The sequence below is a fragment of the Chionomys nivalis genome, chromosome 2 (genome assembly GCF_950005125.1).
Source record: "Chionomys nivalis chromosome 2, mChiNiv1.1, whole genome shotgun sequence".
Lineage (NCBI taxonomy): Eukaryota > Metazoa > Chordata > Mammalia > Rodentia > Cricetidae > Chionomys > Chionomys nivalis.
Window position 1 is genome coordinate 66,739,652 of NC_080087.1, and position 72,089 is coordinate 66,811,740.

The 72,089-nt window shown below is 39.4% G+C and overlaps 1 protein-coding gene and 3 pseudogenes across 1 annotated transcript; 3 read left to right on the top strand and 1 right to left on the bottom strand.

Moving 5' to 3' along the window:
• Positions 1-865: 865 nt before the first annotated feature.
• Positions 866-6,748, top strand: LOC130867903 (zinc finger protein 54-like; annotated as a pseudogene).
• Positions 6,749-20,546: 13,798 nt separating this feature from the next.
• Positions 20,547-34,648, top strand: LOC130870404 (zinc finger protein 54-like). Its single transcript, XM_057763126.1, has 4 exons — positions 20,547-24,276; positions 26,299-26,390; positions 28,282-28,408; positions 32,427-34,648. Exons 1-4 carry the CDS (start codon positions 24,243-24,245, stop codon positions 33,587-33,589), a joined length of 1,416 nt encoding a protein of 471 aa, XP_057619109.1. The 5' UTR covers positions 20,547-24,242; the 3' UTR covers positions 33,590-34,648.
• Positions 34,649-37,900: 3,252 nt separating this feature from the next.
• On the top strand, positions 37,901-56,412 carry LOC130867913 (zinc finger protein 54-like; annotated as a pseudogene).
• A 5,057-nt stretch (positions 56,413-61,469) lies between these two features.
• On the bottom strand, positions 61,470-63,028 carry LOC130867923 (B-cell lymphoma/leukemia 10-like; annotated as a pseudogene).
• Between the last annotated feature and the right edge of the window lie 9,061 nt (positions 63,029-72,089).

The window sequence follows — 72,089 nt, forward strand, 5'->3', positions numbered from 1 at the left end:
CCTATTGTTAGGAAAATTTCAGATTATATCAAATACAGATTTTCCTCTCTGCTTTGTAGTGGCTCAGATAGTCTTTTTTTGGGGGGGGAGGGTTCGAGACAGAGTTTCTTTGTGGTTTTGGAGCCTGTCCTGGACCTCGAACTCACAGAGATCCACCTGCCTCTGCCTCCCAAGTGCTGGGATTAAAGGCGTGCACCACCACCCGGCGTTTTTTTTTTTTTTTTTATTATAATTATTATGTATACAATATTCTGTCTGTGTGTATATCTGCAGGCCAGAAGAGGGCACCAGACCTTATTACAGATGGTTGTGAGCCACCATGTGGTTGCCGGGAATTGAACTCAGGACCTTTGGAAGATCAGGCAATGCTCTTAACCACTGAGCCATCTCTCCAGCCCTCAGATAGTCTTATAAAAGTAATGCCACACACAGAGAAACCCTGCCTCAAAACAACAACAACAAAAAAGAATTCCACATCGGGAGGCAATGGCAGGCGGATCTCTGTGAGTTCAAGACCAGCCTGGTCTATAAGAGCTAGTTCCAGGACAGGCTCCAAAACCACAGAGAAACCCTGTCTCGAAAACCAAAAAAAAAAAAAAAAAAAAAGAAAGAAAGAAAAAGAAAAAAAGAAAAAAAGAAAAAAAGAAAAAAAAGAATTCCACAAACTACACAATTTTATATGTTAGTGTTAAAATAGCCAGTATGTGGTGTTGTTACACTCCTTGCTAGGGAAAAGACAAAACTCTTTGTCTATAAATAATTGTCTTTGCTCATCTACATCTCTAATTTTCTTAAGTCTCCTTATGTCCAGGAAAGGACTCTCTCTGGTATCATGTGGTCGAACTGTAATTTTTCATTTCAGGGTTTTTTGACATTCAGGGATGTGACTGTGGAGTTCTCAAAAGAGGAGTGGGAATGCCTGGACTTTACTCAGAGGACTTTGTACATTGATGTGATGTTGGAGAATTACAGAAATCTAGTCTTTGTGGGTGAGAACATTTTGTTTGTAGCATTTTTAACTCATCCTTTATATGTACCAACTTTATAGGTCATAATGTCTCTGGTAAGCTGTCTTGGAAATAACAGGAGACTAGGGAAAGTTTGGTAGTGGGAAAGAACTTTGTGACATTTGTTGTTTTCTTTCCATTTTCCATGTTAGATGTGTCATGCACCCATCAGTTTCATTCCAAGATGCCTTCAGAAACTCTATAATATGTATTTTTCCACCCATATCTTCTTTTTCATTTATTTCCTTTTATTGAAATAGTTTCCTCTCATATTGTATCTGCTGATTATACTTTCCACTCCCTCTACTCCTCCCAGTTCTTCCCCATATCCCCTGCTCTCAACATTACTCCCTGTCTCTCATTAGAAAAGGACAGTCTTCTAAGAGATAATAACCAAGCATGAAAAAATAAAATATAATAAGATGAAGCAAAAATCATCATATTGAAGTTTGACGAGGTGACCCAACAGAAGGAAAAGAGTCCTAAGAGTAAGCATGCACATCAGAGAACCACTCATTCTCACACTCAGGAGTCCTATGATAAGACTAAGTTTAAATCTATAATACATATTCAGAAGGTCTGGTGCAGACCCATGTAGGCCCTGTGCCTTCTGCTTCAGTCTGCGAGTTCACTTTCACTTGGCTAGTTGATTCAGAGGGACTTGTTCTTTGTCCTCCATCCCCTCTGACTCTTTTTTTTTTTTTTTTGGTGTTTTTTTTTTTTATTCTTTTTTAATTAAAATTTCCAACTGCTCCCCGTTTCCCATTTCCCTCCCCCTCCTCCCACACATTGCCCACTCCCCCCGCTCCCCTCCCCCTATCCCCCCTCCTCTTCTCCTCCCCCCACTCCATTCCCCCTCCCTCTCGATACTGAAGAGCAGTCCAAATTCCCTGCCCTACAGGAAGACCAAGGTCCTCCCACTTCCATCCAGGCCCAGGAAGGTGAGCATCCAAACAGGCTAAGCTCCCACAAAGCCAGTTCATGTATTAGGATCGAAACCTAGTGCCATTGTCCTTGGCTTCTCATCAGCCTTCATTGTCCGCCATGTTCAGAGAGTCCAGGTTCGACCCATGCTTATTCAGTCCCATCCCCTCTGACTCTTAAGCTCCTTTTGCCTCCTCTTCTGTATAGTTCTCTGAGCTCTCTCTACATACTGTCTGATTGTTGGTCTCTGTATCTGCTTCATCTGCTGCTGGGGGAAGCTTCTCTGATGAGGACTGAATAAAACAGTGATCTATGAGTATGACAGAATATAACTAGGAGTCAATTTATTGATACTTTTTTTTCCGTTTTTCTTTTTACACCAGGAGTTTTTGGTTTCCTCTAGGTCTCTAGGCTATCTAGTCTCACGTCCTTGATTAACCAACTAGTGTGAGCTATGAATTGCATCTTGTGGACTGAGCCTTAAGCAAATCAGTCATTTGTTAGCTATACCCATAATTTTTGTTCAACCATTGCTCTAGCATATCTTGCAGCCAGCCTAGATGATAGGTCACATATTTCGTGGTTAGTTCCATCCATTATTTTATTTATTTATTTATTTATTTTTATTTATTTATTTACTTATTATGTATACAATATTCTGTCTGTGTGTATGCCTGAAGGCCAGAAGAGGGCACCAGACCTCATTACAGATGGTTGTGAGCCACCATGTGGTTGCTGGGAATTGAACTCAGGACCTTTGGAAGAACAGGCAATGCTCTTAACCACTGAGCCATCTCTCCAGCCCCCCATCCATTATTTTAAAGCTCCGTGTCCATCATTTCATTTAACAACATTTTAATTGTGAGAAAAGCTCAAAATGGGCAAACTGAAAATTCTCCCTAAATACGCTGAAGATTCTGAAAGGAAATAGCAATTGGAAATCACTCCTAGATGTAGTGATCCTTCATTTGTATTTTAATAAATAAAGCCGCCTGAAGACCAGAACACAAAACAGCCACACTAGTCAGCCATACAGATCAAGCAGTGGTAGGACACACCTCTAATCCCAGCAGCCACACTAGTTAACCATAGAGGCCAGGTAGAGGTGGTACACGCCTTAATTTCAGCACTAGAGAGGACTATAAGGTGGAATAAAACAGGAACTTGCCCTTTTCGGTCTGAACATTTCATAGAGGTAAGAGCTCTTTAGTGGCTTGACTTTTTTGCTTTTCTGATTTTCGGGTAGAACCCCAGTATCTGTCCTGGTTTTTATTGTTCCTGCCGCACCTAAATTCTTCCACTTTTTGTTCTCTTCGTGTACTCAGTACTGTGTTAGACATCTGTATTCTTTCTATACATTCTAACATAGGTCATGAATTACGTCACAGAACACATGGATTATTGTGTGCAAGGTAGGCCTGGTTACCTGTCTGGAGCAAATGAGATTGTCCTGAAATGTGGAGAGGAGAGAGTAGCCACAACCAGGGTGGGCTAGTGAATGAGCAGGACAACAGTGATAGCTTCAAGTGAGAATGTTTTTGTGATGTTCAATTCCACTTGAAAGGATTCCTGATCATTTACCTTAGTGTAGTGTCCTGGCCCCACGATGCATCCCGTCCATTGTAATAACTTGTAGAAGGCGTTGTTTCCTCAAAATGCAATTTTATTTGACTATGCTGCTATCACATTGGAATAATCTAATGTGAGTCCATAAAGCAAGATTTTGCTGTGTGTCTTCATTACAACCTTTATTTTCTTGCCAGTGGAGAATACATAGACACTCTTCTGGGAAATAATCTCAGGAGTCAATGTATAGAATGGACCTGACAATAACCCTAGGAGGAAAGTTAAGAAACACAGTAGTGCATGGAACTCAGACAGTGGAGGATAGAAATAAGCAACAACTGAGCATAACAGCCCTGCCTCAAAAAAATCTAGACTCTGTATTCTAGAGCCTTTGATATCTGGCAAAATATTTGCTTTGCTTCCCTTACTTTTGAAGAATCTAAACTTAGTTTGTTTTTTAATTTTTGTTTTGTTTTGTTTGAAGACAGTGTTTCTCTCTGTAGTTTTGGTTGTCCTGGAACTTCCTCTATAGACCAGGTTGGCCTCCAAGTCACAGAGATCCACTTATGCATCACCACTGCTTGGCTCTTCTTTGATGCTTTTCAGTAAGCCTTTAATCTTTAAAGGCATTGTGTCTTCTGAACTATAATTGTCTTTGTTGTATATTAGTAAGTAAAACCTATAGCATGGGTTCTAATTGGCCTTAATAAAAAACAAACAAACAAACCCCGAATCAGATATTAGGGGGTGAAAGTTAAAGATCAGAGAAGCAGAGCAGCCAGCCACTAGAGCTTTTACCCTTCAAAATCCTCAGACTAAAAGGAAGTCATGCTCCTGCTTCCTCCTGCCTTATATTCCTCTCTCCACCCAGCCATATCACTGCCTGTCTGTCTGTACAGACTTCCAGATCTCTATGGTTGACTAGTCACTAGCTCTGCCCTCTAATTTTCAGGCAGACTGTACCTGTTAGAGTCTAAACAAGATATCATCACAACAATCACTGTGAACCTGTGGTTGGATTAAGCTCTTCTCCATCAATATCTGAGAAAAAATATTTACAAAACAAGACATGTATTATAAATGTACTCAGTCAATAAGTCCATCCAAAATCCAGTTGCTGATTCCTCAGTTATCTGTTTTTTTCTTCCTTGGATGCTGTCATTCTGTTTTTGGGAAAATCCATACAATTGCAGTGACAGGAAAATGTCAAATATCAGGAGCTCTGTGTGAAGTAATGTAAAAGGAGCAGCAGGCTACGTCCCACCACCCGGCTAGCTTTACACCTGAAATAATTACACGGAAACTGTATTCTTTTAAACACTGCTTGGTCCATTAGTTTCAGCCTCTTACTGGCTAATTTTCACATCTTGATTAACCCATTTCTAATAATCTGTATAGCACCACAAGGTGGTGCCTTACCGGGAAGGATCTTAACCTGTGTCCATCTTGGAGAGGAGAGGCATGGCATCTGCTTGACTCAGCTCTCTTTCTCCCAGAATTCTGTTCTGTCTTCCCCACCTACCTATGTTCTGATCTATCAGGCCAAGCAGTTTTCTTTGTTAATTAACCAATGAAACAACAGATAGATAGAAGACCAACCTACATCAAAGTAATTGCTATTTGACTTATCGTAAAGAGAGCATAGGGAATCTGTCACTTTTTAAATCATGGAACAGGCCGTAGTAATCTGAATTGTACTCATTTTCAGAGAACTATTGCATATCTGATCCTGCCCATCAGCATGTGAATAATGAAAAGGAGTCTTCTCAGTGTAATGACCTTGACAAAATGCTTCATGACCCCTCCACATGCGCACTTTATAGAACAAGTGAAACTACAGAAAACTCTAATAACTACAGATGCAGTAATCACGGGGATGCCTCTATTGACTCATCAAACCCAGATAGACATGACAACATGCACACTGGAGAAGAACCTTGCAAATCTAAAGACTGTGAGAAATCATTAAATTTGTCTTCCAACATTACTCAAGATCAAAGACTCTACACTGCAAAGAAAGAACACAGGCAGGGAGAATATGATGACTATTTGGGCTCTACATATGGTCTTATACAACAATCTCTAATGTAGAGAAACCACACCAGTGTAGGAAGTATATCAATACCACCTCAAGCCTCGGTGTACAGCAGCAGATAAGTCCTACTGCAAAGAAACCCTACAAGTGTAATGTTTGTAAGAAATCCTTTGCCTTGTGCTCAAATCTTCAAACACATCAAAGACGTCATACTGCAGAGAAACCTTACCAACGCAAGGACTGTACAAAGTCATTTCCTTACTTGTTTGCACTTAAAAAACATGAGGAAATTCATACTCGAGAGAAACGTTACAAATGTAAGGAATGTGACAAATCCTTTGCCCACCGTCCCAGTTTGAGGAAGCACCAGAAAGTCCATACTGCTGAGGAACACTATAGTTGTCAAGAATGTGGCATGGTCTTTCACCAGCTTTCACACTTTAGAAGCCATTACAGACTTAATGGAGAAGCCTTACAAATGCAATGAGTGTGACAGATCCTTTCCTCATGATTTATTCCTTAGAAGGCATCAGAAAAATCATTTTTTAAAAAAATTACACAAATGCAAAGAATGTGGTAAGTTCTTCCTTGAATTATCATATCTGAAAACACATCACAGAATCCATACTGGTGAGAAACCTTACAAATGTGAGGTCTGTGACAAATGCTTTACTGTGAATTCAACTCTTAGAACACATCAGAAAATTCATACTGGAGAGAAACCGTACAAATGTATGCAATGTGACAAATCTTTTATCCAGGACTCACATCTTAGAAGACATCAAAGAGTTCACACTAGAGAGAGACCTTACAGTTGTAACGAATGTGACAAATCTTTTTCTAAGTGCTCAACTCTTAGAGAACATCAGAAAATTCATACTGGAGAGAAAACTTACAAATGTAACATCTGTGACCTATCCTTTACCCAGTATTCAAATCTGAGAAAACATCAGAAAGTCCATACTGAAGTGAGACATAATTTCTGTAAGGAATGTGGCAAATCTTTTACTAGAAGCTCATATCTTAAGAGTACATCAGAAAATTCATACTGGAGAGAAACCATACAAATGCAAAGACTGTGACAAATCCTTCATCCAGCATTCATATCTTAGAAAACATTGCAGAGTTCATACTGAAGAGGGACCACATGTGTAAGGAATGTGATGAATCTTTTACTAAGTTCTCAACTTTGAGCACATCAGAAAAATCATACTAGAGAGTAAAATGCCTTTGTAAACAATGTGACATTTATCTGGTATTTTGTGCTTACAAATCATAACAGTGTACAAAATAAAAACATGTGAAAGCCCTTATGGAAGTTTCAAATCTTAGAAAAGTACCATAGAATTTATATTAAAATAAAATTCTCCAGATGTAACTATATGAAAAGCTTTTGAAAAAATGTCTCAATGCATTTTGACTGCATATATGTTTATATATTATATGTGTGTTTCCTGCCTTTGTAATTCAAAAAAGGTATCAGACCCCCTGCTGCTGTAGTTGGAAGCAGTTGTGAGCTGCTGCATGTGTGCTGATAATTGAACCTTGTTTCTAGAAGACAAGCTGGTGCTCTCAACAACTAAGCCATTTCTCTAGCCCCAAAGAAAAGCTATAATAAAAACATTTATCTTATTCACCACCTAAAAATTCCTAATAATTCCAAATACGGTGGTACTCACCTTTAATCCCAGCACTTCAGACATAGAGGCAGGGGGATTTGTGTGAGTTTGTGGCAAGTCTGATCTCCATATTAGATCAAGACAGGCAGCACTATATAAACCTTGTCTCAAAAAGAATTCATAATAAGGACAAAATGTAGTATCAAAAATTGTGACAAAGCCTTTAAACTTATCCTCTAATTTTGCTTTACATCCAAAATACATGCTTCTGACAAACCATATAAAAGAATACTATATATAATCCTCCATGTCCTGCTGGTCATTTGAAGTTCCTACCACCAAATACATTCAAATTTGATAAATCCTTTTCTGAGTACTAAGATAGTAAACATAAAAGAAAATTCATGAAAGAAAACACACACAGTAAATTTTAATCATTTATTCACTCTCAAAAATCTCCATACTATATTCAAACCATGAGAAGGTAAGAAACTGTAAAGGGTAAGGCTATGAGTGTAAGAAAATGTATATGTTCACATTCACGTTAGAAATCACTAAGGTCAGTGTTGACAGGGGTTTCTGTCCTGCCCGGTCCCGCAGCTGTTCAGTCCCAAAGAAACACACAGATCTACATTAATCATGAACTGGTTAGCCTATTAGCTCAGGCTTCTTATTAATGCTTACATCCTACATTATTCTTGTCTGTGTTAGCCACATGGCTTGGTACATTTTATCAGTGAGGCATTCTCATCTTGCTTCCTCTGCATCTGGATTATGATTGCAGGTAGAGTCTTTCCTCATCACAGAATTTTCCTGTTCTTGCTGCCCTGCCTCTACTTCCTGCCTGGTCACCCTGCCTATACTTCCTGCATGGCTACTGGTCAATAAGCATTTTATTAAAACAATACAAGCGACAGGGTACAAGACCATTGTCCCATAGCAGGTCAGGACTGGAGAAATGGCTCAGTGGTTAAGAACACTGGTTGCTCTTCCATAGGACCCTGGTTTGATTCTCAGAAACTACATGGTAGCTTTCAACTATCTGTAACTCTAGTACTAGGGAATGTGATACCTTCTGGATCCTACAGATATTGCATAGATATAATGCACAGACAAACAGATGGACAAAACACTCATACATATAAAATAAAATTTTGTAATTAAAAAATCTCCAGGGTTGCAAGGCATGGTATCACATGCCTTTAATCCCTGCACTCTGGAGGTACAGGCATGTTGATCTTGGGGAGATCAAGGACAGGGTGGTCTACAGAACAAATACCAAGACACCCAGTGTTACATAAAGACATCCTGTCTCAAAAATAGTAATCACCAAAGGCATACAGAAATTACTTTTGACTACTGAAGGAAAATGGGGATGTATTTACTCTGTCTTAGTTAGAGTTTCTGTTGCTGTAAAGAGACACCATGACCACCACAACTCTTACAATGAAAAACATTTAACTGGGTAGCTTACAGTTTTGGAGATTTAGTCAATTATCTACATGGCAAGACATGGCATCATGCAGGCACACATGGTATTGGGAAATGAACTGAGAGTAGGGGAGTTACATCTTGACTTGTAGGCAATAGGAAGTGGTGTGAGCGTCACACAGAGCTAAGCCTGAGCAAAACAGACCTCAAATCCTACCCCCACACTGATACACTTCCTCCAACAAAGCCAAAATTTCTAATAGTGCCACTTCCTTTGGGGGCCATTTTCTTTCAAACCACCGCATATTCCAAACATTAAAATAATATGCCTGCCCTTCACTGCCAGTAGACGTTCATTGGGGGACACCTGAGACCAACCCTCCCTAATCCATGATGAGATGGCACAGTTGCTTGTTCCAAGGACTTTTTGAGCATCACTTTCAACTAGGAATTATCTACTACAAACTACAAAAAGATAACTCTTTCACTAAGATTGAGAGTATTACAAATTGATATGTATACTCATGAATATTTGGTTTGCCAACATAACATATACGAACATGAAAACATCAATAGGTTCTGATCTTGGGCCTGTATTACCACACCATAGTTTTTGGCCATGTTTACAGTATCAGACAAGAATTTCATTCTATGGAGCTTGTGTCAAACATCAAAAGACAGCATCATTATGCCCATTAGCATTTGTACCAGTATTGCACCATTACACACATCTTGTCTAGTAGGTTAGTATTGTTGATGAATGGTCCAGGAGTAAGACCATTGACACCTTTTGTTTGCCAGTAGCCCAAACAGGACCTTTCAGTACTACAATAGCTAGCCAGCAGGGGAAGTTCCCTGGTAAGTTCAAGACTCTTCTTTATCATGCAACCAAGAGTTTAGTGTCTTCAGCAACACCATGTACTTATAATGGCCAAGCAAGAGCACTGTTAATGACTTGTTTTGTTTGGAATTCCTCTGAGGCCTTACCTGCCCAGTAATCATTCAGCAGATAACCAATCCATTTAATGGTCCCAGTATCTGGGAGCAGCCTTATAGATCCCTGTGGAATACCTCTGTTCAAGGATTTTTTTAAACCATATTTCATCTTAACTTGTTTTTTTGTTTGTTTGTTTGTTTGTTTTTTGGTTTTTCGAGACAGGGTTTCTCTGTGGTTTTGGAGCCTGTCCTGGAACTAGCTCTTGTAGACCAGGCTGGTCTCGAACTCACAGAGATCCGCCTGCCTCTGCCTCCCGAGTGCCGGGATTAAAGGCGTGCACCACCACCGCCTGGCTCATCTTAACTTGTAAGATATGGGATTTCATAAGGCTTCTTCATATATCCTTTTGGATGACCCTCCTACTCTTCCTCCTTTTTTCTTGCCCCATCCTCAGTTAAATATTTAATACATCCTCTAATATATTTTGCTTGAGTTTCAAGTTGATAGGCTCCCATGTAGCTTCTTCATGGTCATCTCATTTGGTTGACCTTTGAGCAGCCCCCTCTCTTCACCACTCCACTACATAGTTGAGCCATTCTTCCCCCCAGGATTGCCTCTCTCTAATTCTGATCACCTATATTTTACTAGCCACCCTCTTCTTTTATCTCAACTGCTGGCCCACCTCTAGCTTCTTGGCTTTTACCTATAGTCTAACGAGAATGCACAAAACAAAAAGTTCAAAGCTGGGAAACAAATTGTTTACTCATATGTCAGCTGATGAACGAACATCTAGGGTGATTTTTGTTTCCAAGTACTGGTCAATAAAGAAGCAATGAACATGATGGGCAAGTGCTCATTGGTAAGATGGCAAGTTCTAGGAGTTTATGCTCAGGAGTGGTTACTGTGTATCAGCTTCCTCTGAAGTTAAACTCTTCAATCTTGGAAGAAGCTCCTTAAAACAGAAAACTAAGAGAAGTAATGGAGCAAGATGCTCTAAATGAGTATTTCTCAACCTTCCTGATGCTGAAACCCTTTAATACACTTCATCATGTTGTGGAGAACCCAATCATAAAATTGTTTTGTTTCTTTATATCTGTAATTTTGCTGCTTTAAGGTATCTGATATATAGGGTATCTGATATGCAATCCCGAAGGATCATGACACTAGATTGAGTGCCAATACAAAAATGGAGGTGAAATACTTCATTCTGCAGAAAATATCCCGAAACATAGAAATAGAAAACTTAATAGCTTCAGGAAGTCACAGAAACTGTGCCCCCCCCAAGCATATATAATCTCTAAGAACTGCTGACGCTGACAGCTGAACTGCACAGACAGTGCTCACACCATCCAACAGGCAGACAATAGTCAAGTTGCCTGGACCAGACAAGACAAGGATGTAGGGATAAGCCCCACCCATTGGGGGCGTGTTCGCCTTGGGCTAATGTTTACTGATAAATCTGCCTGGCGTGATCCCAGCAGCCCTTTTTCTCTGCATTTCCTGTTCTCCGTGGGAACCTGTGGTCCTGTAAGTCTATTTCCCCATTAAAGCTATATATATTTTTATAATCTGTCTGCATTAATTTACGTCGTTACATTTGGCACCCAACATGGGGATATTTTGCCCCCGCCCTGGCACGGGGGGGGGCGCAGCTCCATCTTTCCCAGCCTTTGCGAGCAAGTTAGTTACCGGAGCTCAGGAAGTGTGATTGGGCGAGCATATCCTGCTAGCTTTCACAGCGCGCTCCCTGCTTGCTTTCCCTTCCCCCACTCCAGGCCACGATACAGTCGCAGAGCGGCAACCCCCCCTCGGCCCCTTACGCCTACAGTGGGCCTGCCCCTTCTTTCAGACTTACTTGGGCCAGAGCAGTTAACTGCTCCCTGCCTGCCTTCCAAAGCCCCACTGCCTGAATTAACGGAAGCACCTGCGGTTTTGAAGCAAAAGCTGCCACAGCAGCGAAGTGACCCCTTCCGCGACCAATCTAACTTCTCAGGCAGTACAATAATTTTCGTTTTGAGTTAATTGTTTCAGACCGGCTCTGGCTTAGACCACGTAGACTCAGGTGCATTTCTTTCGCCACCACTGGCAGGAAAACGTCATTACAGGTAAATAATTTTCTTTTATAAATAAGAAAAATGTCTGAAAACATTACCATTCAAGACTTTAACAGCCTTTTCAATTGTACCATGTGGGAGATTTTACAAGAAGTGTCTATTAGCCCACAGATATGGATCTTTCTGGGATTCGTAGTTTTCCTTGGTACTATATGGTTTGATAATAGAAATATGATAAAGTCTTTACAAGACGAGGTTGAACGCTTAAAAACAATTGAGAATGACAACAATCTTCTCAAAAATCAGTTTGAAGTTCTCCAGGAAGAGAACAGATCTTTGTTTAACACAACTCGACAAACTGAACAAAATTTAGAAGAGGTACAGGCTGATGTTAAGGAGATATTCATTACTATGGAAGAGGGAACAGCTGATTTGGATCGTAAGCTTCACTCCCTTTCTGTAAGAACTGAAACATTAACAGCTGATATTAAGGAGAAATTCATTACTATGGAAGAGGGAACAGCTGATTTGGATCGTAAGCTTCACTCCCTTTCTGTAAGAACTGAAACATTAACAGCTGATATTAAGGAGAAATTCATTACTATGGAAGAGGGAACAGCTGATTTGGATCATAAGCTTCAGTCCCTTTCAGTAAGAACTGAAACATTAACTGAGAGAATCAAAACTGCTGAATGTGACAATCGGATTTTGTCTAAAGCTTATGACAGATTGGCGGAAAGATTGTCAATACAAGAAGGCACGGTTTATGCTATAAAAATTATGTCCAAAGATGAGATGTTATCTCTAATAGACAAACTTCATACTTTATAATCCTTAATGAAGGCTTTAGAACATAATTCTGGACAGGAGATTCAGACATCGCAGAAGGCAATGGTGAATAGAATTGAAAAGACTGAGGAATTTCTAAATTCTGATGAAGAAGAGCAAGGGGTAGAAAGGCAAATTTTAACTACATCTGTGGGTAAATCTCTCTGGGACAATTGCCACAAAGCTCTACCTACAGTTCTACCTGCCTTTCCAGTAATAACAACAGAGAAAGTGGTTGGTTCCAGAAACCCTAGGGTCATCAAGGAAGATACATGGGAACCTGTCCGTATGAATGATCTCAAAGAAATTAAACAGGCTGTAATGACTTTTGGGATGCATGCCTCTTTTGTTAAAGAGATGCTAAGATCTTGGGCCATGACAAGCAAAGTAACTCCCTCTGACTGGTTACAGCTGAGTTCTGCTGTACTTGAGAGTGGAGAGCAATTGAAATGGAAATGCTTATTTAGGCAAGAGGCTAGACTTTTAGAACAGCGGGAAAGAGCAAAGGGAATTGAGATTTCCCTAGATGAAATTCTAGGAGAGGGGCTCTTTTCCGACCCTCAGGAACAAGCTAATTTGGATGAAAACACACTCTCCATGTGTACTACAGCAGCCTTAAGGGCTTGGGACAGGGTGCAAGACCCAGGACAGAGAATGGAATCATTTGTCAGAGTTAAACAGGGTCAGAGAGAACCCTTTAGTGACTTTTTACAAAGAATAACTAAAGCTGTACAAATAGGGATATCTGACCCAGAAGCAAGACATATAATGATCGAGTCTTTGGCTTATGAAAATGCAAATGTGGAATGCAAAAGGATTTTGGGACCTTTAAAGATCAGATCAGCGCCATTGGAAGAATGGGTCTTGCATACACTGAATGTTGATACATTTGACTATGGCACTGAAGCATGGGTAGAAGAAGCAATTTCCAATGGTAAAAGGAGACATCAGAATACCAAATGTTTTAATTGTGGCAAAATGGGTCATATGAAAAGGAATTGTAGACAACAGATTTTCAGAAATAATAATAATGCATCTTCTAGAAATAACAGAAATAGGAGGACTCAGCCTTCAGGTTTATGTAGAAGATGTGGAAAAGGCAGACACTGGACGAATGAATGCAGGTCTACAAGAGATAGACAAGGCAACCTGATACAGATGGGAAACGTGAAAAGGGGGACCTCACAGGCCCCCATGGCAAACATGGTTCAGTCATTTCCAGTTACTGCAGAGAACGTGCCTCGTCAGGACAATTAGGAAGCCCCATGCCTATTGTTACAAGCAATAATGATCAGAAAGATAAGTTCCGTGTGCTTTGGCAAACTTCTATAAATGATCAAAGACCAAAGCTAAGAGTGTGCGTAAATGGCATTTTTATTACTGGCCTGCTGGACACAGGTGCGGATGTAAGTATCATTACCCCAGAATCTTGGCATCCATATTGGCCTCTTCAGAATGTAAATGTTCAGCTCCTGGGAATTGGAACCCTATCTCAAGTAAGGCAGAGCACGAGATGGGTTGAATGTATAGGACCAGAGGGACAAATAGGAAAATTAAGGCAATATGTAGCCAATATTGCAATGAATTTATGGGGTCGTGACCTATTACAACAATGGAATACCCAAATTAACATTCCTGCTACTTTTAGAGATAATTTTTTTGGAGACATTAATAACAACTATTCAAAAAGCAAGAGGCTTAACTTCATAAAGAGAACTTCTTGAATCCTTCCTTGAATTGTCCGTGATACTCCAACAACTGGAGCCTGTACATTCTATACTGATGCCAATAAATCAGGGAAGGCAGGTTACAAATCAGAAGACTTGGGTAAGGTGGAACAAAGTCCTTATGATTCTGTCCAGAAGGCAGAATTATATGCCATTCTTATGGTGCTAAGGGATTTTAAAGAACCTATTAATATAGTTACTGATTCACAATACGCAGAAAGAGTTATTTTACATATTGAAACTGCTGAATTTATACCTGATGATACAGAACTAACCTCTTTGTTTATCCAGGTGCAAGATTTGATTAGGAGCAGGCTTTGCCCTATATACATAACACACATCCGATCCCATACGGGTCTGCCAGGTCCTCTAGCACAAGGTAATGTAGAAATTGATCAATTATTGATTGGTAGTGTGCTACAAGTCTCCGAATTTCATACAAAACATCATGTTAATAGCAAAGGTTTGAAGAAAGAGTTTTCTATTACATGGCAACAAGCTAAGGAGATTGTAAAGAAATGCCCTACTTGCTCTTTCTATAACCAAACGCCACTGCCTGCAGGGGCTAATCCAAAGGGCACCCAAAGGAATAAAATCTGGCAGATGGATGTGTTCCACTTTGCAGAATTTGGCAAATTAAAATATGTTCATCACATCATTGACACGTATTCAGGCTTTCAGTGGGCAACGGCTTTAAGTTCAGAAAAAGCTGATTCAGTTATCACTCATTTATTAGAAGTCATGGCTATCATGGGTATACCTACACAAATAAAGACAGATAATGGTCCTGCTTATGTCTCTAGGAAAATGAAATGGTTTTTTGATTATTACAATATCAAGCATGTTACAGGTATACCATACAATCCTACAGGTCAAGCAGTCATAGAAAGATCAAATCGAACTATAAAGGATATGTTGAACAAACAGAAAGGGGTGGAAAACACCCCCAGAAATAGGTTACATAATGCTTTGTTAACCTTGAATTTTCTCAACGCTAATGAGAAGGGAACATCGGCTGCAGAAAGACATTGGATAATGGAAAACTCTACTGAACTAAATCAACCAGTTTATTTCAAGGATGTGCTGACCTCACAATGGAAGCCAGGAGATGTGCTGCATTGGGGAAGGGGATTTGCTCTTGTCTCCACAGGTGAGGAAAAATTGTGGATACCATCAAAATTGATAAAGGTTCGTTTTGATGAAGAGAAGCCACTTGGGAAAGATAAATAACAATTCAATCACATGGATGGCAATCATACTGATGGTAAGTAATACAGATAGGTTGGGGGCAGGGTTCTCTTCTTATCTCCACAGGAAAATACCCATCTTCAAAGAATTTAAGGGACCCTGAATATTTAATTACTGATGGAGGGACATGTTTTGTAAGAATTAATATATATATATATATATATATGTCTTAAACTTTCTTTGCCTTTCCTCATATCTGTGTCTTTCTTTATATGTCAGTATATGTCCTTGTTAATGTTTAAATTTCCCATAACAAGCAACAAATTTTCCTACAGTTATCTTTGAAGTTTCCAGGATGAAGATGGGGCCCCACGACATCAACTCAATCTGGTTTTTATGATGTCATGATTTTTTTTTAAAGGGCTAATATTAGACCTGTTTTTTGGTACCAACTACACGAGACAATTTTGAATGGTGCACATTTTTGACAACACTCTGGCCGGACCTTCTCAAAACACTCAGAGACTAGTTACAATTTTCTTAGGTCAAAGGTTAAATTGGGAATTTTACCATCATTTGCTTTCACAGGACCCCCTAAGAAGAACGTCACCCCCATGTCAGCTAGAAGCAATCTTAGAGGACGACATCCCCTCTCCCAACAGAGTTTGCCCTCAGGGTTAGGGACATCTTTTAGTGGTTGGTTTAGGGTTGAGGGGATGGGGTGATATTTTTATGGAATTAGGGGTATTTTCAAAAAAATAGAAGAAGAAGAAGAAGAAGAAGAAGAAGAAGAAGAAGAAGAAGAAGAAGAAGAAGAAGAAGAAGAAGAAGAAGAAGGGGGATTAACTGGTTTTATGGGATGATTGGTATTTGTGAATTACTGTTTATAGAAAATTGTATTGGTACTGTTCCTTGTATACTGATATATTGAATATTGAATGTGAGTGTTCCTACCTCTATTTTTGTATGAGTATGCTTATAACTTTGTCTATATTGTATTGATATATCTACCATATTACAATGTACATTTCTACCTCTGATACTATGACATTGTTTACAGTTGAAGATCATTGTCTTCATATATTGCACAGTTGTTTATTCTTTTAGTCTTCAAGTTAGATAGGTATTGAGAATTATATGTTTGCCATATTTATTTTTAGGTTAATCAGGTCTTTTAGATACATAGAGATTATACTTAGTATAGATAGTATGATCTTCAGCCCCTTCGAAGAGCTGTAGAAAATGGCCTTTAATATAACGTAAAATTCTGTGCCAATGAGACACAATTACTCCTGGCAACGCTACTCTACTCCCGAGAGAACATTGAGCACCAAAGACACTCCACTGGGAGCTTGTCTTCTTGGCAGAACTGGCCTTTGGGTTAAGAAAAGCCCATACCTCAACTTCTGACAAAGATACAGAATATCCCTAAGTGGATAAAACAGGATTGTCTTATCCTGCCAAGACAGGGTAGGATAGTTCTAAGAATGGTATGTCAGTTATGTTAGGCCTTAGCCAAAGTTGGTTTTCTCAACATTGCAAAAGAGACTTTGGGTGATTGCCCAGGTACTCAGTTGTCTCTGTCAATTGTTGCACATTTTGGATATCTCTCATTTGTTAAGTAATATTTATTCCCTTCTCAGATCTTTGACGGAGTTAAAGATTATATAATTGTAGTTACTCTCTATGTTATTTAGACTCCTTGAGATAGAATGTTTAGCAAAACTTTTGTTCTCAATATTGTTTGTTATATTTATTATTTGTTATTATTGTATATAGTTGTATTTGGTTTAGTTCTGTCTTATTTAGACAAAAGGGGGAGATGTAGGGATAAGCCCCACCCATTGGGGGTGTGTTCACCTTGGGCTAATGTTTACTGATAAATCTGCCTGGCGTGATCCCAGCAGCCCTTTTTCTCTGCATTTCCTGTTCTCCACGGGAACCTGTGGTCCTGTAAGTCTATTTCCCCATTAAAGCTGTATATATTTTTATAATCTGTCTGCATTCATTTATGTCGTTACACAAGCCACCTGGTGGATGTACTTCATGGTTTGAAAGACACTTCCAATCTCCCTTAAAGTCCTGCCAGCTGTGCAGTAATCCCAAGGTTTCCAGCTTCATTAGCCATCGCCCCCACAGTATGATGCACCTTTCATTGAGTCGTTTGAGCATCTATAAGTAACCCCTCACCCCACAATTGTAGGTCACCCCAAATAAGACTCACTGGTTCACTGAATTTAAGGTTGATTCAGTGGTTAAGAGCACCATCTGCTCTTTCAGAAGACTCAATTTGAATTCCCAGCACCCTCACATGGGCACTCAATATGTAAGCTCAATTCCAAGGCATTCAGTGCCCACTTCTGGGTCTGCTAGCACTAGGAACACATATGGTGCACAGACAAGATATCCTTAAAAAACAAACCAATATTTGTCATTAGTTCACCAAGTTAGACTTTGTTGCAGAGAAGCTAGGTAACAAGGAAGACCACAAGAGGAACACATGGATAGCCTAGGGAAGGCGAATTAGATGAGATTTCCTGAGAAAACTGGGGATGGGGGGTCAGTACAGGGGAGGAGATGGGAGATGAGAACATGAGAGTACGGGACTGTCAAGTGGGGAGAGCAACCAAGTGGGAAAGCAATGAAAGAGAGATCTTGATAGAGCCACTATGAGATCTTGATAGAAAAATTAGTGCTAGGGAAATTCCCCAAAATCTATAACAATGGCCCCAGCTAAGACTCCTAGCAATAGTGGAAAGGGAGCCCAAACTGGCCTTCCCCTGCATTCAGATTGGTGAATACCCCAACCATCATCATAGAGCATTCATCCAGCAACTGATGAAACCACATGCAGAGATCCATAACCAAGCACCAGGCCAAGTTCCAGGAATCCAGTCAAATAGAGGGACGAAGAAATATATGAGCAAGGGAGGTCAAGATCATGATGGAAAAATCTATGGAGACAGCTGAACCAAGCTTGTGGAAACTCAAGAACTCTAAACTGACAGCTGTGGTGCCTCCATGGGGATTGAATTAGGCTCTCCATACATTGGGGACAGTGGTGAAGCATAGGTTGTCTGTGAGGAACCTGGCAGACCAGAATCTATGCCTGATGTATGAGCTGTCCTATTGTAGCCCATTCCCTATGGTGGGGTGCCATGCTCAGCCTTGATGCGCTGGGTTGGGGGGAGGCTTGTCTTGGTCTTGCTTCAATTTGTGCCAGACTTTGTTGACTTCCCATGGAAGTCCTGACCCACTGGGAGGAATGGAAGGAGGTTGGGCTGCAGGGGAGGCGAGGGGAGTCATAGGACGGGTGATGAGAACTGTGAGTGAAATAAATTTTAGGGGCTGGAGAGATGGCTCGGAAGTTAAGAGCCCTGACTGTTCTTCCGGAGGTCCTGAGTTCAATTCCCAGCAACCACATGGTGGCTCACAACCATCTGTAATGAGATCTGGTGCCCTCTTCTGGCATGGAAGGTGTACAGGCAGGAGGAACACTGTATACATAATAAATAAACAAATCTTAAAGAAAATAAAAAAGTTGAATTTCATTTAAAAAAAGAAATAAATTTTAAAAAGACAACCCTATGACAAGATTGACAGGATTCTATGAAAATTTCAAAGAACTAACAGCAAAGCTACTTAAAATGCTTCTTGAAACAACGAAATTAAGATTTCCCAGTGCTTAGTATTCCCTGATGTTAAGCAAGGTTTTTGTTACAACCAAAAAGAAATTACAGACCAATATGGACATTTTAAAAAATTATCATTATGATGACAGAAGTTACAAAATAATCCCACACTAGTTCAGACTTACATATAATAAAGGGTTATTTATTTAGGGGAGACTCACAGATCACTGTCCTAGATCACAATCCTCTCCCCAAAAAGGCACCGGAACAAAATCTAGTGGCCGGAAGTGAGAATTGGAAGCAGCAAGAGAGCAAGCATGAGCTTTACAGTTGCATTTATAGTAAAAGAGGCCACACCCAAGTGGGCTGGTATCTTAAAGGCTATTGGCTAAAGCAGTTCCCGCAGCATCATTCGCTATTTCACAAACACATATACAGTGTGTGTCTCTGTGTCGTGTGTGCCAAAAAATACTCTCATTTCCTACTTCTCAATTACCCTGGTCCAAAATTCCACTAAATCTCCCTATGGTGTTCATGTTGATTCATTTTGCTTTCGGACCTGCTGAGATTTACCAGAGCCATCTGTTAAGACTGTGGGTTTGGAGCTATGTGCTGCAGCTACTGAGCTCAGCAGAGAACTACAGCTCAAGGCAATGGTTATTTTCCTACCATCCATCCATATCTGATATTTGAGAGTTAGAGTGGGGCCCTGTGAGCCTTTCCCTTTCCTAGACTGATGGTGGTTAAGTGTGAGGACAATGCAGGTAAGTACAGTTGCTGTTGATTACTGATTACAACAGCTATATGGAGTCTAGAGAATGGCATGTCTTAGCCCTTCCTCCTCTTTTCCTTCTTATCCCTTTTCCAGGCATCTTCCACAATGTTCCCAGAGCCATGAATGGTGTAACTGAAGTATTTAAAACTGGGACCACATACCTTATTTATTTCTTGCATCTAGGACAGCCAAGAATCTAGGCATTCACCACTGCATTTAAAGAAAAAAATATGTTTTATCCAAAAGGACCTTAAGCATGAGTCACAGAAACGAAAGGACCACCATCTAGTTCCGAAAACAGTTCAGAACTCATCCCTGGGCTGTTAGCAGTAGACTAGCCAAACTTCTTTAAAATCCACGTTCGTGAAATGTCTTCCCCCAAAGCACGATTGTAGTATTTGAATTTTACTTGTCATGTCTGTTTGGTTGGTACTCTGGCTTCTGAATTTATGCAGTTATCATTTGGTCTGAGTATGTAGCCAAGGAGGCTGGTAGTCAGGTAGAGGTCAGGCTGCCTGTCTTTTAACTAAAGTGCTCAGACTCACTGTGGGGTCAGATACAGGACGGGTGCAGAGTCCTCCTAGATTCAGTTCTTCTCTAGGCTGGCAGCAAGCGTGAGGGGAGGCTGCGCGGAGCGGGTCCAGGGCAGCCTGACAGCTGGAGCTGTGTGCAAGGCGGCCTGAGACAGAGAGGGAGGGGCGATTCGTTGGGGCGGAGATACAAACCCGGAAACAGAGCTTGGAACGATGTGGCACATTGGCTGGACGTAAAGGAAGGACGGAGAAGGGGGAGGGTTACAGTAGTGACGTAGGCGAAAGCTGGGAAACCTTGTTGGTGAGGTGGTTGAAATCGACTGAGGAGCCAAAGCCAGAAGTGCTAAATGCCTTTTTTTTTCTGTCGTTGCTCCCGGACCTGAATGCTGTAGAACTGCGTGGTGTAGACCTGGGTACGGGGAGTCGCGGGGACGCGAAAACTCCCCGGAGCCGCAGTCGCCGCGGGGCGGCCTGGGAAAGTCAGCAGCGCAGTGGCGGGAACCGCGGCCCGGCGGCCCTGGAACCTCCCAGGTCAGAGGAGCTACGGGACTTGGACCCAGGAGGGAAGGGCCCAGGGGTGCGAGCAGTTTCTCTGCTGTTCAGAAGGAAGCCAGCTCTGAAATTCTGCTTTGAATGTCTTTGCCTTCTTGTATTTTAGATCATGTGAAATAAGCCTGTTTTTTAAAATTGATCTTATTGCCAAAATATTCTTATAAAAATAATATAGTAGAATATTTTAATTTATCTGTCGATATTTGCAAACACGGTTCTCGTTGCTATGATGGAAAGGAAAAGCTCTTCAAATTTACACTCATCCAGGCTAACTTTCGTATTATACCTGGGGAGTTTGGGATTTATTATCCCAGGGCAGAGTTTAAATATTAGTCATGAAAGGAAGGGCTGCGTATTTGATCGAATAAAAATATATTTTTTGCGATTTTTGGTTTTTTGACACAGGGTTTCTCTTTGTAGCTTTGGAGACTGTTCTGGAACTTGCTCTGTAGACCATGCTGGCCTCCAACTCACAGAGATCCTCTTGCCTCTGCCTCTTGAGTGCTCGGATTAAAGGCGCGCTGCACCAACCACCGCCTGACTATTTTTATTATTTATTTATTGGTGTATGACTGTAAACATTAACATTTAAAAGTAAAATTTTCACACTTTATTATTTTTCCATCTGAGACATATGCTCTCTGTGGTGTAAGTACACCACTCGGAGAAGAGTCTTCACCAGATCTTGTGGCACAGGCCTTGAAATTCCAGTGTTCCAGTGGCAGAGGCAGGTGAATCTCCTTGTGTTGGAGACCAGCATAGTGATTTTCAGGACACCCACAACTACATGGTGAGGGACTCTGTCTCAAACAAAGAAAAAACAAACAACAAAAAAAGAGGAGGGGGAAAAAGAAAAAGAAGGAAAAGGATGGAAGGGAAAGGAAACGTGTCCTCTTGTGCTCATTTCTTAGTGTTGCACCTTGGAGTCTAGAAAGTACAGTATGTTGTTTGAGATGTCTGCTCACGGTCTTTTCAGTGAAAAGGCATTATGATCTAGGTGATGTTGGCATGTGCCTTTAATCCCAGCACACGGAGGCGGAGACAGATGAGTCTCTGAGTTTGAAGCCAGCTTGATCTACAGAGTGACTTTCAGGACATCTAGGGTTAATGATTGACCAGCCTGACTCCATCTTAAGGATAGAAGCCATTTGTTATAAGGTCAAAACAAGTTCATTTCAGTTTGTTTTCTTTTGTTTTTTTGAGTCAGGGTTTCTCAGTATAGCGGTGGCTGTCCTGGAACTTGCTCCGTGGACCAGACTAACCTCAAAGTCAGAGATCCACCTGCTTCTGCCTCCTGAGTGCTGGGGTTAAAGGCTTTGTAGTTTGTTTCTGTTTGCTGCCAAATTCAAGTTGACCATACTTTAAGCTGTTTCTGGAATTTGACATGCTCTCCACCCTATGGAGTTTGACTTATGGCATCAATGTACCCTGATAAGATGTTCTGTCAAATAATTGCAAAATGTTTAGCCAAGTTCCTACTTAGCAAAAGTTCCTCTGGAAATCCTCCAACCTTTGGAAACCCTCTCATCCTACAGTTTTGGGTAATGTATAAGCCCCACTTTCTCCTGAGTTCAAAAGAAGAAAAGACATTTTAATACAGAATGATATTGGAAGTCATATTTTAATAATTATGATAACTCATTTACATCTGAAAAATGTCTACAATAGTCTTGACTCCTTGGTCTAAGAAAAGCACTCTGACCATGGACACATGACAAAACTATTAACTTTTGGTTCATACATTTGCTTTGTTGAGACCCTTTGTTTGTGCTGCTTTGGCCCAGAACTCTCCCTGTAGACCAAGCTGGATTGGAAAACAGAGTTCCACCCACCCATTTCTCCCAAATTCTAGGAATAAAAGTATGCACCAACAGGAAGATTCAAACTGTTTTTTGTTGTTGTTGGGTGTTTTTGTTTTTTTTTTTTTTTTACTTTGTGCTCTATTGACAACCAGTGGTGTGACTGTGGACTTCTCCCAGGAGGAGGGGCAATGCCTGGACCCTGCCCTGACTTTGTACAGAGACTGGATATTGCAGAATTACAGCAGTCTGGTTTCTGTGGGCGAGAATAGTTTGCTTGCAATCTCCTTTGCTCCTTAGAGTTCCTAGCAAAACTAATCTCTGTGTGTGTGTGTGTGTGTGTGTGTGACTTGTGTGTTTATAGAATCTCACACTTCACAGAGTAAAGTAAAATCCTCAGAGGAACAAAGAAAAATTTTCACAAAATGTTCTCTCTTGTTTTGAGTCCTTTTTTTGGAGGTATAAGGCTGCCAGCATTTTTGGTCCATGATAACAGAACCTCCCTAGGGTATGATTCTCATCCCAATGATTCACTTCCATTTTCACCTCTGAGATTTGACTGAGCTGTGATTGGAAGTGGGATTCAAGTAACAATAACTAACAATGTTTTATAATATTTTCAGTATTCTGACACTGCACAACAATTGGAAAATCGTTTTATAATCCTCTATTTTGTTTTCTCTTCATGTACTGAGCACAGTACTGTGTTAGAAATCCAGCTGCTTTCTGAAGAATCTCTTTCTCATGTGCAGCGCTCACTGAGCACCAGGACCTGTTCACCTGTGAAACAGAACAAAGAGGCCTGGAAGATGGAGGGGGGGAGTCAGTGGCTAAGGATGCAGGTATTTGGAAGAATTGGGGAAGGAGTAGAAAAGGATCAAGTGAATGTTGAAGTGGGACATGAAATCAGTTTTGCCATGAGTGTTTTGCTATATATATCATGTGCATTCTAGAATTGTATTTGTGGACTGATGGAAGCCACCCTCTGGGGTCTGAGAATGGAACCTGGGTCAATAAAGCAGTCACAGACGTTCATACCCATTGAGCCATCTATCTAGCCCTATTACGTTTTACTTATGTGAGTATCAATAATAGAAAATGGTATAAGGCTCTTATAGACATTTTTATGTAGATGATCTAAAATCTTGACTTTACATAAGCATTTATTATTTCTTAGTAACTTTTTCTTTCATTGCTTTTAAAATACAGCCTACTCAGTCTGTATGTTTTCAGGGATGAACATTTGGTATTGGATAACCATATGGTGCACTCTTCTCTATTTTTCCAGCTCTCAGAATTCCTTAGTGTTTGACTAGAGTTTAGGCCTAGTGAGCTTTCTCTCTTCCATCTTAGCATGTCTCTTATTATTGTCCTTGTTCAGCTCATGTTTAGTCAGCCAGGTTTGTATGATTTCATGCCTGTAGGTTCTCCATTTCTAGGAGTCACAATCTCACAGCAAATATCTTGTTCCTCTGGCTCTTAAAATGTTCCCTCTCCTCTTTCTCAGTGATCCCTGAGCCTGAAGTAAAGGAATTGTGTTGCTTATGTGTCAGTGGGGACTGAGCATCACAAGTCTGCATTTTGACTGGTTGCGGTTTTCTGTAATAACCTCCATGTGTTCAAAAAGAACTTTCCATGGTTAGGGTGAGGACAACATTTATCTATGTAAGTAAGTAAAATTTTTAGAATTCAGTTAGTGATTATGCTGATTTAATGAAATTGTTCTCCACAATCCCTGACTTCACTAGCCCTGAGGAAACTGGCCAGGTTTCCAGTACCAGGCATGATTTCCCTCCTATTGAGAGGGTCTTCAGTCCAATTAGAAGCTGTGGTCACCACCAAGGTGTGTGTGCCACTCTTGCAGTGCAGATCATTGTTGTGGTTCATTGGAGTCATTGCTGGGTAGGACTGTTGGCCAGGTCCCTCTTTAGAAGTTTGAATGTTGCCTTCTGGTACCATGAAAGCTGATCCACATGGAGTAGCTTTAAAGTCATAACCTTCTCAAATCCTCTGGGATCTGTGTCCAAAGTGCATGGCTTCTTCAACAATAGGGACTCACCTTCTATGTCTAGGAGGAAAGCGTGGACAACAGCAGTAGCTGGTTAGGTAATCTCATGGATAGCTGTGACTAACCACTTTTAAAGCAGGTTTCTTACACTTGGAGTTGGTGGTTTTGTTAGAAAATTTGTGCATTATCAGCATAGATGGGAACTCTTCATTTATACTCTAACTATAACTGGATACACAGACTTATATGTTATAGGCATTTTTGGTAGATGGTAATAGTAAGATTCCTTATGACGTTTTCAGACATACTTACTCTTACCCCCCTTTTGTGTTTATTTCTGTTCTTTCTCCATAATTAAATCCTTCTCATTTTTCCATTTCCCCCTTCAGACCACTTGCTTCCAGTTATTCCCCTCTCTTTTACTCCCTCACACCCCACAGTGGTCTATTTTGCTCTTCTGGTCACTGCAGTCACTCCAGGTTGTGGATTCACATCTGAAGATTTGGAGCTAGGAACTTTCTCTGAGAGAGAGCAACCATTGTCTCTTTCTGTGTCTGGGTTACCAAACTCAATATGATCTTTTCTAGGTCTATCCATTTACCTGCAAAGTTCATGAGTTCAATTTTCTTTACAGCGGATATTTTATGGTGTATATGTTCTATATTTTCGCCATTCATTCATTAGTTGAAGGACATTTAGCTTGCTTGCCTTCTGTAGCTATTGTGAATAGAACATCAATTACCATGGATGAACAACGAGTAGGATGTCAGGTCCTTTGAGCATGTGCCAAGGAGTGGTACTGCTGGCCCATGTGCTAGATTGATTTAAATTGAGGTTTTGTATATTTAATTTTAAATTCTCTCTATTGACATTCAGAGTGGCTAGAATTTTTGTTCATAGGTTTTTATCTTCTTTGGTTTTGATTTTAATCTTGTTGCTTGTAAGCAGAAATTTCCCTGTTCCTCACACTGTCAAATAATTACTCAGAGGCTTATATTAATTGTAAATGCTCAGCCAGTAGCTCAGTCTTACTGCTAACCAGCTCTTACACTTTAACTCATTTCTAGGAAATCCATATACTTCCCTGAGGCTCATGGCCTTTACCTAGATCCCATTTTCTGTATCTGACATTTTCTCCATCTGGCTGGCAACTCTCCTAACTTTGTCCTTTTTTTTTCTCAGCATCCCCTGATTTTTCCACCTAGCCTTATCTTGTCTAGCTATTAGCCAATCAGCTTCTTTGTTTAAAAAAATTATAGCAACAAATCTTCACAGTGTACAAAAGGATTTTCCACAGCAATTGCTAGTTAAGTTATATTGTTTTTTTACTATAAGAATTTGTGGTTTGCTATCTTGCACATGGATGATTACTTCCCATTTCTCGTCAACTTATCAGTTCTTCCCGTGAAATGTATTACTTCCCATGTTCTCATGGATAATTCCTTTGATTCTCTTCTGTATATTTTTCTTCTAGTTTATTATTGGAGATTATTTTTCTGATTGCAACAATATGGTTGATATGATTTTTCCCTCAAGACTTTAACTATATTTCTATGTTCTCCTTTCTTTGGAATCATTTACCGGACACCTGGTAGTGTTCTGTTTGTTAGCTCTTTTCATGTGTTTTGACATTTTTCTTTTACCAGATTTCAGTATTAACTTTTGCATTTTCTTATATGAAAGGGCAACAAGCCATCTATTCTTTGTTCCTGAAAGAAAAACTCAGAGGTGAGAAACAGAAAGAAATGGCTGAGTCTACAGTTAATCTGTCCCAGGTCAGTTATCATGTCCACTATTTTTTCTGGAAATTTTGTATTTTGAGACATTGAAAGCCTTTAATTTTCTGCTTCTGATTTTTTTTTAAGTTTTTTATAAAAGTTGTTCCAAACAAACACACAACAAAAAAAACCCCACACACTGAACTTAACCAGACCCAAAGGCTATACAACTTAAGGTAATTTTATACAGTTAGAGTTGTCATCTTTGGGAACAGAAACTCTAGAGCCTCACATGAGATTTTATATTTTCACAAAATTTAAATTTTCACAAATTGAATATATTTTGTTTTAATTATACAGTACCAAAACCCAAAGATATGACAAAATTAGACCCAGAAAAGCACTTAGCTTTATATCATTTTTCATAACTGGTGTTCATTACCTCAACTCCTGATAATTAGCCTTTCTTGTTCTCTTTTCTCCATGCTCTGCTGTACCCACATGTACGCTGTTTCCCAAATACATGTATTATTGGGTTGATTTTTCTTATGAGGCAAAATATGGTTTCTTTTTTTCTGACTTCTGTGACCTTATTATTATACATTCTAAATCCAAGCATTATCCTGTAAATTTTTATCATGTTTTTCTCTTCTGCTGTATAGTATTACATTTTATATGTATACCGTTTGCATTATATAGTGATCTGTTGGAAAACAATTAGATTGATTCCAATTCTTTGTTTTCATGAGTAAGCAGCAATAAATGTGGGGTATAAATATCTCAGTAATGAGATATGGAATTCCCTGGATATATGCCTAGGAATGAAAGAGCTGTTCAAACATTAGATCTATCTTTAATTTTTTTCAGTAATCTCTAAATTGTTATCCACGTTGTCTGTATTAACTTGCACCACACATACACACACACACACACACACACACACACACAGAGACAGCACAATGACAGTCTATTAGGATTCCTTTCTCTCCTCATTCTCTCTAACATTTATTGTCAGATTGGTTGATGACAGCCATTCTGGACAGAGTGAGGCAGTATTCCAAAGCCGTTTTAGTTTGCATTTCCATGTCGGCATCTTAAGGATCCTGAACACTTTGCAACATTTATTGGCCATTTGTGTTTCTTTTTTCACAAAATGTTTTTTTAGCTCATTTGGCCATATATTGATTGGTAGTTTTATATCCTTGAAATTTAATTTTTGTAATTCTTGGTAAATTCTAGCAATGAACTTATATCCAAAGTGTCACTGGTACAGATTTTCTCCCATTCTGTGGGTGTCTGTGTGCTCTACTGTTTCCTTTGATTAACAGAATGATTTTATTTTTATGTAGTCCCATCTGTTGATACTTGGTTAGTTCTGGTTCTGTTTTGTTTGTTTGTTTGTTTGTTTGTTTGTTTGTTTTATTTTCGAGACAGGGTTTCTCCGTAGCTTTTGGTTCCTGTCCTGGAACTAGCTCTTGTAGACCAGGCTTCTGTTTGTGTTTTTTACTATTCAGAAAGTTCTTGCCCATCCCATATCCTGAGGGTGTTTCCTGTGTTCTTTAGGTTTCTGTGCTTCTCATATAAAATATAAGTTTTGAATCACTGTAGCATGATCAACATGTAAAGCATTTAAAATCACATTTCCTCATCACAGATTTTCCTTCTGAGACATGTACACTGGGATCTGTGGGATATAAACATTGCATTCATAACAAATAGTTAACCTTGTCCACACCTGAAGTGTGTGCCTTCTTTCATGTATATTGCATGTGAGACTACTGTGCTATCCTATTGTCCGAAAGTTGGAACATTCCTTATAGAATGTGATTATTTAGAAGTCATCTTTTTGAGTAATTGTCTTCACTCATCTACATTTCTTCACGTCTTTTTATATCAAGGAAACACTCTGTCCAGTATCACATGATCAAACTGTACTTTTTTCTTTCAGGGTCTGTTTACATTCTGGGATGTAGCTGTGGACTTTACCCAAGAAGAGTGGGAATATCTGAACTCTGCTCAGAGGACTTTGTACATTGATGTGATGTTGGAGAATTACAGCAACCTGGTCTCTCTGGGTGAGAAATTTGACTTGTAGATTTCCTAATTCATCCTTTGTATGTAACAACTTTATAGGTTATGGACTCACTGTTAAAGCTGTCATGGAAATGATAGGGGACTATGGAAACTTTGGTAGTAGACAAAACTTTTTCATGATACTTCATTTTTTTTCCTTCCATTTTCCATTTTAGAGGTTTCTGTTTTCCACTTAGAGGTATCATACACCCCACATTTTTTTTCCACGATACATTCAGAAACTTAGTAGAATATAATATTTGTACCCATATCTTCTTTTTTATTTATTTCCTATTATTGAAATAGATTTTCTCATCCAATATATCCAGATTATATTTTCCCTTCCCTCTAAGTCTCCCAGTTCCTCCCTATATCCCTTCCTCTCAATATCCACTCCATTTCTTTCTCTCTTTAGAAGAGAGCACTTTTTAAAGAGATAACAACCAAGCATGGCAAAATAAAATATAAGATGAAGCAAAACCATCATTTGAAGTTCAACAAGGTAGCCCAGCAGAAGGAAGAGAGTCCTTAGAACAGGCAGAAACCTCAGAGACCCATTCTTTCTCACACTCCAGAGTCCCATGATAAGACTAAGCTTAAGCTATAATATATATATAGAGGGCCTGGTGCAGATCCATTTAGGCCTTGTGCCTGCTGCTACAGTCTCTGTGAGTTCACTTCACTTAGCTAGTTAGTTCAGAGGGCCTTGTTCTTCTGTTGTCCTTTATCCCTTTGGGCTCTTAGATTCCTTTAACCTCCTCTTGTGCCTGGTTCTCTGAGCTCTGAGGAGAAGGGATTTGATGGAGACATCCCATGTCGACGCTCTCTCCACATGTTGTCTGCCTGTGTATCTCTGCTATTTTTGATAACGTTTTTTTTTTCTTTTCATTCTTTTTTTTTTTGTTGCTGTTGTTTGTTTTGTTTTTGTTTTTCCGAGACAGGGACTTTTTTTTCTTTTTACAGCAGTAGTTTTTGGTTTTACCCTTGTTCTTTGGTCTGTCTAGTCTTTGGTTCTTGGTTACCCAAGCAATGTTGTCTGTAGGTTCCATCAGATTGGGCCATAAATAAGATCAGACATTAGTTAGATACTCCCTCAATTTCTGTTCCACCACCGCCCTAGCATATTTTCTAGGCGGGACAGATTGTAGATCACAGGATTGTGGACTATTTCCATCCATAACTTAAGCTTGATGTCCATCATTGCATTTGACATCATTTTAATTTTGAAAAAAACTCAAAGTATGCAAAATGCAAACTGAATGAAAAGTCTCCCGTAATATATTTACAATATATACAGGAAATAGCAATTGAAAATTCATTCCTATGTTCCTCTACTTTGTGTTCTCTTCATGTACTGAACCCAGTACTTGGTTACATGTCTTTATTCTTTCTAAAAACTCTGCCTTGAGTTATGAGCTACCTCATAGAACATGTGGACTATATGCAAGGTAGCCCTGGTCACCTATTCAGAGCAAATGAGATAGCCCTGGGATGTGGGGAGGAGAGAGTAGCCACAACCAGGGTGGGCTAGTGAATGAGTGGAACAACAGTGATGGCTTCCAGTGAAAGAGAAATCAAGAGCTGAAAACAGTTTTGCTATACTTAATTCCACCTAAAAGGATTCCTGATCATTTGACTTAGTGTAGTGTCCTGGTTCCAGGATGCATGCTGTCTGTTGTAACTGTTAGAAGATGTTGTCTTTTATTGCACCTGAATTTTGCTGACTTAATACTAGCACAAAATGCAATTTTATTTCATTATGCTGACATTGAATTAAAATAATTGTCCTAACTTTATGTCTGAAATGAATCCATGGAGTAGGATTATTCTATAATTCCCTTCCTTGCTGTCTTTATATTGCATCCTTTATTTTCTTTCCACTGAAGAATACACAAACACTCTTCTGGGAAATAATCTCAAGAGTTGGTGTTCAGAGAGACTTGAGAATAACCTTAACAGTAGCCTGAGAGGCCAGCTCCCAAGGCTACCTCCAGGGTTTGAGTCAGAAGGCCACAGTGGGGTGGAAGGGACTTAGGATATTTGTAATCTGAGGGATAACAGAAACCGACACAGATAATGTTTGAGTCATGTTCTTTACTCTTCTGTCCCTAGTTTGAAATCTCTGCAGTTTTTATACACATACAATGGTGTTCTTTTCCAAGGCTGTTTTCTTTGGGTCACAAAACATTCTTTGCAGACAGATATGTTACACAAAGCAATAACTTGTCACTATTTTAATGATTGGCTATGGCCCTGGCTGTAAAAAATTCCATCTGTCTCTTAAAGGGCAGAAAGCTAAACCAAATAGAAATTTTAAGAGGAAACAAGGAATTCGTGCACTCAAAGTGTGACTAAATTTGCAAGCTAAAAGTTTGTGATCAGTAAAACATGCAAAAGCAAAATGCTGTTATCTCCTGGCACAGAGAATGCAGCTGTGCTTCAGAAACTGTGTCAGTGAGTAACCATGGAAACTTGCATAAGGCAAGGCGGAAATGTACAATGATGATTCATATCAGCATATCCACCAAATGTTAACTGGCAATAAAAATCCTTTCAATTCTAAAACATACTTCTACTCTGTGTGCTTAGAGCAAAGAAGGGACCTATTACTATTTCATACAAGATCTGGGACTTGACACCTCCCAGCCGCTCCAGCCACCTGCATGTATTTCACACACTAATCAGTAACCGTGCTAGAAGGCTATCTGTCTCTGAAGATGGTTAATCAATTTACAACATCTTCTTGTAAATCATCCAGATCTCAGAACTAAAACATAATCAGTTAGTCTTCTAAGTTCAAATCTTGTATTGATAAACTGAGGTAAAAGTGTATTCAAGGTGTTAATAGCCTTTAGGGTCAAAGCAGTGGAGTGCTACATTTTCTGTCACAGGAGGCAGAATGAGCTCAGTACACTTCTTGTTCTTTTTAATATATGAAAGGCTCTGAGTTAACAAATCCAGGCATACGACAGTTCTGTCCTTGAGTTTTATCTGTGAAAGTCCCATTTGTCATCTTTCTTACAGGACACCTTGTCTGGCCAAATTGTTCTGTCATTAAGATAATTATAAAGAACAGGCTTTTCAGTTTTTTATCACAATGTAGAACAAAAACTTGGCTATGACTTATTTTATCCACCAGAGATACATGATATGAGGAGAAATCATCCTTCTATCAGTACATAGAAATATTGGGCCCTCCATATGAGGAATACACTACTAAGCTTGTAGGACAAGTCCCCAAGCTGGAATTAGAGGGGGACCATGTTGCCACACAGAGAATTGCAGCTAGAGGCAACCAGCTATTCAAATGGCAGTATTCCTCACAGGCCCTACCTTGTGAGTTTTATCCTCCAGCAAGTGTAAGTGTGTGTGTGTGTATGTATGGTAGGTTGGCCTCCTAAATATCAGTTGTGATATACTGTGTATTCTTGTGGACTCCATCCTAACCCTATGAGGAAATTTAAGAAACACAGCAGTGTGTGGAGCTCAGACAGTGGAAGATAGAAATTAGCAATAGCTGCCCATGACAGCCCTGCCTTAAACAATCTAGTTCCTATAGTGTCTGGCAGAATAATTGCATTGCATCTATAAATTTGGAGAATGTAAAGCTTTTTTTTTTTTAAGAAAAAAGAAAATAAAACCTTTGATGCTTTTGAGTAAGCCTTTAATCTTAAAATGAATTCTCACAGTACTTGTCATTGCTGTTCACTAGGAAGTATAAATACTGTGAATCTGGGATTAGATTAAGTTCTTTTTCATCAGTCTCTGGGTAAATAAGTATTTAAAAAGAGACATGTATTCTAATTATAATCAATCACTGAGCTCCATCCCAATGATGTTTCATCTTCTATGAAGGTCACTCTGTGAGAATCCATATAGTTATAGTGAAAGAATAAACTTGACTACTGGGAGCTCTATTCTAAATAGTTGCTGGTTGATTTATGAGAGAACTTAGAGTCTGTCATTTATCACATTTATTATTGGAACAAGCCAATTAACCTGAATTTTACTCATTTTCAGAGAACTATTGCAAATGTGATCCTGTCCGTCAACATGTGAATAATGAAAAGGAGTTTTGTCAGTCTAATGAACTTGGCAACATGCTTCATGACCCCTCCACATGTGCACTTTATAAAACACATGGAACTAGAGAAAACTCTAATAGCTACAGATGCAGTGATCACAGGGATGCCTCTGTTGACTCATCAAACCCTGATAGACATGAAAGCTTGCACACTGGAAAAGAACCTTTTAAATCTAAAGACTATGAGAAATCTCTAAATTTAGGTTCTATCATTACTCAAGATCACAGACTATACACTGCAAAGAAGGAACACAGACAGGGAGAATATGATGACTCTTTCTCTTCTGCATACAGTGTTTTGCAACAAACAATCTATGTTGGAGGGACACCACACCAATGTTTGAAACGCAGGAAATGTGTCAGTACCACCTCAAGCCTCATCATACATCCGAGAATTTATACTGGAAAGAAACCCTACAAGTGCAACATTTGTGACAAATCCTATAAGCAGAGTGCAAGTCTTAAAACACATCAAAGACTTCATACTGGGGAGAAACCTTACAAATGCAAAGATTGTGGAAAGTCATTTCGCCTGTTGGTAGTACTTAAAAACCATCAGAATATGCATACTGGAGAGAAGCCTTACACATGTAAGGAATGTGACAAATCCTTTCCTGTGAAGTCAACTCTTACAAAGCATCAGAGAATTCATACTGGAAAGAAGCCCTACAAGTGCAACGTTTGTGACAAATCCTTTAGTCAATGTTCACATCTTAAAATACATCAAAGACTCCATACTGGGGAAAAACCTTACAAATGCAAAAATTGTGAAAAGGCATTTCATGACTTATCAGCACTTAAAAGCCATCAGAAAATGTATACTGGAGAGAAGCCTCACAAATGTAAGGAATGTGACAAATCCTTTGCTCTAAAGTCAACCCTTACAAAGCATCAGAGAATTCATACTGGAGAGAAACCCTACAAATGCAACATTTGTGACAAATCTTTTACTCAGTGCTCAAGTCTGAAAACACATCAAAGACTCCATACTGGAGAGAAACCTTACAAATGCAGAGAATGTGGAAAGTCATTTCCTCAGTCCTCAGCACTTAAAAGCCATCAAAAAATGCATTCAAACAAAAGGCATGCTGGAGAGTAGCTTTACCAATGCAATGAGTGTAACAGGTCCTGTAACCACTATTCATTATTAGGAAGGCAGTAGAAAATTCATTTTCTAGAGAAATTATACAAAGGCAAAGAATGTTGTAAGTTCTTTCTCAGCTATCACATCTTAAAATGCATTACAGAATCCACACAGGTGAGAAACTGTAGAACGGTGAAATATGTGACAAATGCTTTACTATGACCTCTACTCTTAGAACACATCAGAAAATTCATACTGGAGAGAAATCTTACAGATGTAAAGAATGTGACAAATCTTTTTCTACGTGTTCAAGTCTTCAAACACATTAGAAAATTCATACTGGAGAGAAAGTTTACAAATGGCAGAGACTGACAAATCCTTCATCCAGCATTCAAATCTTACAATATATTACAGAGTTCATAATGGAGATAGACTTGCATATGTAGAGAATGTGAATTTTTTAATAAATGCTCAACTTTTTGAGCACATCAGAAAAATACTGGAGAGAAAAATGCCATTGTGAATATTGTGATGTAGCATTTATCTGGTACTCTCTGCTTATAAATCACAACAGTATACACAATAGAAACAAAGATATGAAATTTCTGAAAACTTTGAATGAGGTTTATATATTAGAAAAATATCAAAGAATTTATAATAAAATTCTGCAAATCAAACTTAAAAGCTTTTTTTAAAAAAATGTATATAGAAATTTTGACTGCATGCATATATGCATTCTGCCTGTAGAGGCCAAAATGCTATCAGATCCCCAAATCTGGAGCTATAGGCAGTTGTAAGCTGCTGCCTGCATGTGTGCAGGAAATAGAACCCTGATTCTCTGAAAGAGGAGCCAGAGCTCTAAGACACTAAGCCATTTCTCAAGCCCCTGAGAAAAGCTATAATAAAACATCTTGTTCAGCCTCTACAAATTCATAATGATTCCTGTCATGTTGTGCTCACCTTTAATCCCAGTACTTCAGACACAGAGGCAGGGGTATTTGTGTGAGTTCAAGGCTAGCTTGGTCTTCATAATAGATCAGAACAGGCAGAACTGTATAAACTCTGTATCCAAAAATAATAATGACAAAAATGCATCAAAAATTGTGAAAAAAAAAACTTTATTTTTTTCCTCTAATTTTGTTGTATATTACTAAATTTATACTTCTGACAAACCTTATAAAAGGTACACCATATATAACCACCATATCTTGCTGTTCATTGGAAGTTTCACATTCAGTTTGATAAATCCTTTGCCTAGTGCTGGAATAGTAAACATCAAATTCATAATGAAAGGAAACAAAAAATGCTCCAATAAATTCTCATCTTTTATCTATCCTCAAACATCTTCATCTTAGGTTTATACTAATGCAAATACGGAGAGGTTGAGAAACTGTAAAGAATTGGACTGTGAATGTGACAACACATACAGTTTATAAATCTCCAGGTCGGGGCTGGAGAGATGGTCTGTAGGACCCTGATTTGATTCACAGCACCTAACAGGTAGCTCACAACTGTATGTACCTCTAGGATGAGGGTATCTGATGCCTACTGGATTCTGTAGGCACCATTTTCACACACTGCACAGACATACATGCAGGCAAAACATTCATACATAAAAAGAAATCCCCAAGGTTGCAAGGCTTAGTAGACTATGGCTTTAATCCCTGGATGTTGGAAGTAGAGACAGGTTGATCTCTGGGAAATTAAGGCCATCTTAGTCTACAAGCAAATACCAAGACACCCAGTGTTACACAAAGACACCCTGTTTCAAAAAGAGAAAGCTCTGAAGGCATTCAGAAATTACTTTTGAAGTGCTGAAGGAAAATGGGGAAGTATTTATTCTGTCTTAGAGTTTTTATTGCGCTAAGAGACACCATGACCACCACAACTCTTAAAAAGGAAAACATTTAATTGGGACTGGCGTGCAATTTCAGAGATTTAGTCCATTATCATCAAAATGGGATATGGCAGCATGCAGGAAGACATGGTGCTGGAGAATGAGCTGGGAGTGGAGGAATTACACCTAGACTTGTAAGCAATAGGAAGGAGTCTGAGTCTCATGCTGAGCTAAGCTTTAGCAAAACAGACCTCAAAGCCTGCCCCCACAATGGCACACTCCTTTCAGCAAGGCCACACCTACTTCAACAAGAACAAACCTAATATTGCCATTCCATTTGGAGGCCATTTTCTTTCAAACCACCACATTCTAAACTCTAAAATAATATACCTGCCCTTAATCTTAGTAGACCTTCACTGAGGAAAAGGAGACTCCTGTGACCCTTCTTCAACCATAATGAAATGGTAATTGTCCCAAACTTGCATAGTTGCTGTAGTGAGGAGGCAAGCAGGCATGCTTTTCATCCCACCCGGCTCCCTCACGGCTAGCTTTACACCCGAAATAACAACACACAAACTGTATTCATTTAAATACTGCCTGGCCCATTATATCTAGCCTTTTCTTGGCTAACTCTCATATCTTACTTAACCCATTTCTAATAATCTGTGTAGCACCATGAGGTGGTGTCTTACTGAGAAAGATGCAGCATGTGTGACCTGGCAGCTGACTCCATCGCATCTGCTTGACTCAGCTTTCTTTCTCCCAGAATTCTGTTCGTCTACTCCACTCACCTATGTTCTGACCTATCAGGCCAAGCAGTTTCTTTATTAACCAATGAAAGTATGAGCCTCCTCCATCAAGTTGGTTGTTCTCAGTATTTTTTTTATTAATTAATTTAATTATTAAAGATTTCTGCCTCTTCCCCGCCACCACCTTCCATTTCCCCCCTCCCCCAATCAAGTCTTCCTCCCTCCTCAGCCCAAAGAGCAAGCAGGTTTCCCTGCCCTGTGGGAGGTCCAAGGACCACCCACCTCCATCCAGGTCTATTAAGGTGAGCATCCAAACTACCTGGGCTCCCACAAAGCCATTGCTTTTTGAACAGCTATTTCAACTGTGTATTACCTACTACTATTGGTGAATGAATTCATCAATGTTGAGAGTAGTACAAACTGATAGTGGTAATCATATATATTTTTGATGGCAGATTAATGACATGATCATTAACAAAACATCAATAAACTCTGCCCTTGGACCTGTAATTCCCAAGCCATGATTTTGTTTGTTTGTTTGTTTCACCATATTTACAGTACTAGACATGAATTCCCTTCTGGTGGAACTGGGGTCAATTCTATCAAGAAACAGGTTGGTTATTCCTATAAGCAGTCATGCCAGAATTGCATGAGTGTACACATCTTGCCTAGTTGGTTTGCATTATTAAGACCTGTTACAGGGAGTGGGGTTTCTTGTTCTAGCTGCCCAGCTAGCTTATACCCAAAATAATCACACAGAAACTGTATTAATTAAAACACTGCTTGCCCATTACCTCTAGCCTATTGGCTAACTCTCACATCTTGATTTAACCCATTTCTATTAATCTGTGTTTACCACGAGGTAGTGGCTTACCAGGAAAGATTTAGCATGTCTGACCTGGTGTCTCCATGGAGGCTTTCTCTCTCTGTCTCTCTCTCTCTGTCTCTCTCTCTCTCTGTCTCTCTTCTTCCTTCCAGAATTCAGTTCTGTCTTTGCCTACCTAAGTTCTGTCCTACCAGGCCAAGCAGTTTCTTTATTAATTAACCAATGAAAGCAACACATAAACAGAAGGACCTCCTACACCAAAGACCATTGACATTCTTTCTGTCAGGCACATGTACAGAACTTTGTAGTATATAAAAGCTAGCTTGTAGGGAAAGTTCTCTGGTAAGTTCAAGATTACTCTCTATCTTGTAAAAAAAAAAAGTGTTTTGTGTCTTCTACAATGCCATGTACTTATGGTGGCCAAGGAAGAGAAGTGGAAATGAAGACTTGTTTTTTGTTTTGGTGGTGTGCCTCTGTTGTTTCCATATCCAGCAATTTTTAGGCAGATAACCAATATCTGGTAGACTGCATTTCATTTAATAACTCTGGTATCTGTTAGCAGCGTTATTTACCTGCTGTGGAATACCACTGTTCACGGTTTTAAAAATTACATTTCCTTTTAACTTGTAAGACTCTTGCATACACTTTTATACCCAAATACAACAGGGGGAATAAGACAAAAGACTGCTTTAACATGATTCAAAGGACAAATAGAACAGTTATTTGCTTCAATACTTTGAGACATCAAGTCAATAGCATTCTGTTGTTTGTGTAGTAAACCCACTCTAGACTAAGTATCCTGAAGGCTTCCACTCCCAAGGTCAAACCTCCTAATACAAAAGGAGCAGAAGTATGCTTGAATATCCTGACCATTGGTCAGGATGGAGTGCATCTAACTGTAATGGGTCGTCTTAATGTCAAAAAGATCAGATGACCACACCCTAGGTAATGATGTATAGCCACACTTGGTTTTTTTTGTTGTTGTTGTTGTTTTGTTTTGTTTTTGTTTTTCAAGACAGGGTTTCTCTGTGGTTTTGGAGCCTGTCCTGGAACTAGCTATTGTAGAACAGGCTGGTCTTGAACTCACAGAGATCCACCTGCCTCTGCCTCCCAAGTGCTAGGATTAAAGGTGTGAGCCACCACCGCCCGGCTTAGCCACACTTGTTGTCAACAACTTTGAACAAGCGAAAACTTTCTGACTTTCAGACAAGATGTAAACAGGATCACATTTTTGGGCCTCCACAGAGTACATAACATTTTTGTCTTTCTGGGTCTGAGTTATCTCACACGGGATGATTTTTTTCTACTTCCATCCGTTTGCCTGCAAGTTTCATGATATCATTTGTTTTCTACCACTGAGTAATACTCCATTGTAAATATATAACACATTTTCTTTATCCATTTTTTAGTTGAGGGGCATCTAGGTGGTTTTCAGGTTTTGGCTATTACAAATAATGCTGCTATGAACATAGTTGCATAAGTTTCCTTGTGGTATGATTGAGCATCTTTTGGGTATATTCCCAATTGTGGTATCTCTGGGTTTTGAGATAAATTGATTCTCATTTTTCTGAAAAATCACCATACTGATTTCCAAAGTAACTGTATAAGTTTGCACTCCCACCAGTAGTGCAGGAATGTTTCCTTTACTCCACAAGCCCTTGAACATAAGCTGTCATTAGTGTTTTTGATCTTAGTTATTCTGACAGGTGTAAGATGGTATCTCAGAGTCATTTTAAGTTTCATTTCCCTGATGACTAAGGATGTTAAGCAATTCCTTAAATGTCTTTTTGCCTTTTAATAGTCTTCTGTTGAGAATTCTCTGTTTAGATCTGTACCCATTTTCCATTGGATTGTTTAGTATTTTAATGTCTAGATTTTGGGTTCTTTATATATTTTAGAGACCAGCACTTTGTTAGATGTAGGGTTGGTGAAGATCTTTATCCATTGTGTAGGCTGCCATTTTGTCTTATTTACTTTGTCCATTGTCTTACAGAAACTTTTCAGTTTAAAGAGGTCCCATTTATTAATTGTTGATCTCAGTGTCTGTTCTACTCATCTTACATTTAGGAAGTGGTCTGCTGTGCCAGTGCATTCAAGGATATTTCCCACTTTCTCTTCTATCTGGTTCACTGTATCTGGGTTTATGTTGAGGTCTTGATCAGCTTAGACTTGAATTTTGTACATGGTAATAGATATGGGTTTATTTGCATTCTACATGTCAACATCCAGTTATGCCAGCACCATTTGTTGAAGATGTTTTCTTTTTTCCATTGTAAAGTCTTGGATTCTTTGTCAAAAATCAGGTGTTCATAGATGTGTATATTAATGTCAAAGTCTTCAATTAGATTCCATTGTTCCACATGCCTGTTTTTATTCCAATACCAAGCTGCTTTTATTACTATCATTCTATACTAAAACTTGAAAGGCATGGATGCCTATGGAAGTTCCTTTATTGTACAGGATTGTTTGGGCCACCCTGTTTTTTGTTTGTTCATTCATTCGTTTGTGTGTTCGTTTTCCATATGAAATTGAGTATTGTTTTTTCAATGTGTATGAAGATTTGTGTTGAGATTTAGATGAGGATTTCATTGGATCTGTAGTTTTGGGTAATATTACCATTTTTACTTTGTTAATGCTACCTATTCAAGAGCATGGAATATCTTTCCATTTATTCTGATACCTTATTCAATTTCTTGCTTCAATTACTTCAAGTTCTTTTCATACAAGTATTTTACTTGTTTGGTAAGAGTTACCCCCAAGTTATTTTCTATTATTTGTGGCTATAGTAAAGGGTGATATTTTTCTGATTTCTTTTTCAGTCCATTTATCATTTGTATATAGGAGACCTGCTAAATTTTTTTTTTTTAGTTAATCTTGTATGCCACCACATTACTGAAGGTATTTATCAATGTAGGCATTTCCTGGTAGAATTTTTGGGTCACTTATGTATCATATCATCTGCAAATAGTGAAATTTTTACTTCTTAATTTTAATGTGTATCCCATTGATCTTCTTTTGTTGTCTTATTGTTCTAGATAGATATTTAAATACTATATTGAATTGGTACAGAGAGAGTGGACAGCCTTGTCTTGTTCCTATTTTAGTGGAATCACTTTGAGTTTCTCTCCATTTTGTTTGATGTTGCCTGTTGGCTTGCGGCATATTGTCTTTATTATGTTGAGGTATGTTCCTGGTATCCCTGATCTCTTCAAGTCATAAATCTTAAATTTAAGATTTCATACTGGGGAGAAACCTTAAAATTGCAAAAATGTGGAACATCGTTCCTAAGTTCTCATCACTTAAAAGCCATCAGAACTTGCACATTGGAGAGAAACCTTACAAATATAAGAAATATGACAAAGCCTTTGCCCACCATTCCAATTTCAGGAGCCATCAGAATATCCATACTGCTAAGGAATACTATAGTTGTCAAGAATTATTGCAAGGTCTTACATAAGTTTTTATATCTCAAAATCCATTATAGACTCAACACTGGAAAGAAGCCTTACAAATGTAATGGGTGTGGCAGATACTTCACCTACTATTCATTATTTAGAAGGTATCAGAAAAGTCATTCTCTAAAGAAATTTTACAAATGCAAGGAATTCACTTACAGTACTATAAAAGGTAGCCAGCACGGAGATTTCCAGTAAGTTCAAGATTGCTCTCTCTCTCTCTCTCTCTCTCTCTCTCTCTCTCTCTCTCTCTCTCTCTCTCCCTTAGAAAAAACTGTTTGACATTTTCAGAAACACCATGTAATTACAGTGGCCAAGCAAGTGCAATTCCACATGGTGCAGGTGCCAGTGCAATGACAGGGAATGGGCACTGGGCACTTCTGGCTTAGGATCCTCTGCCCAACTTTCTGGGCCAAAGTTAACAGACTTCCCAGCTTCTGTCACTCTTTTAACTCCTCCCACTCTTCCCCTCTCTATATATCCCCTAAAATTGAACCTCCCTCAACCTCAGTTTTGGTGTGAATGTCTTATACCTACTGAACAATTCTTCAAACTCTATTTCAGGCTGCCTTCTACATAGCTCCAGCTGTCAGGCTGCCATGGACCTGCTCTGCACAGCCTTCCTACGTGCTTGTGATGCGGGTCCCCTCTGTATACTGTGAATATCATTGTTTAATAAAGAAGCTGTTTTGGACCTGTGCTAGGGTAAAGCAAAGGTAGGTGGGGAAAACTAAACTGCATGCTGGGAGAAAGAAGAAGGAGAGAGGGAAAAATCATGGGGCTGCTGCCGGAGACAGATGTGCCAAAACTTTGCTGGTAAGCCACGACCTTGTGGTGATGCACAGATTAATGAACATGGGTTAAATTAAGATGTAAGAAGTAGTCAATAAGAAGCTAGAGCTAATGGGCCAAGCAGTGATTTAAATAATATAGTTTCTGTGTAGTTATTTTAGATCTGAGCTGCCTAGCGGCCAGGAAACAAATAAGTGGACTCATTACTACATGCTTACTGCCAGCCTAAATCAAAACTGCATCTAGGATACTGCACTTCAGTATCTGACCCCAACAGTGAGTTCTGAACCTCAGATAAAAGATAGGTAGCCTAACCTCAACTTGACTACATAGCCTCCCAGACTACATACTTAATACCAAAAGAACACACTAAATTCAGTTGCCAGTGTCTCATTGCCAATACAAACATGACAAATCAAAATCAAATACTGCAATTGTGACTCAGAGAGATACAATTCAGGAACTTTGGATTTGAGTCTTGTGGCTTATTTGTTGGAGGAATTATTATTATTATTATTATTATTGTTATTATTATTTTGGTTTTTCGAGACAGGGTTTCTCTGTAGCTTTGGTGCCTGACCCGGAACTAGCTCTTGTAGACCAGGCTGGCCTCGAACTCCCAGAGATCTGCCTGCCTCTGCCTCCCGAGTGCTGGGATTAAAGGCGTGTGCCACCACCGCCCAGCTTGGAACTTTGGATTTGAAAAAGAAATAGATGCACCAAGAAGTCAGTGGTCAGCTCATTGCTAACAGCCCAGGGATGAATTCTTCCCACTCTGTGCTGCTCTCACTATTTTACTCCCATACAAGTGTTTTTGTGACTCATGCTAGCTATGCTTTTAGATAAAAAATATAGGGAAAAATTTAATGCAACAGTGAACACAGATTCTTCTTTATTTTTCCATTCAAAAATTTACACTTCCTCCCCTCCTCCCATTCCCCTCCAGCTCCCCTACTCATCCTCTTGCCTCCCCCTCCCTCCTTAAGAGAGGGCAGGGTACCCTGCCCTGTGGGAAGTCCAAGGCCCTCCCCCTATATCCAAGCCTAGAAAGCTTTGCATCCAAATAGACTGGAGTCCCCAAAAGCCAGTACATGCAGTAGAAACAAGTCCCAATGCCTTTATCAATGGTTTCTCAGTCAGCCCCCATTGTCAACCACATTCAGAGAGTCCAGTTTGATCGCATGCTCATTCAGTCCTGGTCCAGCTAGATTTGGTGAGCTCCCCTTAGAACAGGCACACTGTCTCAGTGGGTGGACCAAACCCTCGTGGTCCAGACTTCCTTGCTCATCTTCTCCCTCCTTCTTCTGCTCTTCAACTAGACATGTTGTAATTATATTATAATCTCAAAAAAATCAAAAATAAGAAAAATGTAAAACAAAATCAAAACAAAACAAAAACAACAAAGAACAACAACAGTATACCAAAACTAGAACCAAAACAAATGACAAAGGTTATATACCTATCAGAGAAATGCAGACTTTGGCTCTATTAAGAGTCCATCTTTCTCTAGTTAGAATGAATATAATCAGGAATAAAAATTATATCTAATGTTGGCATACATGTGACAAATAGAAGGCATACACTTCCATGGGATAGAGAACTAGAGAAGCAAATTTTAAAATCAGTGTTGATATTCTCAAGAAAAAAAAACACAAAGGAATAGTAAATGAAGAAAACCTACTGAGTGACAAAATTACAAAAATGATCCTTGGCACTATTCTTGTGGGAACAACGGAACTTCTACCTATTGTAGTTAAAAGAACCAATGACAAATCAATTTTGGAAACAAAGCCCAACTTGGGAAACTGATGTGGTTTCCTTTCTAGGGGTGTTTTGTCTGCATGTTTGTCTGTGCACCATGTGTGTTCCCCATGCTCTCTGAGGTCAGAAGAGGGCATTAGATGACATGGAGTTGAGGGTACAGTTGAGGTTATCATGTGAAGGTGCTGTGAATTCAAAGTGAGTCTTCTGAAAGAGCAGACAATGTTCTTAACTACTGAGTCATAGCTAAGCCCAGTGGATCAGTGAGTTTTAGTGGAGTGACTTACAAGAGGCGGGATGAGGGGTTACTTACAGAAACACAAAGGAATCAATGAAGGCTATGTAACCCTGTGAGGGTGATGGCTAATGAAGCTGAAAACCTGGGGATCATTACATAGCTTGCAAGAAGCTAAAGGAATATTGGAAGTGTCTTTCAAGCCATTCCCTACCTCCTCTAGGCAGTTTGTCTGGTCTTGTTGTGGCATAGGAGGTCCTTCTGTATTTGTGTTGATTTCATTGATTGAATAAAGAAGCTGCCTTGGCCTTTTAATAGGGAAGTCCTTAGGTGGGTGGAGTAGACAGAACAGAATGCTGGGAAGAAGGGAAGTGTGGCAGACGCCATGATTCTCCTGCCTGAGATGGATGCTGGTTAGACTCATGCTGGTAAGCCACAGTCAAGTGGCAATACACATTAATGGAGATGGGTTAATCAACATGTGAGAGTTAGCCAATAACAGGCTAGAGATAATGGGCCAGGCAGTGTTAAATGAATACCGTTTCTGTGTAATTATTTCTGGGCTAAGCTAGCCAGGCAGCGGGACACAGCCCGCTGCTCCTCTGTACTACATTGTCTGGTCCAGGCAACTTGACTGGTGTCTGCTTTAAGGCTGATGTGAACATCATCTCTGCGATTCAGCTGTCTGTAAGTGTTAGCAATCATTACTGATTATATATGCTGAGGAAGGAAGGCACTAGTGAATCTTGCCAGTTTGGGGGACTTCCTGAACCTATTTAGTTGTTCATTTCTTAGCTTCAGGACCTTCTCTGTAGGATGAACTGTTGACAGTAAAGAGAAATCTAGAATTTATATTGCTACAAATTCCCTGCGCACAGAGGAAACCCAGGAAAATGTTACAATGTTCAAACTATCCCAGTGTGATTCCAGATCAGCCCAATGCAATAGAGCAGCAGATCCAGAATTTGCCTGATAGCAATGACCATGTGAATGTCACCAAAATACAACAAACACATGTTGTAGACCAGATAGCCTCTTCAAACAGTAGTATTGGGAAAAGAATCTATGCACATATAAAAACAAGAACCTAGATTCAAAGTTCTCCTACCATGCAAGGAATCACAGACTTTCATGTATGATCTGAAACAGTGAATCCTTCAGAGTAGCAAGAAGGGGCAACAGTTGATATAACAGCAGTAATAGTCAAATAGTATTGTGTAATATTTTTTAAAATGCAGGGAAAAGCTAATAATTAAAAGTATGAAGAGCAAGCCTACACAGCAGATATATTTATTAGCTATTTTTTTATACTGCAGTGGATAAAAACCGAGAATCAAAAAATTACACAGGAAGCAAATGATAATGTAATTATAAATAAGCAAATGGATTGAACAGAGCATGATCAACAGCAGCTGAAAGTGCCAATATGTACATATTAAAAACCTCTAGGTGTGGGTCGTGGTGGCACAGACCTTTAATTTCACCACTTAGGAACTCACTTTCTTATTTCAAGGCCAGCCAGCTCTACAAAGTGAGTGTCAGGAAATTCAGGGCTACACAGAGAAAGCTTGTCTCAAACAAACAAACAAACAAACAAACAAAAAGGCTCTATATCCTCCAGGCCCCTATCAAGGCATGGCCAGGTGGGGCTTCTGTAATCACATTCCTGGCTTGCTTGACCAGTCCCCCAACCACAACCTGGGCTGAGGCTGCTGGCACTTCTTTCTGCTACCTGGTTGTAAATGCAAATTTAATATATAGAGATTCCAATTCTTCCTACTCAGTGTCCCCTCCCTAGTTCATAAACAATAACAAATCATTTCCTTCAGTTTTTTTAAATGAAATGGATAATACTCCCTAAGCAAGTGACAAAAAAATGGATTACAGCATTAAAAAATAAAAATAACAGCTAACTTTAAAACAAATTCAACATCCCTTTATGATAAAGGTCTTGGAGAGATTAGGGATACAAGGGTCATATCTAAATATAATTAAAGCTATTTACAGCAAGCCGACAGCTAACATCAAATTAAACGGAGAGAAACTTAAAGCCATCCCACTAAAATCAGGAACACGCCAAGGCTGTCCACTCTCTCCATACCTCTTCAATATAGTGCTTGAAGTTTTAGCAATAGCAATAAGACAACATAAGGGGATAAAGGGGATTCGAATTGGAAAGGAAGAAGTTAAACTTGCGTTATTTACAGATGATATGATAGTATACATAAGCGACCCCAAAAACTCCAGCAAAGAACTCCTACAGCTGATAAACACCTTTAGTAATGTGGCAGGATACAAGATCAACTCCAAAAAATCAGTCGCCCTCTTATACACAAAGGATATGGAAGCAGAGAGGGAAATAAGAGAATCATCACCTTTCACGATAGCCACAAACAGCATAAAATATCTTGGGGTAACTCTAACCAAGGAAGTGAAAGATCTATTTGACAAGAACTTTAAGGCATTGAAGAAAGAAAATGAAGAGGATACCAGAAAATGGAAGAATCTCCCTTGCTCTTGGATTGGGAGGATCAACATAGTAAAAATGGCAATTCTATCAAAGGCAATTTATAGATTCAATGCAATCCCCATCAAGGTCCATCAAAATTCTTCACAGATCTTGAGAGGACAATAATCAACTTTATATGGAAAAACAAAAAACCCAGAATAGCCAAAATAATCTTATACAGTAAAGGAACTTCTGGAGGCATTACCATCCCTGACTTCAAACTCTATTACAGAGCTACAGTAATGAAAACAGCGTGGTACTGGCATAAAAACAGAGACGTCAACCAATGGAATCGTATAGAAGACCCGGATTTTAAATCACAAACCTATGAATACCTCATTTTCGATAAAGGAGCTAAAAGTATACAATGGAAGAAAGAAAGCATCTTCAACAAATGGTGCTGGCACAACTGGATGTCAACCTGTAGAAGAATGAAAATAGACCCATATCTATCACCATGCACAAAACTCAAGTCCAAATGGATCAAAGACCTCAATATCAATCTGAACACACTCAACCTGATAGAAGAGAAAATGGGAAGTACTCTACAACACATGGGCACAGGAGATAGCTTCCTATGTATAACCCCAGCAGCACAGACATTAAGGGTAACATTGAATAAATGGGACCTCCTGAAACTGAGAAGCTTCTGTAAAGCAAAGGACACTGTCACTAAGACAAAAAAGCAGCCTACTGACTGGGAGAAGATCTTCACCAACCCCGCAACAGACAAAGGTCTGATCTCCAAAATATATAAAGAACTCAAGAAACTAGATGTTAAAATGCTAATTAACCCAATTAAAAAATGGGGCACTGAATTGAACAGAGAATTCTCAACAGAAGAAGTTCAAATGGCCAAAAGATACTTAAGGTCATGCTCAACCTCCTTAGCGATCAGAGAAATGCAAAACACATATTTTTTACCAAAAATTTATTTGATTTCTAATCATACAACATACTGAAAAAGAATAAATTAAAAAATTAGCAAAATATGAACAAAAGTAAAGTAGACAGAGGATAATAATTATAATAGTGATATAAAAATAAAGCAAAAAAAAAAAAAACAAAATAAGCAGTATTGGCAAATGATAAAATGAATCAACATGGGTATATGTTACAAAAGCCAAAACCAGACATTCACAGCAGACAGAAAAGAGAATACACAAAACCACATGTGCAAACTGGCACATTGCCTCATGTTTTTTTCAAACACAAGAAAACAAAGTAAAATGCTCTGTCTTCTTTAAGACTTCAAGCATTTCCCATTAAAATATCCTATTTCCATATTTTACAGAAAGTAATCCTGAAAGTACCAATGAGAAAAGAGCTGGAAAATACAAAAAGGCTTAAACTTAGAGGTGATCTCACAATATATTACATTTACAGCAATGGAAACCACTTGGAACTGTAATGATAGCAGAGAGTAGGAGATATCCATAGGAAGACAGATGGAATTTAACAATCTGTAAATATACTTCCTGATCTTATCAAAACTCTATTGGCATTATTTTCAGGAACAGAGATATTAACACTAAAAGGTAGAAAATGTGCTAGAAAACCAAAGCTCAAAAACTCTGAAAACAGTAAATAAACCTAGAGGTCATAATTTTGATCATTTATTTATTTACTTTTATTGATTTTTATTGAGCTCTACATTTTTCTCTGCTCCCCTCCCTGCCTCTCCCCTCCCTTTTTCAATCCTTCCCCAAGGTCCTCATGTTCCCAATTTACTCAGGAGATCTTGTCTTTTTCTACTTCCCATGCAAATTAGATCTATGTAAGTCTCTCTTAGTGTCCTCATTGTTGTCTAAGTTCTTTGGGATTGTGGTTTGTAAGATGGTTTTCTTTTGATCCTTTTATAATATATTAAAATCATAGAAATGAAAACCATTTATTGGTATGATGACATGATCAGTGAGGTTAATGGAGTAAGGACAGCATCACTCACATGTATAGTTAAATCTAATTTTACTTGCTTTCCTTATCTATTCTTCTGTAGAAAGTCTTCTCATACTGTGAAGGCCCAAAAATGTGAGCCTATTTCCACCTTGTCTGATGGTCAAAGAGTTTGAGGTTGCTCAAAATTGTAAAATGAAAAAAAAAACATATTTTCTTTTGGTTTTACTTTTTTTTAAAAAAAAATAAAAGGACAGCATCAATTATGCAGCAGCAACAACAACAACAAAAAGTCAGGGTCTACCCATATAGCTCTGACTGCCCTAGAACTCACTTTGGAGATCAGGCTGGCCTCCAATTTACTGAAATTCTCCTGTCTCTAACTGTAGAGTGGTGGGATTAAAGGTGTGTGCCGCTAAACATGGAAAACACTGGGGTGGGAAGTCCTTGTGTACATGTGTTTCTCTTATTGGTTAATGAATAAAGGAGTAGAGGTAGTCCGATGGGGGTGTGTGTGGATAAACTAAATGCCGGGAGAAAGAACGCAGAGTCAAGGAGACGCCATGTAGCCAGCAGAGGGGAAAGATATGAACTGTCAGGTGGAACCTTGCCAGTAGGCCATGAGCCTCATGGTAAAATATAAAATAATGGAAATGGGTTAATTCTAGATGTAAGAACTAGCCAAGAATAAACTAGAGCTAATAGGCCAAGCAGTAATTTAACTAATACAGTTTCTGAGTGAGTATTTCTGATATGAGCAGCCAGGAACGAAAAAGCAGCCTCCACCTACAAGAGATAGTTTTCAAAATATTGTATTTACATCACAGATGGATTTGTGTCTCAGATGGAAAATTAATGCTGGAGAAAAGTTTACTTTTAAATGTTAATGTTTAAAACCATACCTGTGGAACTCACAAACAAAACCAACAACAACAAAACCCAAAAACACTTTCAGATTCAATTAATATTACAGGCTTTCCTTTAAAGATTAATATCTAAAAGTTATACAGGAATGCCAAGTTATATATGACACTCTCTTGAAGAAAGAATAGATTTAACATGAAAGTTAGCATGGATGTTTGTCGGTTTGAAGGCTCTGTCCTTCCACCATAAGAAAGAGAACTGAGTTTGCAAGTACCAACAGATAATTTCAATTATTCTACAAGATTATTCTTATAATGATAGTTTTGGCGATCAAAGATTGATCCAGACTTCACACTTTCATTTCATCTACAGCTGAGTAATATACCTTTGTAGATATGTATCACATTTTTATTGTTTTTATTGAGCTATATATTTTTCTCTGCTCCTCTCCCTTCCCTCCTCCCCTTCTACCTTCTCCCATGATCCCCATGCTCCCAGTTTATTTATGAGATCTTGTCTTTTTCTACTTCCTATGAAAATTAGATTCACCTATGTCTCTCTTAGGGTTGGCGACTTTAGGAAAGTTCCATCTGGAGTCTTCTGTGTTTTGAGTCTGAAATGCATGGCTTTTTCAACAACAGGGACTCACCTTTTGCATCTAGGTGGCAACACTTGGTAACAGCAATAGCCTAGAATGTTTTGGTAGTTTCATGAACAGTTGTGACCAACAGTCAACAGTTTCAAAGCAGATTCTTATACCTAATGTTGGTTGTTTTGTTAGAAAATCTATGGCTATTGTGAGGAACATTATTGTGGCAAGAATTCTCTAATGGTTGGCTTCAGTTGAGAAATTTTAATTTACACTTTAAATGTATATGAATATACAGATTTATATGTTATGATAGGCACGTTTGGTTGATGGATAATAATCAAAGAATAGATGGATTCCTCATGACTGTTTCAGGCTGTTATTTTTACCCTGCTTATATCTGTCACTTCTCCATAAGTAAATCCCTTGCTATTTTTCCTTTGCCCCCTTAAAAATCACTTGTTCATTATTGTTCTTTTCTTTATTACCTCCCCCATACCCCACAGTGGTTTCTTTTTTACTTTTTTAGATTCTGCAGTTACTCTACGTTTTATACTCACATCTGAAGATTTGGAACTTCCTATGAGAGAACATGCACTGTTTGCTTTTCTGGGTCTGGGTTACCTTACTCAATATGACCTTTTCTACATCCATCCATTAGCTAAATGGTAAAGCCCATGGTTTCAATTTTCTTTACAGATGAATAATATTCCATAGCGCATGTGTACTATATTTTCACTATCCATTTGTCAGTTGAAGGGCATTTAGATTGTTTCCCTTTTGTAGCTATTGTGAGTAGAGCAGCAATAAACATGGCTGAGCAAGGATCTGTGGAGTAGGATGTTGAGTCCTTTGAGCATATGCCAAGGAGTTGAACAGCTGGGTCATGTGCTGAATTTAAGATGAGAATTTGTTTATTTAATTGAGGATTTTCTGTATTGATTTCCAGAGTGGCTAGATATTTGTTCACAGGTTTTTTATTCTTTATGCGTTTGGTTTTATATTGTTGTTGGTTGGAATATTCATAGTATTCTTCCATTTTGTGAGAATTAGTGGTTTGCTGTCTTGCCCATGAATGATTACTTTGCAGTTCTCCTGTATATATTCATTTTTCACATGAAATTTATTGTTTACCATGTACTTATGGAAATTTCCTCTGATTCTTTTGTGTGTGCCTTGTCTCTATTATCTGCAGTGCTGCTTAACTGAAGTGAATTGTGTTTAACTTGAGACTATCTTGAAATGCACTTATGGCCGGGCGGTGGTGGCGCACGCCTTTAATCCCAGCACTTGGGAGGCAGAGGCAGGCGGATCTCTATGAGTTCGAGACCAGACTGGTCTACAAGAGTTAGTTCCAGGCAGGCTCCAAAACTACAGAGAAACCCTGTCTCAAAAAACGAAAAAAAAAATCGAAATGCACTTATGTCTCCATCAATTTTAAGAGAATATTATTTTGGGTGCAACAAGCTTCAAATGTCATTCCATGCTCTTCTGACTTTGAGGTCATTGTCGAGATACCTGGTAGAATTCTGTTGCTTTGGTTTTTTCATGTGGTTCCTTGTTCTTTATTGCATTCAGTATTAACTTTTTCTTTTTCTTTTGACCCCTTCTATGAAAGGACTGCAAGCCCTATTCACCATTCCTTAAAGAGAAATCCACAAAAGAGAAATGAAAAGATTATCTAATAAACATGTCCCAGGTCAGTGATTGTGTCCACATTGTCACTGTCCATTTGTCAGTTCCTTTTATAAAAATGTTATAGTTTGAGATACTGAAAACCTTTAATTTTTGCTTCTGACATTTTTATTTTTTTATTTTTTTTATTTTGCTTCTGACATTTTTAACTTTATTATAAAAATGTTACAAAAATGGAAACAAAAAAATTACATACTGAAATTAAGCTGACCCAAAGAGTTTACATCTCAATGTACTTTTATATAATTAGAGTAGTCATTGGGAACAGAAGCTCTGGAGCTTTATAAGGAACTTTATATTTTCACCATGAAAAAAAAAAACGGTTACAGAATTACAGCTAGAAAAGCAATTAGCTTATTTTTTTCATAACTTGTATTCATGGCCTGCATTCAATCTTACCTCAACCCTGACATTTAACCTTTCTTATTTACCTTTTTCCATATTCTGCTGTGTGCACATGTATGTTGTTTCTCATATGTGCATATTATTGGCTAGTTTCTGCAGATGAGGAAAAATGTGGTTTCTTCTTTCTGACACTGTGTCACTGATATTACACATTCTAAGTCCAACCATTCTTCTGCAATTTTTATTGCAGTTTTCTTTTCAGCTGAATGACATTCCATTTTATATGCATATCATTTTCATTATCCAGTCATCTGTCCATAGGTAAATATTTTGACTTTAATACTTTACTGTAGTGAATAAAGCAGTAGTAAATATGGGGTGTAAATTTTTCTATAATGGGATGTGGAGTTCTTTGTCTTATATGCCGGAACTTTGCCGTAAACCACAGCCACGTGACGATACACAGATTAATAGAAAGGGGTTAAATTAAGATGTAAGAGTTAGCCAATAAGAAGCTAGAGCTAATAGGTCAAGATGTGATTACATTAATACAGTTTCTGTGTGATTATTTTGGGAGTCAGGGCCGCCAGAAAATGAACAAGCAGCCTCCTTCAACAGTGAATGAGCAAGACCACAGTGAAAGCTTCAAGTGAAAGAGAAAAGAAGACATGAGAATGGTTTTGTGATATTCTTTTCCATTTGAAAGAATTCCTGAGCCGGGCGGTGGTGGCGCACACCTTTAATCCCAGCACTCGGGAGGCAGAGGCAGGTGGATCTCTGGCAGTTCGAGGCCAGCCTGGTCTACAAGAGCTAGTTCTGGGACAGGCACCAAAGCTACAGAGAAACCCTGTCTTGAAAAACCAAAAAAAAAAAAAAAAAAAAATTATTCCTGATCATTTAATTTAGCATAGTGTCCTGATCCCAGGATGCATCCTGGCTGTTGTCATTGTTAGAATATGCTGTGCCAGCCTGGCTTTAGTGTTACACTCCTTTGATCCCAGTACTCAGTTAGCAAAAACAGGTAGTTCTCTGAATTCGAGCCGAGTCTTGTTTAGAGAGTGAGTTCAAGGACAGCCAGAAATACAAAAGGAAATCAGGTCCAGAAGAAAAAGTGATGAAGACATTGTTCCTATCACATCTGAATTACGGTGACTTTAATACCTAACTATTTACAAATTATAATTTGAATGATGTAGGATTATTCTGTAATTGCTTTCCGTGTATGAACACCTTTATATTACATCCTTCATTTTATTCCCATTGGAGAACACACAGACACCCTGCAGGGAAATAATCTCAGGAATCGGTACACAGAGTGGACCTGAGAATAACCCTGTGAGGAAAGTTACAAAACAGAGCGTGTATGGAGCTCAGACAGTGGAGGACAGAAATAAGCAATAGTTGCCCATGACAGCTCTGTCTCAAATGATCAAGAGTGCCACGGACCGGCTCAGGGGAGCCACTCAGACCGTGGGAGAAAGTAGGGTCCTGGTAACAGGAAGGCACAAGTTCGGCGAATGACAAACAGACACAACACACAAGAGAGTGGTTGGAATCTGCTGCGATTTTACTGAATTTATGTTTTTATTATATAGTATTCAAACAAAGAACAAATCAGAAGGTCATGTGTCATTGGTTGGCACGGTATGAAAGCTTCTTTTAGTCACATCAGTAATATTTAAGAAAAGTATATTATCAGGAACAGGTGTTAGACATAAAACATCCTTAGAAGAGGAAATCTTGTCCTTGGGAATGTAAACCTCAGGCAAGTGGTTTCATCCTATGAATGGAAAGTTTCTGTCTCATTATCGCTATCATGGCCCTTCCTCTTCCTAACCCTTTATTTCATCTAGTGACCAAATATGCCTAATCAGTTCTCTGCACCTGTTGAAATATACTTCTTAGTACCTTCTTATGCAGCAGACACTATGGGGGTTGGGATCTAGCAAGCCTATCCATAAAGTTCAAAGTATAATATAACAGTCTTTGTCCACCAACATTAACCCATCTATTCCCTTGCTCATCATACACCCTGTGTATGACAAAGGTTCTGCTGTAGTCTTATACATTCCCATACTGTGATTCCTTATCCCAGAGCTGTTCCTGAAGAGAATGATCCTTGTCTTGTAGATATAAACACTATCATTATTATAAAAGAGATTGTGCAAAGCTCATATCCCGTATAGCCAGATACTCAAGAAACCCGTTTATGCCTCAGTGGTGGCTAATACCAGGCTGTCTGCCATTGACCTCCAGGAAGCCTAGTCCCATAGGACACGTAGCTCCCGTCCGGCATAATGACATATGTCATGTCACACAGACGACACTGGAGTTGGTGTGGCACAAGAGCCTGTGATGTCCGCCGGAATACTGTCGTTGCATTCATTACTTTTGAAGAAACTAATTTTTTAAAAGAGATAAACCCTGTGATGCTTTTAAGTAAGACTTTAATCTTTAAAGGAATTGGGTCTTCTGAACAGTATTCCTCACTGCCTATATTACTTATTAAGTACAAACACTGTGAACCTGGGATTGGGTTAGACTCTTTTCCATTAATTTCACAGAAAAAATATTCAAAACACGACATGTATTCTAAATATAAAATCAGTGAGCTCCATTACAAAGTTAATTGATGACTCCTCAACTATATATTTCTTTTTTTTTTTGAAGGCTGTCACTCTGTTTTACTGACAGTCCATACAATAATATTGAAGGACTAAGGTTGACTACTGAGAGCTCTATTCTAAATAGTTGCTGGTTGACCTATCTTAAGAGAGAACTTAGGAAGAGAGTCAATTATCATATGTGTATTGTTGGAACAAGTTCTATTAATCTGAATTGTACTGATTTTCAGAGAACTACTGCAAATGTGTTCCTGTCCACCAGCATTTGAAGACTAAAAAGGAGTCATGCCAATGTAATGACCTTGGCAAATTGCTTCATGACCCCTCTACATTTGTACTTTATAAAACAAGTAAAACTACAGAAAACTCTTAATAACGACAGATACAGTAATCACAGGGATGTCTCTATTGACTCATCAAACTCAGATAGACATGCACACTGGAGAAGAACATTGCAAATCTAAATACTGTGAGAAATCTTTAATTTGTGTTCCAACATTATTCAAGACCAGAGACTATGAACTGCAAAGAAAGAGCAGAGTTAGGGGGAATATGATGACTCTTTCACCTCTACATATAGTTTTATGCAACAAAAAATCTCTTTGGAGAGAAACCAAGTGTGGGATATATGGGAAATATTTCAGTACCACCTCAAGCTTCAGTGTACAGCAGAGGTTTGATATTGGAAACAAACCCTACAAGTGTAACATTTGTCACAGATTTTTTTACCCATTGCTCAAATCATAAAACACATATAAGACTTTATACTGGGAAGAAACCTTACAAATGCAGATAATGTGAAATGTCATTCTCTCAATTGTCTGCGCTTCAAAACCATCAGAACATGCATAGTGCAGAAAAGCGATACCAATGGAAAGAATGTGACAAATCTTTTGCCTATCATTCCTGTTTGAGGAAGCATCAGAATGTCCATACTTCTGAGGAACACTATAGTTGTCAAGAATGTGGAAAGGTCTGGGATACCAGACCCAAAAAGAGGAACATGGGATGTACTCACTCATAATCGGTTTCTAGCCATAAATAAAAGACATTAAGCATATAATGCGTGATCCTATAGAAGTTAAATAAGAAAGTGAACCCAAAGAAAATCCTATAGTCATCCGCATGGAGAGGGGGAAGTAGACAAGATTGCAGGGCAAAAACTGGGAACTTGCGGGTGAGGTGGCATGGGGCAAAGGGGAAATGGGATGAGAAATATGAGAAGGGGAGGATGGGAGGAGCTCGGGGGATTGGGATGGTTGGGATATAGGAAGGATGGATACGGGAGCAGCGAAGTATATATCCTATCTAAGGGAGCCATCTTAGGGTTGGCAAGAGACTTGACTCTAGAGGGGTTCGCAGGTGTCCAGGAATATGTCCCCAGCTGGTACCTTGGGCAACTAAGGAGAGGGAACCTGAAATGACCCTATCCTATACTGATGAATATCTTGCATATCACCTTAGAACCTTCATCTGGCGATGGATCGAGGTAGAGACAGATTCTCAATTTGGAGCAACGGTCTGAGCTCTTAAGGTCCAAATGAGGAGCAGAAGGAGGGAGAACAAGAGCAAAAAATCAGGACCACGAGGGATGCACCCACCCACTGTGACAGTGGAACTGATTTATTAGGAGCCCACCAAGGCCAGCTGGTCTGGGACTGAATAAGCATGGGTTTATTCCGGACTCTCTGAGCATGGCGGTCAATGAAGACTGATGAGAAGCCAAGGACAATGGCACTAGGTTTCAATCCTAATACATGAACTGGCTTTGTGGGAGCTTAGCCTGTTTAGAAGCTCACCTTCCTGGACGTAGATAGAAGACCTTCGTCTTCCCGCAGGGCAGAGAATTTGGACTGCTCTTCAGTATCGAGAGGGAGGGGGAATGGAGTGGGGGGAGGAGAAGAGGAGTGGGGATAGGGGGAGGGGAGTGGGGGGAGGGGGCAATATTTGGGAGGAGGGGAGGGAAATGGGAAACGGGGAGCAGGTGGAAATTTTAATTAAAAAAGAATAAAAAATAATAAAAAAAAGAATGTGGAAAGGTCTTTTGCCAGCTTTCACATTTGAAACGCCATTAGAGACTCCACAGTGGAGAGAAGCCTTACAAATGCAATGAGTGTGGCAGATCCTTTCCCCACTATTTATTCTTTAGAAAGAATCAATAAAATCTTTCTCTAGAGAAATTACACAAGTACAAAGAATGTGATAAGTCCTTTATTTTACTGTGTTATCACATATTAAAGGCATTACAGAATTGATTCTTATGAGAAGCCTTACAAATGTAGGGAATGTGACAGATGCTTTACCCAGAACTCACATCTTAGAACACATCAGAGAGTTCATCCTGGAGAGAAACCTTACTTGTATGACCTATATGACAAATCTTTTACTACTTGCTCACATCTTAAAAGACATCAGAGAGTTCATACAGGAGAGAAACCTTACAAATGAAATGACTGTGACCTATCTTTTAGTCAGATTTCAAATCTTAAAAGACATCAGAAACTTCATACTGGAGAGAAACTTTACAAATGTATGGATTGTGACAAGTCCTTTACCCATACCTCATATTTTAGAACACACCAGAGAGTTCATATTGGAGACAGACCTTTCAGCTGTAAGGAATGTGAGAAATCTTTTACTAATGGCTCAATTCTTACATAATATTAGATAATTCATAATGAGAAAAATACCATTGTAAATAATGGGGCATAACATTTATCTAGTATTCTCTGCTTACAAATAGCAACATCAGAAACATAAATATAAGAAGCTGTGAAAAGCTTTTAATGAAGATTCAAATCTTAGAAAATATCAGAGAATTTATACTCATATAAAATTCTGCAAATGTAACTGTGAAAAATTTTTTGTGTATGGATGCTTTGCCTGAAAGTATTTCTGTAACAACATGTTATGTCTGTTGCCTGTGGAGGCCAGAAAAGGCATAAGATTCTCTGAAGCTGGAGTTGCAAACATTTGGGCGCTGTTATATGTGTGTTGGGAATTGAAACCCAGTACTTTGGAAGAGCAGTCAGTGCTCTTAACCACTAAGTCATCTCTTCAGCCCCTAGGAAAAGTTGTAGTAAATACATTTATCTTGTCCAACGTCCAAAAATTCATAATAATACCAGACTAGGTGGTGCACGTCTTTAATCCCAGCATTCAGCAGACCAGAAACAAGAAGATCTCTGTGAGTATGATGCCATCCAAGTTTACATAGTGAGTCAAGACAGGTAGAACTATATAGATCCCGTCTCAAAGAAAAAAAAATGCTAAGAACAAATGTAGTAACATAAAAATGTGACAAAGCCTTTAGTTTTCCCTCTAATTGGGCTGTGCATTACAAAGCTTACTTCTCAGAAATTGTATAAAGATATATTGTATATAATCCCCATGTTGTGTTGCTTGTTGGACATTCACCCATCAAACACATTGAATGTGACAAATCTTTAATCCCAGCACTTGGGAGGCAGAGGCAGGTGGATCTCTGTGAGTTCGAGACCAGCCTGGTCTACAAGAGCTAGTTCCAGGACAGGCTCCAAAACCACAGAGAAACCCTGTCTCTAAAAACCAAAAAAAAAAAAAAAAAAGTGACAAATCCTTTACATGGTGTTCAAATTACAATGTAAAAGCAAATACATATTGAAAAATAAATATCATCTTACTATCATGAAAGGTAAGACTTTATTAAAGTCTTATCTTTTGTTCACTTTCAAAATCTTCATATTACAGTCAATCATTACAAATAGCAAGAAAGTGAGAAACTATAAAGATAGACAGTGAATGGTAACAAATGATGCTAACATACAGCTCTGAAATACCCAAGGGCTCTGGGTGGTGGTACATGAATTTAATCCCAGAACTATAGAGACATAAGTGGGTGGATTTCTGTGAGTTCAAAGGCAGCCTGGTCCAGAAGGAAAATTCCAAGACAGCTAGATATACACAGAGAAACCCCATCTCCAAAAACCAAAACAATAAGTAAAAGAAATCCCTGAGGGCATGCAGGAATTCATTATGAATTATTAAAGAAAAATTGGGAAGTATTTACTCTATAATCTAAAATAAAATGATATAGTTACCATTAATTTCCAGTAGACCCTCATGGAGGTAAATGAGACTGTTGGACCCAACCTCAGTCATGATGATATGGTAACTACCCCAGTCTTATACAGTTGCTTGTTCTTAGTACTTTCTAGACTGTTATGATTTTCTGTTATTATTCACTATCTATTTCAAGAGATAGTGAATAGCTTCTTTCCACAAAGTTGAGAGTAGTACAAATTGACCATTATAAATATGAATATTTACATGGCAGATAAACAACATGATCATTAACAAAATATCAGTAGATTCTGCCCTTGAACCTATATTTACTTCTCAAGCCTCAGTTTTTTATCACAGCAAGGATTCCTCTCAATGGTGTAGGCTTCAAATTCAAGAGAGTGGCTAGTTGTATCAATGAACAGTCCTGCCAGTATGGCACCTGTGCACACATCTTGGCTAGTAGATTGGTACTATAAGATGCACAGCCCAGGAGTAAGTAAGACTATTGACATCATTTCTCTGCAAACAGCCTGTACAGGACTTTACAGTACTACAAAAGCTAGCCAGGTGGGAGCATTTTCTAATCAGTTCAAGATTACTCTCTTTATCTTGCCACCAAAATGTTTGGTGTCTTTAGCAACACCACGCAATTATGGTGGCCAAGCAAGACCACTAGCAAGGACCATTTTTGTTTGGGATGACAGTGGGACCTCCTTGTCCAATAATTGTTAGACAAATAACCAATACCTGTAATAGAGAGTTGCACTTAATAGCCCTGTGACTGGGAACAGCATTATTTGCTCATTCGGGATACCTCGGCTCAAAGTTTTTAAAATTATATTTCATATTAACTTGTGAGACAATGGGATTTCATAAGGCTTCTTAATGCATCTTTCCTTTTGCCTCTCCCTCTCTTCCTCCTTTCTTCATGCCTCATCCCCGATTAAACATTAGCACATATTCAGTACTGCATTTTTTATAGCGCATATATTCTGCTATCTTCTCTTATTATATTTTCACTTGGGTTGCAAAATGATCAGCTCCCATGTAGCTTCTTCATATACATCTCATTTAAGTTGACTTGCCTTAATTAGTGTTTCTATTGCTGTGATGAAACACCATGACCAAAAAGTAAGTTGGGGAGAACAGGGTTTGTTCAGCCTTGCTGTTCATTAGCAAAGGAAATCAAAATAGGGATTTAAACAGGACAGAAACCTGAAGCTGATGCAGAGGCCATGGATGGGTGCTGTTTACTGACTTGCTTTCCTTGACTTGCTCAGCCGGCTTTATATATATAAAGAACTGAGGATCACAAGCCCAGAGATAGTACTACCAACTGTGAACCAGTCCCTTCCATATTGATACTTACTTGAGAAAATGCCCTACAACTGGATCTCATAGAAGCATTTCCTCAACTGAGGCCACTTCCTCTCAGATGACTCTAGCTTGTGTCAATATAACACACAAAAGTAGCCAATAATGACCTTTCAGCATCTTCCTCATTTGCTACTACTCTACTACATGTTTGAACCATTCCTCCCCCAGGATTCTCACTCTCTAATATCACCTATATTCTACTATTTATCCTCTCTTCCTGTATCTATCCACTAATGGTCCATTTCTAGATCCCTGACTTTTACATGTGGTCTTTCTAGAATGCACAAAACAAAAATTTCAAAAGCCAAGAGACACATTTTCATTTTTTTAGTGTTAGGTGATAGACATCTATGTTTATTATGCATGCTCTAAATAAAGTAACAATGAACATGATGGGTAGATGCTCATTGAAAAGATGGCAAGTCCTTTAATTTTCTACCCTTGAGTGTTTATTGTGTATCAGTTTCCTTTGAGATTAAAAGCTTTCATCTTGGAGGAAGCATCAAAAACCAAAAGAAGTATAGGAATTTGATGAAAGAAGTAAGCTAAGAAGTAGACAACTTAATAGCTTCAGGAAGTTGCGGAAACTGGCAAGATTAGTGTGACTGCCAACCTCAAGCATAAATAATTGGTAAGGGCTGCTGACACTGTCAGACAAGCTGAGCTGCACAGAAGATGCTCATACCAACCATGAAGCAGACATCAGTCAAGTTGCCTGGGTCAGACAAGACAAGACAAGCTGCGTGGAGGAGTGGCTTGGAAGACACTTCCAACCTCCTTTGAGCTGCCTGCAAGCTGTGCAGTGATCCCCAGGTTTCCAGTTTCATTAGTCATTACCCTCACAGGATGATGCAGCTGTCATTTAGTTCTTTGTGCTTCTGTAAGTAACTCCTCACCCCACTTTTGTAAGTCACCCCAATAAAACTCACTAGTCCGCTGGGTTTAGGAATGACTCAGTGCTTAAGAACACTGTCTGGTTTTTCAGAAGACTCAGCACACTTTGAATTCCTAGCACCCTCACATGGGCAGGTCTGTAATTTCAACTCCAGGGCATCCAATGCCCTCTTCTCGGAACACACATGGTGCACAGACATACATGCAGACAAGACATCCCCCCAAAAGAAAACAATCACCATTGGTTCACCAAGTTAGACTTTGTTGCTTTCCACTTGGTTTGTCCTTGTTCCCACAGGAATACTATCACATATCAGTATTGTAACTGGACTACACAATACTTTTCTTTTTTTTAACCTTAAAATTTTTTATTGTTAATAGCAACTTTTCATTTCTTACATTTTAAATAATAGAAATATATAGAAGGTGGATGTCAGAAAATATGTATTTATAATTTAAATGAAAACAATCAGCATTTTTTAAATGTGTAAAGTTAGTCAAACTTTGTAATACAATAAAAACACAGCTGTAGCCAGTGGCTGCTTGATGAAAATATTAAAAACAAAATTGTCACATATTCCAAAAACAATGCTCTAGTTACTTTATCCATATAGCAGTGTTCATCGAAAAAGAATGAGAGGCTCAGAGGAAGTGTTTTTATCCAATTATAAGTACTATTAATTAGTTACAAGTAACTAATTAATTTTTTCTGTGTAGCCCTGGCTGTCCAGAAACTCACTCTGTAGACCAGGCTGGCCTTGAACTCATAGCTCCGCTGCTGGGATTAAAGGCACGCGCCCACTGCCCAGCCAGGATGGTATTCACCAGAGCTAAGAATAAGGACGCACAAGGCTGAAATCCAAAGCACTTAGTCGGGTGGCAAGAGCAGTACAAAATGAAGTGTGGTCACTGAGGTCACAGGAGACTCAATGCCATCAGGTGCTCCTTTAGAACCCGAAGGCTTCTCGGAACCAAGGAGTGGGAGACTCTCCTTAGTGCCTGGCTTTTCTACGAGTCAGAAGAGTGTACTGCTGAGATGTACGGCCAGATCATTGGGAAAAATAATAAACTGAAAATTTGTAGCATAAATGTGCTAAGAAACATTATTCTCAGCCATGAGTTGATTTCTCAAATTGAGAAATATGTTGATAAAATTAGTCTTATAAAAAGTTCAAAACACTAAACATCTAAGAGAAAAGCGTCAATACAGAGAAGCACACATCCATGATTTATGCCCAGCTACCCATAGTGTGCTTCTTTACTCTAACAAATCCTATTAACAGAGATGTGCACACTATGATTTAGGACACATGTGAAGCGTGAGTGTACTGTTACAGTGGCTTTATAAAAAAGATTCTATCGTTCACAACATGTTTCAACACTGAGAAACTAGGCAGTGAAGGTCACTGGCGTGAGAGAGCACGTGACCTTAAGGGCAGAAACATCTCGCTCGAGTTTCCACAAGTTCCTCCTTCCAGCTGCAGATCTGGGGGCAAAGCAGGGGCCCCGGGGTCCTCAGGTCGAGGAAGAGTGCCCGAGGAGAAGCTGCTGCTTTCAGTTCTGCCAACTTCCAGGACTGGCAAATTCTGAGAAGACTCAGTGGAGAAAAAGGGAGCGGTGCTAGATTCTCCTTCTGGGTGGTATGTGACCATGGACGCTCTCTGTTTTTCTGAGAAATTACTCTCATCTGAATTGGATCTGGAAAGGTTGTTGGTGGCTGCAGCTGCAAAGGGCTCACAGCTGCTGCACTGCAAGCCTCTGAGATGCTCCAGTTTTATATTACGAAGCTTTAGTACTTCATCCGTTATCTTCTCAATCAGGAAGTTCTGTGTTTTCTCCCGGCGAAGGGATTCCACGAGGGTGTCCAGCCTTGAGGTTTTCCTGTAAGTAGTCTAACAATTTCCCAGCTCTTTTTCTACTTGAAGTTCGGCAAGAAATTTCTTACGTGTCTTCTCTACCGAGTATTTTTTTTTTTTTTTTTGCACGTAGATGATCAAAATGTCTCTCAGCTATGATTTTCTCACACAGGTAAACACGTAAATTTTCTAAAGCGTCCTTCTTCACTTCAGTCAGGTCCTCCTCTGTTAGGGACAGCGCAGGAGCCTCCAAGGCCGAGGCCGGGATGGCGTCCTTCCGGTCCGCCCCGCCCTGCCCAGGCTGAAGGCTCTGGTCTCCCGGGTTCAGGCTGTGACTCGAAGGGGACCAGGAACAGATCCGGGAGAAAGGCGGCCTCCCGGAACGCAGAGGTGGGGAATCTCAGCGCCCCACTTCCGGTTCCGCCCCGAGGCCTGCGGTCTGCACAGTACTTTTCTTTCATTTTTTTCATTTTTATTAGAACATCTAGACTGATGTCAAAAGTTCTCATTCCCACAACAGTGTATAACCACATATGCTAACATTAGTTATCATTTTCTTTCCTGATGATGGACATTGTAACTTGGGCAGCATGGAAACTTAAATGCGTCCTAGTCTGCATTTCCTGATAGCTATATAACTTTTGAATGCTAGTTTTGGTTTTACTTTGGTTTATTGATGTTTGTTCCTTTGCTTTATTTTTTTTTTACATTGAAAAATTAGACTTCATTATATAATTAGAACATTTCTCCTCCTACTTTCCTCCATTCAAACCCTTCCTTAGACCCCTCCCGGCTCTTTCAAATTCATAGCCTCTTTTTCATTAGCAATATTGCAGATATATGTATATCTACATACATATGTTCTTAAATAAACTGCTCCGTCCATATAATATTACTTGTATGAATGTTTTCAAGGCTGAACATTTGGTATTGGACAAGCAGTTGATGTGCTCGTCCTTGGCAGAGACTATTTCTGCTGTTCCCAACATTCTCCTATATTGCCTGTTGTTTCCACTGTACAGAGGTCTCAGGCCAGTGGGTCTTTCCTCATCCATTTTAGCAAGTCCATAGTTTATAAGCTTGTTCAGATCCTGTTGGGTTGTCATGTAGGTGAAATTTTATGGATGTAGCTTCTGGAGACACAGCCTTACAATCTCAGCAAATTCCATGATTCTATGGTTCTTACAATATCTATTCCCCCTCTTCAAAAAATGGTCCTTGAGCCTTGGTTAAAGGAGAGTTTTGTAGATATATCCATTGGGCTTGGTCTCCATGACTCTGGATTTTCATTAGTTGTAATTATTTTGTAGCAGACTCTGTTGCAAAGAGAAGTTTCCTTGATGAGGGTGGAGACTACGTTTATCTGTGGGATTATGCTGGTTTAGAAAAGAGCTGGATCTTGGTTCTTCTATAACATTCTTGACTTCCCCAGCACCAAGTAGGTAGCCAGGTGTCTAGTACCAGTTATGGTTTCTATTTTTGTTACAAGAGCCTTAAGTCCAATTAGAGAGCTGTTGGTTAACAATAAGTCATGACTGCCACTACTGCACTCTTAGGGTTATTGTACCATGAAGACCACTGATGTAGGTCATAGGCATTATAGCTGGATAGGACTGTTCATTGGCTTCCACCATTGGAAGCTTACATTGTACTTCTGGTACCTTAAAAGCTGTTCTACAAGAAAGGGTTTTCTTTGTTTCGAGACAGGGTCTCTCTGTGTATTACCAGACACACTGTGTAGACCAGGATGGCTTTGACCTCAGAGATCTCCTTGTTCCTGCATTCTGAGAGCTGGATTCATAGGCTTCTATGATCTTGCCCAACTATACATCACTTTTTGATATCATGTCTTGACAATTACCCAAGATAACTTCACCACATTCTTGATAGTCATGAGTGAATAAATGGATCTTCTGTCTATTAACATTAAATTTTCAACTCCACTAAATTACAAACTCTAATTAAAATAGACGAGTGCATATAATTATGAAACTAAAACAAGAAGAAATAAATAATGTAAGCAGAACTACAAGTAGCAATGAGATGGAACCAGGAATGTCTCCCCCCCAAAAAATCCCAACACCAGGACCATATTGACAGGATTCTATCAGAACTTCAAAGAACTAACAGCAAAGCTACTTTAAATAATTTTTGACAAGAAAGGAAGACTTCCTGACTCTTACTATTACCTGACATTATACCAGATAATGATACAATCAAAAAGAAATTACAGACTGATATGGTCATTTAAAAAGTGTGTTATTAACTATTTCACACACACACACACACACATACACACACAGCATCATCCTTAAATACTGCCCACTCTCGCCTCATGCCTCTCTGCTATGGGTCCACAATTCCAACAAATTTATTGTGTTCATCTCCATTCATTTTGCTTGAGATCCCCTGAGATTAACCAGGGCCATGTGTGAGACTGTGGGTTTAGAGCTATGTGTTTGAGCCTGCTGGACTCAGCAGAGGACTACAGTTAAATGTAGTGATTCCTCTCCTACAATCCATCCATAGCCAACATTTGAGAGGTAAAGAGTGGGCCTTGTGAGCCTTGCCCTCTCTTAGATTAATTTGATCCAGTGCGAGGACAATGCAGGTAAGTACGGTTGCTGCTGGTTACTGATTACAGCAGCTGTATGGAGTCCTAGCCCTTCCTCCTCTTTCCCTTATTTCCTTTCCTCCTCTTTCTCAATGGTCCCAGAGTCACAGACTTTCTTAGGATTGGAACCACATACCTCCTTTATTTTCTGAATCTGGGACAGCAAGACACTCTTCATTCACCTCTGTGTTAAAAAAAAAAAATCTATGCTTTATCTCAAAGCACTTTAAGCATGCATTATAGAAGACAAACTCCTTTCTGAGTGAATAAAATGACAAGACCACCTTCTAGGGGGTGAGAGCAGAACAGCGCGGGATGAACTCAGCCCGGGGATGTGAGCGATGGACTGACCTGACTTCTTGAGACACCTATTTTTTTTTTTTAATCCAAGGCACAATTGCAAATTTTGGTTTTCACTTGTCATATTTTTGTTGGCAATGGGATGCTGGCATCTGAATTTAGCGTATTATCGTTTGGTGTAACTACACAGCCTGGGAGGGTGATAGTCAGGTCGAGGTTAGGCTGCCTGTCTTTTATCTGAAGGGGTCAGAACTCCCTGTGGAGTCAAGTAATGGTGTGCAGCGTCCTCCTACGTTCAGTTCTGGTTTAGGCTGGCAGCAAGCTGTGCAAATCAGGTCCAGGGCAGCCTGAGACACAGCGGGAGGTTCAGTGGGGCGGAGACACTCACCCGGAAACAGCGGTTAAAGGAGGTCTTTGGCCCTTGTTGAGGTAGTGGGAGGGCTTAGAGGCATGACGTAAGCGGAAGCTGGGAAGCGGCTTTACTGGTGCTTGGCAAATTGGGCGGAAGAGCCAAAGCCTGAAGTGCCCAGTGCTGGTTCCCCGTCGTTGCTCGGGGACCTGCACCGTCGGGGATCGAGTGGTGCAGACCTGGGAGTGGAGGACACTGCCGGGTGTCGCGGGGACGCGAAAACTCCCAGAGCCGCAGTCTCTGCTGGGCGGCCTGGGAAAGTCAGCAGCGCAGTGGGGGAACCGCAGCCCGGCGGTCCTGGAATCCCCAGGTCAGTGGAGCATCCTGATTTTAATTCATCGTCTCTGGTCGCCGAAATAGTGTTATAAAAATAATTGAGTAGAATATTTGAATTTATTTGTTGATGCTTACAAAGGCGTTTCTTTTTGCTATGATTGTAAGAACAAAGCTCTCGAAATTTACATCATCCCTGTTAATTTCTGTGTTCTACCTGGTACTTAGCATCCCGGCAGAGCTTTTTGATATTAGTCATGAGAGGACGTGGAAGGGTTTTTCAGCGCAAGGACATCTTTGCAGTCAGGTGTGAAGGAACACAACAAAGGCACACCATGCAACAAACCTAATGCCAGAGATTTATTGGGGAAAAACAGATTGGTGGCTACAATGAAAGGGAAGAGAATCAGTGGAAGGCTGGGCGGAGGTTGGGCTTGTATAGTGTCTTTGGATCATGTGCAGGGTGATAGTGGAAATGTACAGTGGGGCCTGAAGTATTACTTAATGCTGAAATGGTGAATATCTATTAACAGTTAATCACGGGGCTTGCTTTCCAGGTTGTAAGCCTCTTGAGGCACAGGCTTGGCTAGACCCCGCCCTACGCGCCCATTCCCGCAGAATGCTCTAAGGGTCATAAGTGCCATTTTTATTAGTCCCTTCAGACAGAAGAGTGGCCAGGCCCAATATCTGGCCACAAAATTCCAGTAATCCCTGAGTTTGCCCCAAGATCAGGCCACAAATTCTTTCCAATCCCAGGTCACCCTGGAAAGCTCTGTCCCTCTTCACCCTCCCCTAAAATACCAAATCAATACAATTTCCTGCTTAGTTCTTTGATGATTCTCCTCAGAGAAGAGGCTGTGTTTTTCCCTCCCAGTAAATCTCTTCTGTGAGTTTTGTTTTTCAGTTTGGCTTTGTGGTATTCCTTGATTCCCAGCTGGCAGGATACCTTTCCCTTCAGAGCTGCAAGGCCTGCATTGGGTAGTGCTTTCCTCTCTACTGTAACACTTGCACCAGTCTCGGAGTTCTGGGGAAGGAAGGGGCAGAGTCATTTTCCACTAGCCTGTTAACCTACATAATGGCCTGCAGATTGAATTGAATCTGAAATACGTTTTTGAAAGTCTCACAGATATGGTTATAAACATAAAGAAATATGGTTTAAAAGTGAACTTTTCATCCTCCATTAACTTTCATCTAAGGCATATGCACTCTATGATGTAAATGCAGCATTCTGAAAAGTGTCCTTGCCAGGCTTGGTGGCACACATCTGGAATCCCAGCAGTGTGAAAGCAAAGGAAGGCAGATTGCAGTGAGTTGAAGGCCAGTAATATGTACATAGTGACTTCCAGGACAATCAGAGCTACATGGTGAGATCCTGTCTCACAAAAAGAAGAAAACAAGAAAAAAGAAATGTGTATTTTTGTGCTGAGGTCTTAATGTACAGATTAGAACCAGGAAAAGCACAGTCGTTGCTGTTTGAAGGTCTCAGGTCACAGTCTTTTCTCAGCTAAAAAGGGCATTATAGTGCCAGTTGGTGGTGGCACACGCCTTTGATCCAGCACTTAGGAGGCAGAGGCAGGTGGATCTCTGTGAGTTCAAGGCCAGCTTGGTCTACAAGAGCTAGTTCCAGGACAGGCTCCAAAGCTACAGAGAAACCTTGTCTTGAAAAATCAAAAGGAAAAAAAAAAGGGCATGGGCATTATAAACCTAGTCGGGGGAGTGGCACCTACCCTTAACTCCAGCATTCTGGAGGCAGAGACAGGTGAATCTTGGAGTTGCTTGCCATCCTGATCTACAGAGTAAGTTTAAGGCTAATGAGGGGTATAACAGAGGAACCCTATGAGGGGTGGGAAGAGAAGGAAAGAAAGGCTGTGGCTTACTAGATAAGGTTCCTTCTGCAGCTATATGGCACCCCCCTGACTCTACCTACTCTTTTTCTATATTTTTGTTTGGATTTCCTGCATGGCTTTATTCTGCTAAGCAATTGATCCAAAGAACTATATTCATCAACCAATAAAAGCAACACATATACAGAAGGACATCCCACATCATCTCTCTTTTTCTGTCTAATTAAAAGGGAAGGCTTTAACTTTAACATAGTAAAATTACATATAACAAAAACAGGTATCAAGCAAGAATTACAGTTACAATATTTAGTCTTTTTATATCTGGCAAAAATAAGGAAAATAGACTATCATCTATTTTATATTTGTGAGTCTAAAATTTCATATCTCATTTATCGTTTAGTATAACTAAGGAAAACTATAACTATCTGTCTTCAACACTTTTATTTATTTATTTTTTTATTTTTTTGGTTTTTCGAGACAGGGTTTCTCTGTGGTTTTGGAGCCTGTACTGGAACTAGCTCTTGTAGACCAGGCTGGTCTCGAACTCACAGAGATCCGCCTGCCTCTGCCTCCCAAGTGCTGGGATTAAAGGTGTGCGCCACCACCACCCAGCCTGTCTTCAACACTTTAAAGACCCCAGAAGGATATATTACCTAAGTTAACAAGAAGTGCATTGTAAGCAACTTCCAATACTCTAGAATTGACAGAGACATCTCACTGCCTGCGCAGTCTTCCAAAGTTCTTCTGTATTGTTGCAGCATCCATCTTCAGCCTCCTGCCTTATATTCTCTCTGCCCAACTATATCACTTCCTCTCTGTACTGGTTTCCAGACCTCTGTGGTTAACTAGTGGCTAATTCTGCCCTCTGATATTCAGGCAAGCTTTATTTGTTAGAGTACAAACAAAGGTCACCACAGTACTGTGTCAGAAATCCAAGTGCTTCCTGAACAATCTCTTTCTCATGTACAGGGTTCACTGATCACCCAGACCTGCTCACCTGTGCAGCAGGACAAAGGGCCTGGAAGGAGAGGAGACAGCAGCTAAGGATGCAGGTATGGTAGAGGGACTGGTGAAGGGGAGGAAAGGGGATCAAGTAAATGTGGAAGTGGGACAGGAAATCAGTTTTACCACTTCCTGTTACTCTCAAAATTATTCTGGAGACTTCCACTGAGAAAAATGTCTGGATTTTCAAAATATAAGCATGAGAAGACATTCTACAGAAGAAAATTTTAATTGATTATGCATGTGACTGATGCTGTCCTTATTCATTCACTTCACTGATTATGTTTCATACCATTTTTAAATCATTTTATTCCTTGATTTTTGTGGGGTTTTTGTGTGTGTGTTTTTTATTTTATTCCTTGATTTTTATATATTATAAAAACAATGAAAATTAATACCTCTAAGTTTATTTATTGTTTTCAGAATTTTTGAGCTTTGGTATTCTAACATTCTCTACCTTTTAGTGTTTTTGTCTTCATTCCTGAAAATAATGCCAGCATGGTTTTGATAAGCACCAGGAAGTATCCTGCTAAACTCCATCTGTACTGTCTCCTATTGTCGGTCGAAAATTATGCTAAATATTTAGAATGCAGTAAGGACCTATGCTGATTTCGTAAAGTACTGGTTGTAGGTTCTCCTCCAAGATCCCTGACTTCAGTAGCTCTAGGGAAACTGACAAGGTTTCCAGTCCCAGGCATGTTTTTCCTCTCGTTGAAATGATCTTAATCCAACTAGAAGCTGTTGGTTACCACCAAGGTTTGTGTGCCACTCTTGCACCCTTAGGGCTGTCATTCAGTTTGGATAATTTTTGTGGTTCATAGGTGTCATAGCTGGGTCGGACTATTGGGTGGCTCCCTCCTTTGGAAGCTTGGATGTTGCCTTCTGGCACCATGAAAGCTAGTCCCCAGGCATGAAGCTTTAAGGTCAGTTCCAGCTTCAGTTCTCTAGGGACTCAACCTTTGCCTCTAAGAGGCAACCATGGGCAACAGCAATACCATATAATGTTTGGAGGTCTCTTGCTTGCAACCATGGGCAACAGCAATACCATATAATGTTTGGAGGTCTCTTGCACAGCTGTGACCAACAACTTCTAAGCATGCTTCTTACCCTTGGTGTTGGTCATCTTGTTAGAAAATCGATGACTCTTGTGAGGAGTTGTAGTGTAAATTCTATTTGGTCTTAATAATAAATCCTGGAGTCAGATATAGAGGTTAATGCTGAAAGATAAGAAAAGCAGAGAAGCCACCCACTAGAGAGTTTTTACCTCTACCAATGTTCAGACCAAAAGGGCGATCCTGTTTCTATGGATCCTCAGACTGAATGCTCTGTTGATGAAATTTCAGATTGAATGCTGTCTCCATGAAACCTCAGACTGAATGCTCTGAGCTCCTTTCTCCTCCTGCCTTATTTTCTCCTCTCCTCCCAGCCATATCACTCCTGTCTCTACCTCCCTACCACTGGGATTAAAGGCATGTGATCCAGAGTGCTAAGATCAAATGTGTGAACTCTTTCTCTTTCAGACTGATCTCAAGTAGCCCAGTGTGAGCTTGAACTCACAGAGATCTGTCTCTCTCCTGAGTGCTGGGATTAAAAATGTGTGCAACTACTGCCTAGCCTCTAGACTTAACTAGTGTGCTGCCTCTGCACTCTGATAGTCAGGCAAGCTATGTTTGGTACAGCACAAACAAAATATCACCACAAGAAACTTCCATCAGTGCAGTTGGGAAATTTTCATTTATACTCTAAATGTGTATGCTTACTGAGATTTGTATGTACTATATACATTTTTTGGTGAATGGATAATAGTCAAGGAATAGATGGATTCCTTATGAATTTTCCAGACATCCTTTTTGTTACCTTCCTTCTTCTGTGTTTATTGCTGTCCCTTCTTCATAATTAAATCCTCACCCCTGTTTTTTATTTCTCCCTTCAGATCATTTGTTCCCTGTTACTCCTGTCTCTATTACTACCCCACACCCCCAATGCTGTCCTTTTACTTTTCTGGTTACTGCAGTCACTCCAGGTTGTGGACTCACATCTGAAGATTTGGAGCTAAAAACTTCCTAGGAGAGAGAACATGCATTGTCTGTGTTTCTGAGTCCAGGTTACCTCACTCAATATGATCTTTTCTAGGTCCATCCATTTACCTGCAAATTTGTATTTTTCTCTTCAGCTAAATAGTATTTTATACAGTTTTCATTATTCATTCATCTGTTCATAGATAATTAGTTTGATTCCAATACTTTTCCTTTGGTGATTATAACAGCAGTAAACATGGGGTATAAATATCTCTGTAGTGGGATGTGTTGTTCTCTGGGTATATGGCCAGGAGTGAAAGAACTGGGTCATGTTAGTTCTCTCTTCAAGTTTTTCAAAAATCTCCAAACTGATTCACATAATGGCTGTATTAATTTGCACCCTCCCCTCCATCAACAGTGAATCAGACTTCCCTTCTCTCCATATGTCATTGAACATTTATTTTTGGGTTAGTTGATGACAGCTATTCTGTTTGGGGTGAGGCCGTATATTGCCAAGTAATTTTAATTTGCATTTCTGTGGTGGCCTTTTTAGGATCCTGAATGCTTTTGCAATGTTTATTGGCCGCTTGAGTGGTCTTTGGTCTTGAAATAGTGTCTATTTAGTTTATTTGTCCATTTGTTGATTTGTAGTTTTATTTCCTCAGTATTTAATTAATTTAATTTCTGTTAAATTCTTGCTGTGAGCTTTATCCAAAATGTCAATGATAAAAATTTTCTTAGCTATTGCTTAAATATTTTTTGATGTGTTTTGGACTTCCCTTGATTTTTATTACTCTTCAGGAGTGAAGTGAAATATTCTCAAAAACCTCTGAATGGTTATTTGTCTCTCTTGGCTTATGCATATTCTTAGGGAAATTATAGACTACATGCAATATGGCTGATGCAGATTATCTATTTGTAGTGGCCCAAAAATTCTCATAAAATTAGTTCCATAGAACCCTTATCTTATATATTAATTGGCAGTATGTAGTGCTGTTACAATCCTTTCTACTATGAAAAAAAATGTCTTTACCTTTAAAATCAGGCATATATTCTGCCTTCCATACCTACACTTTTGTTCCTTAATGTGACTTTGTACTTAGAGTTTAAGCATCCTTCTTGAGCCTGTTAGAATGCAATCATGTAAGGCCCAGGTACACACAGGAGTGATAAGTGTCAATGTTTTGGCATGATCTACTAGTACAGCAATTGAAGCACATTTCCTCCTCATGAATTTTCCTTCTGAGACATGTCTGCTGTGATCCTGTGTAACATAAACACGGCATGTGTAACAGATAGATAATGGTTTCCAGACCTTAAATGTATTTCTTGTTTCATGTATAATGCTTGTAAGACTATTTCATCCTGTTTTCACAGAGTTAGAACATTCATGATAGAGTGTGACTGTATTGGACATCATCTATTTCAGTAATTATCTTCGTTTATCTACATTCTGTTTCCATATATCCAGGAAAGCACTTCCAGGTAGCACATGGTTAAACCGTACCTTTTTATTTCAGGGTCTGTTGACATTCAGGGATGTAGCTGTGAACTTCTCACAGGAGGAGTGGGAATGCCTGGACTCTGCTCAGAGGGCTTTGTGCATTGATGTGATGTTGGAGAATTATAACAACCTGATCTTTGTGGGTGAGAATGTTTTGCTTGTTGAATTCGAACCCATCTTTTGTGTGTTCTGATTTCATAGGA

Bases quoted from the DNA above. Each gene is read 5' to 3' on its own strand.
- LOC130870404 (XM_057763126.1), top strand. From the start codon at position 24,243: ATGGTTAGGGTGAGGACAACATTTATCTATGTAA. The intron at 24,277-26,298 runs GTAAGTAAAATT...CTTATATGAAAG, and splicing joins GACAACATTTATCTATGTAA to GGCAACAAGCCATCTATTCT. The intron at 26,391-28,281 runs GTCAGTTATCAT...TTTTTCTTTCAG, and splicing joins CTACAGTTAATCTGTCCCAG to GGTCTGTTTACATTCTGGGA.